The following is a 72,089-nucleotide window of genomic DNA, read 5'->3' as shown; positions in this document are numbered from 1 at the left end:
CACATAGAGCCCTCTGGGATTTAAACTAGTCTCAGCCTTGTCATCCTCTATGCAGCTTTCCACCCTGCCCAGAAAATGTCGATAGGAAAATGTTTGAGGGGCCTCTGGTGGAATTTTTTTTCCATTCTATCTGCATCGACAGGATGCCAAATCAATACTGTACAGTACTGTATTTAGTTTCCACTAACAAGCTGCTCGAGGTCTCAGTAGAAAATATTGCAGCGAGTGCTGGAAGACACACTAATAAACAGCTGTCTGGCTGTGAGGAAACATGAATTGACTGGAAGCAGGTCCATAGTAAAAGGTCACTGAAACCCATGAACTCTTTCTCGCTATAGAAGATTTACCTGTGTAAATGCACCCGACAGCGAACATTCTTAAACATTGGCGTATGGTTTAGATTCAGGCACTCCTCACATGCACGCCGTGCTCATGCGCCGTGTTTGCGGCTCGTGAGGTGTGGATGTTGGCTGCCTGTTCCCCCTGCTCCTCTGCGGTTCCATCGTGTAATGACCCGGCGGGGTCATGCGACACCAGTAAACTAACATAAACATGACATTAAAGTTTGATAAAATGATTAAAAATTGAATAATAATTAACACAAATGAAGTGATAACATATACCCTGTATAATACAACAAAAAATACTGTGTGTAAAATAGAATCAAACATTGTAATAAAGTGACATGTTAACAAACCTCTGACCCCCTCTGCTCATGGTTATCTCTGCCATTGTTATCCTACAACACACTGTCCTGTCTGAGAGCTAGTAAAATACTGTACATACTGTACTCAGGTACTGTACTTAAGCCCTCCAGATCAGTTGTTAAAAGCCTCAGGTTTTCAACATTAGGAAAAGGCATACTGAAGACCCCTGGCAGGTTGAAATGGCGGAAACTTCAACCAAACGTAAGAGGTTTACTGTTCAAGGAAAAATTGCTGCGCTTGACAGAATAAAATCTGGAGTCACGCAAACCAAAGTGGCTAGAGACCTAGGACTGAATGAGTCTACAGTTCGCGGATGGAAAAAGGAGGAGGAGAAACTTCATGATGCAGTTAAATCCATAGAAACAGACGATGGACTGAAGCGTAATCGTTTGCGTGAACCTAAAGACAGACAGTTTGGATAAAGCTGTTTTTCAGTGGTTTGTCCAAGAAAGATCCGAAGGCATACCTCTGTCTGGACCCCAAACACAAGCCAAAAAGTTTCACAGCCAACTTCACGGCAATGCTTCAACCTCCTTCGTGGCAAGTAGTGGATGGCTAGATCGCTTTAAAAGGCGACATGGAATAAGGAAAACCGCTATATCAGGAGAGATACGGTCAGCTGACGATGAAGCTGCATGCTCGTACCCTGCCCAGCTTCAGAAGATAATTGAAGATGGTGGCTATACCACAGAACAGGTTTATAACTGCGATGAGACCGGACTGTGTTTCAAAATGCTACCGAATACCACTCTGGCCTGTAAGAATGACGAACAGCGTCCACAAGGATTTAAACAAATGAAAGACAGAGTGACTGTACTTTTTTGTGTGAACCAAACTGGAAATCACAAACTGAAGCCACTTTGTATTGGCAAGTTTAAGTCGCTGCGGTGCTTCCACCATGTGAACATGGGTACTATGCCTTTTGCGTATGACTTTAGCAGAAATGCCTGGATGACTGCCAGTATTTTCGAAAGGTGGTTTCATCAACAGTTTGTATCAGAGGTCCGTAAAAACTTACGGCAACAAAGGCTGGATACAAAAGCTTTGTTGTTACTTGATAACTGCCCTGCACATCCCCCGGCCGATAGCCTAATAAGCCGAGATGGAAAAATAAGGGTCAGCTACTTGCCCAAGAACACGACATCCAAAATACAGCCGCTGGATCAAGGCATTATTGCAACCTTTAAGATGAACTTTTGGAAAACGCTGATACATCGAATAATCACAAGTGATGGTTCAGTTATGTCATTTTAAAAAAAATGAATCTAAAAAAAGTTTTTTATAATGGTGGCGAAGCATGGGAAGCGGTCACACAAATGTGCATTGCGAAATGTTGGCGAAACATAACAGTTGCACGTCCTGTGCCGGCTGACATCGAACTCGCCAGTGACAGTGATGACGATGCTGATTTTGAGGGGTTTACGGAGGAAGAAGTCACCGCCGCAAATCTGTTATTTGCAAACTACAGTATGTGAATGAAGGCCTCACAGAACAGGAAATTGCCAATGCCGAACGAGTACTGGAACCGTTCCTTGATACGGAAAGTGGGGCTACAATTGACTCTTGGGTCGATGGGGACAGCAGCTGTCCTACTCATGAACATATGACGGGCTCAGAAATCATTCAAAGCCTTACCAGTGAAAATACTGATCTGGATACTACAGAAGACGATGAGAACGAGGAACCAGAGCCGCCACCAAAGATCACAAAGGCGCTGGTGGGATTAGAAACAGGACTTAAATTTCTAGAGTCAGAAAACGTCGATTCAATTACAATCTTGCAATTAAAAAGAATCATTGAAATCGTCAAAAAGAAGAAAAGAGATGCACTGAAACAGACAACACTTGATAGTTTTTTTAAAGTGTAATCTCAAGCTGTTTTTATTATGTTCAGTACTGTATGTTTTTTGTTGTACAGTTGTTACATGAACACAGAGTGCATTACACGGTTTTCACTTTAATTAGGAATTACAGCAGAGTTGTTAATGTTAAAACAGCAATGTACAGTTACTGGAATGTTACATGTACTGTTTAAAAGCAGTTGCGAGTTCAGTATGTGCTGTATCTACAGTGGATACTGTATGTGTTTTTGTGTGTTGAGCAAAAAGTTATTTAACGTTCAGTACTTTATTTACAGTATTTATGAGAAATGAACAATACGATAATTGGTGTTTTAAATACAGTACTTTATTGTACAATGCATCAATAAAAGTGTTAATACTGTACAATTGTGCATTTTCTGTATTTTTTATTCTACTGCTGATGTTTTAAACACACACCGACACACTGTCACACACACACACACACACACACACACACACACACACACACACACACACACACACACACACACACACACACACACACCCTCACACTAACACACTTACACACATTTACACACACTTACACGCACCTACACACACCCTTACACTTACACACACTTACACACACTTACACACACTTACACACACCTACACACACTTACACACACTTACATGCACCTACACACACCTACACACACTTACACACACCCTTACACTTACAGACACTTACACACACTTACACACACCTACACACACTTAGCTCCATGCAAATGTTACAAGCGGCTTTTTTTCTATCAGCTAGCGTACATAAAGTTTAAGAACGCTAGCAGGGAATAAAGCAACCCATACGCCGTGGCACTTTTGAGCCCGTACGTTAGAAAATGGGATCAAGGCCTTAGTGAATCGCGTCTCAGGCTTCACTTTTTAACGAACGTACTTTTTGTTTTCATCCGGACGCAAAAGCCTTGAGCTTAGTGCATAGCCCCCAATGTATCTCCGTCCCGGTTAGTAGCGTAACTTGAAAGGCAACCGTCAATTGGCGTGGGAACTCGGTAACCGCAAGTCAATTGACGTGAGAAGCCCATAGCCCAGCATTGCCAGCTCAAGGAGAAGTCCTAATTTGGGAACAGAAAGGGTGAGTATCCTGAAATTTGGGGTGTAGCCCCAGAGTAACACCCCAAGCACACACATATTAAAATTGTGAATGTGAGATAAGTGGAACAAATATTTTTAATAAAGTGTATTTTTTGCTGCAGTTTTAAAAGGACAGGCAGGATGCATAAAAGGACAGGCAGGATGCATTTTTTCTGTTTGTCTTTGATATGCAACTAGTGACCAAACTAGTGTTCTCACATACATGAGCTGGGGGCTGTTCTTTCTCAAATTTCATAGACCCCCCATTGAGGCGGTGCCTATTGGTCTAGGGAAGGTTTGCAGTTGAAAGCCCCCAGAGCCACAAAGTGTGAAATAGCCGGGATGGTTGCTGAATGAGAGATCCTTGGCTAGTTCACACCTTGCTGCAAAACCTAGCCTGGGCAACGCCAGGTAAAAAGGGGAGTGCACCTATGCTAAGCAGTCAAGGTGTCCATGTCACACAGGCGCTTTTTTAATTGTTAGTACATCAGGTCTATGTGATGCGTTAGTGGACAAACATCTGTCGAGGTCCTCACGTAGTGCCCTGTTCAGGTCTCCTGCAACTATAATATTACCTCTGGCCACTTTGCTAAGTTTCCCGAAGAATGTGTTAAAGAAGTCTGTGGCCGTATGTTATGGGGCGTATATTGTTGCCAGTGTGATAGGGAATCCTTGTATTGCTCCCCACACGATGAGGAATCAACCCTCCCTGTCCGTGAATGTCTTGTCGTTACAAACGGTATACGTTTATGGATTAATATGGCCACCCCTCGTTTTTTGACTTTCGCGGAGGACAGAAGGTGTGTCGTATAGTCTTTATCAAGGAACTTGCGACAATTGCCCTGTGAGAAGTGTGTTTCTTGCAGAAATAAAATTTCTGCCCCTTTACATTTCTAGTCTCGAAAGGCGACTCTACGTTTTGCCGGACTGTTAAACCCTTTAACGTTGTGGGATACTAGCCTGAGTTCCTTACTCATTGAAGCATGTGGTTCGATGTGTCTGCCGTGATCTGTTCCTATTTGGTGTGGCTGGGCCAACTCCGGAGCCTCCTCTCCTCCTTGTACCGCTGCACATCTCTCTCTCACCTACGGAGATACAAAATGGGGGACACACAAAAGGGGACACCGGGGGGGACAAAAACAACACAAAACATGTTTTATAACATATTAACTCTCGACGACTTGGCGAGGTAGCCTTCTCGATGAGGTCATCGCCTTTGAGTATCCGAAATCTTCTCCAGCAATCCGGGAGTAACTTGAGGTGGGTGTCGCCCCTCCCCAGAGTGTTGACCCAAAGGACTTCACTATGGCCCAGGAGAACAACCCTCCTCCCCCCTAGTGCGTGGCCATGCGGATTTTGAAGCAGGTCGCCTCCCCTCACTCCTGCCTCGCTCATCCCTTTTTTATAGTAAAGAAACCTAATTTGTCAACTATATACTAGTGGCTGCCCCCCTAGCCCAGATTTCATAGCACCCAACACGCTCCACTCCCTTTTCGTCCTGATATTTTTCCCAATGTCGTAACCACTGCAGGACTCACTGCCACCCTTCTATTTCCACTTCCTGTCCACCCTCCCCTATCTCCTACTGCCCTTAACGGATCCCTCAATTCTATGTCTGCTTAACATCCCCCATCTCCCAGTCTCACTTCCTCTCCGCACCTGACCAACAACTCGCCTTCTCTCCCCTACCTTATAACTTCCATTCTCTATCTCTGCCCTCCCACTTCCTATTATGCCTACCCTCACTTCCCCCTTCTCACTGCTACTAGCCACCACTCTCACCTATATCCATTCATCTCCCCTTACCTTCTGCCCTGCTTTTGTATCTACTCCTTTCCCCTCTCACCTCACTTTATCCTTCTTACTCTAACACTTGCATATATCCTTCAACTTCCTTACTACTTGATTTCCCTCTTCTTCACATACTTTCTGTTCTGCTGTCTTTCTATTACTTTACCTACTCCTTCAATACTCCTCTCCTTTCCTATTGATCCCTAATTCACCTACTCTGCCCTCTTGCTCTGCCTTCTTTTCCCTTAAGTTCGAGATCCCAGAGCGGCCCATTAATTCAATCTGCTTCTGCCGCTGCGGCGCTCGTTTTTCCCATTGTAACCTTCAAAAATTAAAAAACCCTGCTTCCGCCAGGTAAGGTGTCTTCTTTTCGCCGGGGAAGACGGCCCGGCGCCATATAGCCACCTCGCGGGGCCTCCATCCAGTGCCGTCCATGTCAGTGATGTCATCCGTCTGCGACGACGGGGGCAGGCTCCGCGCCACCTCCAAGATGGCGCCGCTCCTTCCGGTTCCAACCTGTGACGCGCATCCGGGCGGCCGTCATTTTGGATCGCGCTTCTCACCAGTGTGGAGGTGCGGGCGCCAGCTCCTGCTTCCCGCTCTTCACTCCCTTCCGGCTCCTGCGGCTCACCCTGGATTCCTGCCAACGCAGGTATCTTCACCATCTTGTGTGTGGGGGTGCTGTCATAGAGAAGGTAGGCCGAAAGTTTATTAATGGCATTTTCATCTTTAGCGTCTGGTGATCTTCCGTGGACCATCTACTTCTGAGGTGTGGGGCTCGATTCGCTCCTTACAGGGGGTGGGAGCCTGCCTGTGGCACCGTTCCATCGGGGCCTGGGGGTACTTTTTCTAGCAACTTAACTTAAGTCTATCAACAATTGTCACAACTTTGATTTGAGGGGGTTTAAGATTATTCTGTGTCCCTCTTCTCTCTGGGGGACCTCGTACGCTGCTCCCACATGGGCTCCGGGAGTGGGCTAGCTGGGTCCACGGCCATAGGGGCTTCTCCCAGGCCCAACTTGTGAAGGAAGGCTGGCCCCTCATCCGGCTCCCATAATGTGAACGCTTTGCCGCCTCTCACTACCTGCAGGCCGAAGGGGAAGGTCCACCTGTACCTTACCCCCTTCTCTCTTAGGGTTTTCGTAATTGGTAGCAGGGATCTGCGGCAGGCCAATGTCGCAGGGGACAAGTCCTGAAAGATGGACATCCTCATACCCTCGTGTTCCACCACAGGTAGGGGTCTAGTTTTGTGTAGGACAGCCTCCTTTGTGCGGTAGTGGTGCAGCCGGAGCACAATATACCTAGGATGTTCGTTCAGGAGCGGTTTGGCTCTTAGGGCTCTGTGGCACCTATCCATCACAGGTGATCTTTTGGGGTATCCGGGAGCAGAGCCTCCAGCCATTTTGTGATGAACTCGTCGCAGCCAGGACAGATTCAGTGACTCCTCTGATCCGGAGGTGGTTGCGCCTGTCCCTGTTCTCCGAGTCCTCTTGGCGCTCCCGCAATTCATTTAATTGTTCTTGTAGGCCCGTGTATTTCAGATCCTGCCTCTTGATTGCCCTGATCGATTGGTCCATTTTATTCTCTAGGGTATTTGTCCTTTCCCCCAATCCAGACACCTCTTTCTTCAGGTCTTTAATCTCTGCCTGGAATAGTGTTTGAAGGTTGGCATAGAGTTTATCTACAGTATATCGCACTGTCTAACTGGTCTCAGTGCCAGGTTGTCCCGCTCATCTCCTTTGCCGTCGGGCTCTGTCTCCGATCCGGCATTTGAATGCGGCGCCATTTCCCCTCCCACTCCACTCGCCCCTGCACTGCCGAAGTACTACGACAATCCTTTCTTTCTGGACACCTTGGGGCTTTTCTGGACATCCTGGTACCGTGGGAGCTTTATTTAAGGAAACTGGCGGTTGAATGGGTGCTTTTATTAGGTTTCAGCTATTGTTTTCAGCAATGCGAGGCATGGAGCTCCTAACCTATGCGACCATGCTCCTTGCCGTCGCGCATGCGCCTCCCAGAACGGATTATTTTAATATAAATATGATTGTGAAAATGTACTATGTTTTGGGTCTAGGGTAAAAGCCCGGGAAAGCTAGAGCCCATATGGTATGTTAATGCACAGAAGGCAACAAGAGGTCTACAATAAGCCTCCTGATCAAAGGCTTCCCCACCCTGCTTGTGTGTGCTAGAACAAAGGAAAGCAGGACATGGGTACTTATGATAAGTGTGGGGTTTCACACCTTGAGACAAAGGTTTTCCTGTCCCAAGCAGACTATGCTACGCCAGTCTTGTGGGAGGGGGACTAGGGAAATGAGCCCCTGATTAGAATAATGCCCATCCTGTGGGAAGGTACTACCTTGCTTCTCATGTGAGGTGGCAAGGGGTCATTGGGTGGAGGTAATTGATAACCAATACCTGGCACCAAATGTTAATGTATAGGGCTGGAATCCCATATAAACCAGTGTAAACCCTATACACATGGTCTTCATTGTGACTTCGTTTTGTATCCTGTATCCTGAATGAATGGCCAATCCTGTATCTGATTGCTTCATTGTCCAACCCATAAGTGTCCATATTCTGTGTGTTATTTGTATAGTTTGTGTGTTCACCTTCTTTAAGGAATAAACTATATTTATCATATCATAGTTGCATTTAATTCAACCCAGGTATTTTGGTGTATATTATAACCTTGGACTAGCTACCGTGACAGTGCCCCTCTTCCAGAATTCATTTGAACTAAGGATTCTCTAATGAATCCTGTAAGGACTTAACGAAAAGTTTTCCAACGGCGGAGGTATAGGGGTTGCAGCTCGCTTTCCTAACCAAGGATTGTCGCACGGCTCTATTCGCGCACCACCCCGCACCCGTGCAGTGGTGCACAGAGACTTTGATTTCAAGTCATTAGTTCTGTGGACATTATATTTCGTTTCCCCATCCCAGTAAGTGTATATTGAGTGTAATTGTGAAGAATTGTGTGTTTGTCTTAAAAGGAAATAAATTACAATTTATTTTACCCTCCTTTTTGTGCTCAATCCAGAATCCCGGTATTAATGTGTTAATGAGACCTGGTCTCCCGTGACACCATCCCCTTTACCTGGCGCCATTGAGTCTGGGCTGGGCAGCCATTTGCCAAACTGCCAGACATATACAAGATGTAGAGTACTCGGGATCCCCCTCCCAACTTAACACATTTCTAGGTCTGAGCCTTTTAACTCCGGAATTTTACACACATTGTGGCATGAAGCCAGCGCGATGCCTTAGAAGTCCAGAGCTAGATATGCTTCAGCTCATTCACAGGACTTTCCTGCCATAAATTTCTAAGTGACTGCCATCATAAAACAAGTGTTTCCTCGTTTCCGGGACTGGATGAAGATCTAGGTGTGCCTATATGGTTGGAACAATTTAAATAGGGGGAGTTTCATGAATGGTGTATCCCTGGAGAGGACGTGCCGGCAGTGCACTGCTTTGAGGTGCATATAGAAAAAAGATGCGACGGTGACTGGATCAGGTGTAATAAAAATTAGCTTCTTTATTGAGGAACAAGACAAACAGGATTCACATGACTGTGTAGAGGTACTCTAACATGTTTCAGGCTCCCAACCCTTTGACAGGAGCTATCAAAGTTATCAAAAAAGCCTCTCGCTTAATTGCTGTGTGCTGACTTTTAAAAACATTTTCTTTTACCCTCTCACAGGAAACATTTCTATTTTATCCACTTTAAACTTAGACACATATAGGTGTGCCGACGAGTATTCTATAACTTGCTTTGGAAAATCTGGGGCAATCACCAACAATACGCCAGTAATGCTGCAACATTTTGTGTGACATTTGTGCAGAAAAATTAATGGCCCATCGGATTAACACAGCAAGGGTCCCAGGCAGTCCCATTCAGTTTGAATGGGACTGCCAGGGACCCCCGCTGTGTTAATCCGACGGGCCATTAGTCTGTATGCAGAAATTTCACTGAAATGTTGGCAGAAGAACCTGGATATTGCCCCAGAATTTCGAAGGCAAGTGTTAGAATACTCGTTGGCGCACCTGTATAACTCTCACCACCTTATACCTGGTGGAAGATGTACTGAACCCCACATAGAGTTTGGGGATTTCGGGCATATACCAGGGTACCGTGAATGTGATTAATTCCCGTGCCTGGTCTTACTATTCTTGTCTGTGCTGAAGCAGGGATTTGTCCGCTGGTCGACACTCCTGGAATAGTAAGACACACACATGCAGTTTTATTCACAAAAACGGTGTTCCTGCCATGATTTGGTTGCAGAGCTGACAATTCACAATTCCCCAATATGGCTCAGGGGCACCCAGCTAGGCATAATATCTTTATTATTGTTCAATGTGTACAGAAAGTGGGTGCTCCAAAGACGGTGACATTTTCACGCGATAACTTCCATCATTCAAATGTAGGGCTCCTACAACAGACTATAGTACAGAGTTGGTATATAGTGATGTGTGATCTGTGAGTGACCAGTCAAAATGCACAATAACTTCTCCTGAAGGAAACAATCAATAATGCTGGATATCACCTTGATGTAACCTCATTGGAGGAAATCTATGTGGCGATGGGAGGGTTAATCAGGCCTAAATAAAGGTATTATACCTGGCTGATTAACCCCAACTCGCATTGGGAAGGAAGGGGTTAAAAGTATTTGCACTGCACTGCTGTATTTGCCCTGTCCAAGCATTCTTAACCCCAGTTTGCAGGCTATTCCCTGCCTGCTCTAATAGAAATACATGTAAACTGTGCTATCTGATTTTCAGGCACAAGATGGTGTGGTGAGCGCCAAAGCCAGCGCTGAGTATGGGAGGTCTGCTGTTTAGTATGGGTATCCATTTCATGCTCTCGACTCCATATCCGCAAGTCAAGTTGAATAAGTGGCTTGCCGTTAGACTTGAAGTGCTTTACTGATACAATGTATCCATACCTTGTTAGCTCGCAGAACTTGAAAGGCAGTAAGTCAATGGCCGTGAGAAATAGGTCATTTGATGTGGGAACTGGGTGAACTTGAGTTCCCGCAAGTAAACTTTTCAATGAAGCGGGCTAACTTGTGAACGGAGGCACCCAGACACACCTGATTTTTGGTGTGCAAGTGTAAATAAATAAACACTCACATACATACTGTATACAAATTACAGTTGTGGTACACCCAGAACACAATGTTCTAATAAAGTGTGTAATACTGTAAATTTAAAATGTACAGGCAGGAACTGTTTTCTGTAAGCCCAGGAAGAAATCCTTTGGCATGTAAATATGCTAAGGGTGCATGAGCTGAGGGTAATTTCCTTCCTGCATTTCAAAGAGGTCCCGCTAAGTGGGAGCCTATAAATCTAGGGAAAATGCAGGGATGAAAAGCCTCAGAGATCCAAGGTGTGAAAATGGCTGGGATGTTGCGGAATGCTAGATCCCGGCACCCAGCATGAGCCATTCGCGTCCTGTAGCCAAACCCCAGACCCAGGGTCGCCAGGAAAGGGGTGTATTCCAGGTATGCTAAATCGCACGGGTGTCAAGTGAGCACATGCATTTTTAGCCCGGAAAGCCTTTTTTGACAGTTTTAAAAACTACGGGCAAATCAGGGATTGGTGGGTTAAATGTTCCCAAGAAGGGATTGGGTATACATTTTAAGTATAGGCGAATGACCCCTATAACTTTGCCCACCGGACTATCCCCAGTGTGATCCAGATGTGATTCATGATGTGACTACGCTTTACACGGTATTTCGTTCAAGTACAGCGGTAGCGGTTTCAGGACGCAAGGGGTTAATAACATCGCAACCAAAGATTTACCCCAAACTCCGGAATTGGTTAGCCCTGGTAACTCCTGAACGAATTCCTATGAACTTCTATGAAATTCCTTTATTTGACGGAGTTATTAGAATGGCAACTTGCGATCTAGCCAACTGGACTTTAAACAGAGACTGCATTTCTCGCGCTTTCTTGCAAAGGACAATTTATTTCGTTTCCCCATCCCAGTAAGTGTTGTGTAAGTGTATTCTGAAGCTGTCGTGTGTTTATCTAGCAATGGAAGCAAAAAGAAGAAAGCAGTGCACTGCCAGGGAGTCAGGTGTTATAAAAATAAAATTCTACTAATTCAGCACAAATACAAAACATCACTCCTAGTTCTAGTTTGAATGGGACTGCCAGGGACCCCCACTGTGTTAATCCGATGGGCCATTAGTCTGTTTGCAGAAATGTCACTGAAATGTTGCAGCATGTACCCAGCATGTACCCAGCATGTACCCAGCATGTACCCAGCATGTACCCAGCATGTACCCAGTATGTACCCAGCATGTACGTGGGTCTTGTTGGTGATTGCCCCAGATTTTCGAAGGCAAATTTTAGAATACTCGTCGGCGCACCTGTACACTGGTAGGGCGCAGGGAAATAGGTAGCGGCCGGGGGCTAGGCTGCATACTTCAGTGCCGACGAGTATTTTAAAGCAAACCTGGGGCAATCCCCAACAAGACCCAAGTACATGCTGTGTACATGCTGGGTACATGCTGGGTACAAGTTGGGTACGTGCTGCAACATTTCAGTTACATTTCTGCAGACAGACGCTTGGCCTATCAGATTAACAGCGGGGTCCCTGGCAGTCCCATTCAACTGAATGGGACTGCCAGGGACCCCTGCTGTGTTAATCCTATGGGCCATTACTCTCTACAGAAATGTCACTGAAATGTTTGCAGCATGTACCCAGTTTGTACCCAGCATGTACCCAGCATGTATCTGGTGATAGCCCCAGATTTTTCAAGGCAAGTTTTAGAATACTCGTCGGCGCACCTGTATAGAATAAATCCTTTAATATGAAGTGACAACATATTTAAACATATTTCTTCCACAGATCAGCTATGGCTCAATGGATTCAAGTTTTAATGACCGTCTGCAGTTTCCAAACCTCTATCGTACAGTCCCCAATGAGCATTATCAGCAGCAAGCTATTGTCCAATTACTGCAACACTTTGGTTGGACTTGGGTTGGGATCTTGGCATCAGATGACGACAGCAGTCAAAGTGGAAGCCAAGAACTAAAGAACCTGATAATCAGCAGCGGAATCTGTGTGGAATTTTTACAGTTATATCATACAGAGCTAGATAGTTTTAAAGAAGAAAGTGTGCAGGCTGTGGGAATGTCTTCTGCAAAAGTGGTGATAATCTACAGTTCCAATAATATTTTTGATGACTTTATATTAGAATATTCCTTTCAGCAACAGCAAAATAAAATTTGGATTGTCACAGCGACCGTGACATATTTAAATAATTTTAAATTAGATGAATTTCTCTCTATGCTAAATGGTACTTTATCCCTTTCAGTTCGTAAAGGCGACATTTCTGGACTTAAAGATTTTCTCCACAGTGCAAATATGTATAAATATCCAGAGGACCCTGCTATTAAAGCATTATGGATGTATTATTTTGGATGTTTGCCGTACATACCTGGCTCTAAAGGAATATTTATACTACGTCACTGCACTGAGAATAAAACATTACAGTCCCTTCCTCCCTTTATATATGATGTGCACAACTTCAGATATACCTACAGTATTTACACAGCTGTCTACATGCTGGCTCATGCTCTGCATGACATGTTTCAGCACAGATTGTCCCTTCCTCTGGATTTATACAAGGACAACAGCAAGCTGGACATAAAGCCATGGAAGGTACAACAAATGATTGTCGACTTATTTCACTATTGTCAAAAATGTTGACTCCCCCCCCCCCCTCTTTTGGGTTGAATCCCCCCCCTCTCTTGGGTTGAAACCCCCCCCCCCTCTCTTGGGTTGAATCCCCCCCCCCTCTTCGGTTGAATGTTCCTTGTTGGAACTATGTACCAAAATGGGACAGTAGGCCGCGGTTGTGTCGACATGACCAAGTCTCTGAAGGACGGACCCAGCACATCAGCCGCTGGACATCCAGCCGCCGTGCGCTTCTAAGCTAGAGTAAAGGATTTAACAGTTAGGGTAGAGGGTTAACTTTAGGGGTTTCGGAGATTTCTAACCCTGCAGGGAGGCCACTCTGCTAGAGGCACAAGCACTTACCTAACGTTTTCTAATCGCTTTCAGCCCTTTTATATATCGTGCTCTTTCTGGGCCTGGATGGGGGTAACGCCACATTTAGGGAATACAGGCTTAACGCTATGTTATTTAAAGCTAATGCAAGGTCTCACTCAGCATACTGTAGCTTTAAGCCTATGCTAATGAGATTTACAATGGCAGGTGTTTTTGCATATAATTAGGTTTGTGGATACACATTACTCTATTACTGATTTTGGTAATGTGCTATTTTAAATTTTGAGTTAAGAGAGCTTTGTGGATTTTTTTTTATTCCTGATTAGTTTAGGTTATCTGCCCCTTTTGTAGTGGCAATTATATACATAGGCAAGATAGACCTAACACCAGCCTGCGGTAAGTGATAAGAGATCGAGATATCTTATAGTGGCCGATTAATATTGGCCGGTATTGCAGTTTAGTGAATACAGAAGCAGTGAATAAGTAACTTAGTGATAATTACTGTTCTGCATGTTCTTTTGTATACATTGCATTATGCATATTTCTGACACATTGTCTCAATAAAACGTACGTTCTCACTGCCTAAGCGTTGGCGATATAGTATTAGTGATTAGACCGATAAATAAAATCTGATAGTAGCATGTTTTACATTTTTCAACCTTGAGTGAATTTGCCTCTATGTTTTCCTTAAGCTTACAGTATGGTCTTAGCTGATATGAAACTACTATGAACAATCTTTATTATCATTACATTTTGTTAAGTGATTTGCAAGGTTTGTATCTGTATATACTCTGTGTGTGTGTTGTGTGTGTGTGTGTGTGTGTGTGTGTGTGTGTGTGTGTGTGTATGTGTGTGTGTGTGTGTGTGTGTGTGTGTGTGTGTGTGTGTGTGTGTGTGTGTGTGTGTGTGTGTGTGTGTGTGTGTGTGTGTGTGTGTGTGTGTGTGTGTGTGTGTGTGTGTGTGTCTGTGTCTGTGTGTACTGTACATTAAAGAGAAAGTATTACTGTCTACTTTACAGTAAATGTAATATAGTTATCTGATTTGAGTTTACAGATACTGAAATATAATGCAAAATATAAATGAAGGATAAAACTGAAGTTATATGCAGTAACTCTAATTTGTCTTTTCATTAGCTGAACAGTAACCTGCAACATGTTAATTTTACACCTGCTTCTGGAGAGGGGATTTTCTTTACTAAGGACGGGGATGTTCCTGGACTTTATGACATTATAAACTGGGTCACTACCACTGACCCTGCTGTGACTGGTATCAAAGTTGGAGGCTTCAACTCCTCAGGACCTGTCGGTCAGCAACTCACTATCACCGATAATGACATTCAATGGAACCCAAATGTTACACTGGTAAGAAGGGAGGTAAAGGTGACATTCTCAGAGGAAAGAAGATACTCAGCATGTTAAGTAATCAGATTGTGTATGCCACTTACACTAAAAAAGGAAGAGTCTTGAAAGAGAGAATGAAAACCTTAATATGTAGGAATTTTAGTAGAAGGTGTTACATATAGAGAGACATTCTTAGTCTTTGTTTTTATGAGACAAGTAGAATGAGGAACATTAAGTTATATTTGGTTCCTGTAACCTATTATGTTCCTTATATTGGAGCCGGATGTCCAGTCTCTGAAATGCCCATTGTAAACACTGTACACTGAAGGTTACATGTTAAATCAAATAAAAGGATTGAGCTAAAAACACACATTTAGTGTAAGAATTCCAAGCAACACCTATTGTTTTTCTTGTTTTAACCATCAATATGTTGTTACTGAAGGTCACATACACATCAATCTATAACATTGTAGTGGGAGCTTAAGAAATACTCACAATTAGAAATATTTACAGTATACAAAACAAATTTGGGGATACCATCATCCTAAATATGTTTTTATTTCTCTAGTTGACATGTAGGCAGGAAAATACCAGCCATCCAACTATCACCCTGTCTCTGTCCTGCCTTTTGCCTCTAAAATTCATAAATGTCTTCCTACTGTATATACTGTATGTTCTTTCCTTAGCTTCTATACTTTCCTAAAACGTCTACAATCAGATTTGCACACTGCTCACTAAACTGAAACAGCACTCACCAAAGTAGCAAATGGTATTCCCATTGTTGAATCCTAGGGACATTACTCATTCTTCTTGACCTGGCTCATGACATTGATACTGTTAACAACCACCCATCCTCCCCAGGGCCGCAGACAGCTTTCCCAGGGCCAAGGACAAAAATTTCCACCAGGGCCCCTACCCACATGTCGGTGCTCTTTCAAAAAAATACCTCCCCCTCTGTTTTCTTTAACACTCCCCCCCTTCCCAAACTTACCTCCTCACTTTCTCCACCCATAACCCTTTCCTCCCCCCCATATTATAATATATATTATATAATATATATTATAAAAAAAATGTTTACATATATCTATAGTCGAGTCCCCTACCCTGCTATGGTGCAGGGAACTTGCCAGTTGCTCTTTGGGACCCCACGCAATCAGAGGGAACACAGTGGTCATTCCAGAGCTCGGCACTCTTGCAGTGGCAATCAGCCCAGCAGCCATCTTAAATTGCCTTGAAGGGATTTGCAGGACTACAGAAGGATGTGATGGTGAAGGTGTTAACCAGGCTCACTAATAAATGTTAAGCACACTTGGTTACCCCTGAACCACGTTAAGGTCGTAGAGTGTCAGCTCTTGGACCCAGATGTCTTAAATGCATTGCAGAGACTGTGTGCAAATTATGCAACATTAGAGATGTTTGTGTGGTTTGCCTTTCTCGGTGTGAGGAATCGCCATCCTGGCGGCCATGGACCATCTCCTCACCTCACTGGTTCTTCGGTAACAGACACTCAAGATGCACATTCGTCTGGTCCTGTGACGTGCATGGGCGTGGACCTTGATCAAGAGAACCAGCTTGGCAGTGATGCGAGCTCCAAGCTCTGCCCCCGCTCTGACATCACGTGGAACCGGATTGGGAGTATCGCGCGTTCTTAGACCTGCTCTCTGACCTCTGACCTCTGTGACGCACGCGGGTCGCAATCAATCTCACCCTGGTCAGGCTGCATCCTACGGCACACCTGTGTGCACCAGCAGTTTATGGGATTTCACTTCCTTGTACCGCCATGGCTTGCCATTGGAGGGTCCTCCTATATATACCCTTCACTTGCATCTTACCTTTGCTGAGCACAGTCTAGTGTGATGCTGTGCCTTGCTGCATCCTGTTCCTGTGACCCTGCCTTGCCTAGTCTGCCTGTTTAACCTCTTGTTGCCTGAACCCTGCTAGTACTTGGACTCCGCTTCTCTCCACTCCTGATCCGGCTTGCATGACGAGTCTCCAGTTCTGACCTTGGCTAAGTACTCCGACGATTCGACTATCTCCATTCTATCTCCATTCTTGAACCTGGCTACGCACCCCGACGATCCGCAACTCTCCTCTCCTGAACTTGGCAAGTACCCCGCAACTCTCACATCTCCAATATTGACCTGGCTTGAACCACTAAACTACATCCTAGGTGCGCCCGAGTGGCGGTGGGTTTGCGTTTCTCAATTCCCTACATCAGCACCGCGGTCGCGCTTCGTTTGTGGTGAGCTACGCGTTACAGTATGCTCAGCCACACAAACCGACCCCGCTGAGGTAGGAAGAGTCCTGTATACACACACGCAAGCTACCTATCCAGTATTGAGGAAAAAATTGTGGCTAGTGATCATAACATGCGCTACCTGCAGGAGAACTTTAGAGCTTTCACACAATCTCTCCAAGAACCTCACTCTCCCCTTGCTCCTGCAATTCCTGAGTCTGCCACCATGTCCTCTCCTCACTTTTCTCAAGAACCCCGGTTACCCACCCCCAATCGTTATGGTGGAGACCCTCACGAATGCCGGGGATTTCTTAATCAATGCTTTATACAATTTGAAATGAATCTTTCATGCTTCACTTATCCCCGCGCCAAGGTGGCATATATTATGTCTCTTTTTATAGATGATGCCCTCGCCTGGGCCTCTCCGATCTGGGAGCGAAGACCTGATCTTAACCAGGATATTGCTGCCTTCACCAAGGAGTTCCGGAAGGTGTTCGATACACCCGGCCCTTAAGGTATCTGCTGTCTCTGCACTATTTCATGTCTCTCAACGTAATCGTCCTGTTGCTAGATACACACTTGACTTTAGGACTATAGCTGCCAAGACTGACTGGAACAATGTAGCTCTGTCTGTGGCCTTCTGGCAAAGATTATCTGAGACTTTAAGGATGAGTTGGCAACCTACGACTGTCCCACAGACTTGGAGGAACTTATCGCCGTCTGCATTAAGGTGGATCACCGCATCCAGGAGAGGAAATCTGAGAGGGTTCATCATCGTGTTACTCCATCTCAGATCAATCCAGAACAGATACTTCTGAACCTATGCAGTTAGGGGGTACTAGTCTATCCAAATCTGAAAAGCTACATTGCAAGAATGCAGGATTATGCCTATACTGGGGTACTTCTGGACATTTTGCGTATTTCTGTCCCCAAAAGTCGGGAAACGCAAAGTTCCCATGAGACCTGAGGGGGTCTCATTGGCAGCGCTTTTTCCCCCATTTCTACTGACAACCCTACTCGCATCCTCCTTCCCATCACTATCTTCGGGGATAGCTTCCAAGTAGCTATACTTGCTTTTCATGATTCTGGTTCAGCAGGAAACTTTGTAGATCAAGAATTCTCAGAACGCCATTGGGTGCCCATGAAGCGTATGAAGAAGCCCATTGCCCTCAAAGCAATAGATGGGAGACCTTTTCAGCCGGCTTTTATCTCCTTGGAGACAGGGGTACTTCAGCTCAGAGTGGAAGACAAACATTTGGAACAAATCCAATTCAACATTATTCATACCCCATCTACTGGCGTGATCCTCGGTTTACCCTGGCTACAGATCCATAATCCTTGTGTGGATTGGCTTGGCTTAGTAAGGAACCTATTCAATGGAGTTCCTTCTGCAACAAGAACTGCATTCTAGAAGCAAGTAGCATCGGGGGTTCCACCGTGGTCGAGGAGAAGGAGAAGGTGCAATTGCCAGAGAAGTATGCTGAGTTCCGGGACGTCTTCGATAAAAATCGAAGTTTTACCTAGAAATGTAAAGTTTTACCACCCCATCGTCCGTTCGACTTCCCTTTGATTTGCTTCCTGGTACTTCTCCGCCCAGAGGGACGTCCTATCCATTGTCTTTGGCAGAGACCAGGACAATGAGAGAATATATTGCAGAAAATTTACAGAAGGGATTCATACGTAAGTCTACCTCTCCTGCAGGTGCTGGATTTTTCTTTGTGAAGAAAAAGGATGGAGCCTTACGCCCCTGCATAGACTACCAAGCCTTCAATAAAATCACTGTAAAGAATCGTTATCCTCTGCCCCTCATTTCTGAATTATTCGATCGATTACAAGGAGCTACAGTGGCGACCAACTTTATTCTAACTTGGCTAGCTCCGCGAATTTCAGAAAATCCTGGTGATGTGCGGTTTTGTGTCGTTTTCTCCCGGGGTGTATTGCGTTTTTTTCGTGGCTGTGATTTTAGAATTTTATTCCCGCTGGCTGCAATACTGCAATGCCATGTAAAAACGCATGGGGCGTTTGCGAGCTGTTGTCTCTGAAGTCTAATACCTTCGCGGTTCAACCTACAGTACACAGTCTGTGCGTGCGCGCGCAGTAATAGTAAAATTGCATATTTAATTTATTTTAAAGTACAGTACTGTACTGTACATGCTCGGACCCTGTTGGGGTGAAGTGAGGGGGTTCCTAACATCTGGGGGAAAATGAATTTTAATTCTATGGTGTGTACTGTCTTGTTGCCGTATTATTTTGTTTTTCCTCAGAAAAGAAAACGGCTAATGGGGGGATTTCGATGGATAATATTGTACTGTATGCTGATGTTTTCCGGCCGTACAGTATACTGAATAATAAACCCGAATAAATAAAACTATGCATTTATTCTACATGTTCAGTATCGTTTCATTATGTGTCTTCTACAGTATACTGTACAGTGGTATACTGTGCCTAACATCTATGGGCAAAAATAATTTTATTTCTAGGTGCCCTAGAACAGAAGTTCCCACGCCAATTGCCCGTGAACTTGACCGCGGCCCTAAGTAGTTCCCACGCCAATTGCGCGAATATAATGTAAAATAACCCGTTTGTGGGTCTGAGCGGTGGGGGAGGGGGATGGTGTGATTAGACGCAGGCGTACTGAGTGTTTGTAGCTCGGCTATGGGCGGATTAAGAACACAATGGCAATATGCAGAAGGTTAACGACCCAGTGGAGAGAGGGGGTTGGTAGGATAGGGTGACTCAGCCGATTGACGCTTGGCTAGGGAGGGATTAAAAACTCTGGAGGTGTGTGGCTGAAATAGTTAACAGCACTGTAATTTCAAAAGGCAGTTCATCATAATAATTTGATGAATAAACCCCCAAAGACAACCCCCAAATACAGTACATAAAAAGCAAGTCACTTTAACTCCCTGTGCCCCATGCACAAAAAATGGATTGAGGCAGAAGAATTTAATAAAGGCTGCGGTATGTATTATTGTATGTTGATGGTTAGAATTGCTGTGCACTTTAAATGTTACAACATTGTACAGTATTTGTAAATAAATGTTTTTGTACTGACCCCACCAATAAAAGAACATGTTGAATTGCCTCACATTGTTTCCATTTGCTCCTTTGACAGTGTAACAAATGTAGAGGCTTGCTGCACTGTTTTTTTACTGCTTGGTCGCACAATTGGCGTAGGAACTACGGCAATTGGTGTGGGAACTAGGTAAATTTGCGTGGGAACTTCTGTTCTAGGGCACCTAGAAATAAAATTAATTTTGCCCCTAGATGTTAGGAACCCCCTCACTTGACCCCAACAGGGTCCGAGCAGTAATGGCGGCGAGAAAGGGTCACGCCGGCGAGGAGGGTCCTACCATTGAGCGTAATGGCGGAGAAAGCTTTGAACCGGCTAAGTCAGAATGAGCAGAAACCTGGAACCCACAACTCCGGTTCTGTTCGACCTAGAGGGCTCAGATTCGGTCACCATGTAGTCCTAGTTGCGGCAGGATTGCATGGCAAATTGCGACCCTCTCGTGGCAACAGAACGGAGTCAGGGTGATGTTAAAGTTCAGGTTTCTGCCATTGACTTGCATGGCAGAAAAAAAGCCACTTTGGTAATGTGCTTTTAAACTGTCTTTTGGTACCTCCGGTTCCGGGGGTCGTGCAAGGCTGATATTTTGCCACTATGGCAAGGGTCCTCCCGCATGAGGACCAGGCAAATTTCAACCCGCTCAGACCCACAGAACGGGTTATTTTACATTATATTCGCGCAATTGGCGTGGGAACTACTTAGGGCCGCGGTCAAGTTCACGGGCAATTGGCGTGGGAACTTCTGTTTTAGGGCACCTAGAAATAAAATTATTTTTGCCCATAGATGTTAGGCACTGTATACCACTGTACAGTAAACTGTAGAAGACACATACAGTAATGACACGATACTGAACATGTAGAATAAATGCATAGTTTTATTTATTCGGGTTTATTACACAGTATACTGTACGGCCGGAAAACATCAGCATACAGTACAATATTAACCATCGAAATCCCCCCATTAGCCGTTTTCTTTTCTGAGGAAAAACAAAAAGAAAAGTTTTAATTTACAGCAATGGTAAGCCCCCTAAAGAAGTACCCAGCCAGCCCCACCAAAATAATACGGCAACTCACCATAGAATTTCCCATTCAGCTGGCGCCGGCGCCGGCGCCGGTCCACTGCCAGTCCAGCTTTCTTCATCATCCATGTTGACAGTTTGCAGCGGGACTAGTCCACCTGTAGTCAGCTGGTGAGGCTGGAAATCGCTTAGGTACATGCAAGCTTCATCAAAACTGCACGCGAAATATGGCTCAGGCGCAGGCTCAGGGTTGTCACTGACAGTGGGACCGTCATTGGAAGCCGGTGCTGGTGCTGTTGCTGGTCCTGGTGCATTGCTTGGCAGCAACTGTCATTTCTTAGTTGGTTTTAACACGACCCTTTGCCTTTTGCCGCCTCCATGATCATAGATACGGGAAAAATCCGGTGACACACACCAATACCCTCCAACAAATTGGGCCTCAATACGGTGAAAATAGGGGTCGCTACATAACCTTTTCCTTACTGCACGCTTCCACGTATGAGGAGTTGGCGAAAATTTGTAAATGTCAAAGTTTTCGATAAAATACTGATAAATTTGAGCAACTGTTGCCATCTTATCATCTGTTGCATTAATCGTGGCCCATATTAAATAAGCGTATTTTCTGTCGGGTTTTTGGAAAGCGGGCTGGACTTGAACAATCATGGTGGGTCTCTGCAGAATAGTGTAACACAAACTGAAACTGGTTTTTGTCTTTCTTTAATTTGAAAAGCCTAAATTGATACATTTTTGCAACTCTTCCTTCAGTCTCAAGGCCGAGGCCAAGTTACAATAGCACACTGTGGTACAGTATATTTTTTAAACGAAACACCTGCAAGCCGACACATTATTGATTTGGCGCATTACAATTCATGAATTTCTGCCATCTGGTGGACACGCGAAGCATTGCAGCCTATTAAAATCCGAAACATTATCAATAAACGCATCAGCCGGGCATGACCCGCGGCTGGGAATGCAAGTGAACGCGGCATGCGCCAGGTGAACAGCGTCGCATTCCAGGAACCAGCCAGGGACAAACCGGTGATTTGTTAGAATAAAAGCTGCCGCAACAGTAACATATTCTTTAAATTAGATTTACGTGGTAACTACAATCTTGTCAAGATCCGCCAGGGTGATGAATGAAAGACTGCTTTCAACACTAGGGATGGACATTATGAGTTCTTGGTCATGCCTTTTGGTCTATGCAATGCCCCAGCCGTGTTTCAGGACTTCGTAAATAAAGTTTTTAGAGACCTTATCAACTCCTTTGTAATCATCTATCTCGACAAAATCTTAATTTTTTCTAAATCCATTCAAGAACATGTTTCTCATGTAAAACAGTTACTTATCCGCTTACGCAAAAGTGGACTTTTTGCCAAACTTGAAAAATGTCATTTCCATCAGACATCGACAATTTTTTGGGGCTACGTAATATCGAACACCGGTCTCACCATGGATCCCGCCAAGGTCAGAGCAGTCCTGATTGGCCTCAATTTACCACTCTTAAAGCAGTCCAGCACTTTCTTGGATTTTCAAATTATTATCGTCGATTCATCCAAAAAAATTCTTCTCTAGTGGCCCCTTTGACCGAATTAACCAAGAATGGAGAAGACCCAGCCTCCTGGTCTTCTGCGGCTCTTCAATCTTTTGCTCTTCTCAAATAAGCTTTTGTTTCCGAACCCGGTTCTCATTCATCTGAATCCCAAACTTCTGGTCACTCTTGAAGTTGATGCTTCCGATGTTGGGGTTGGCGCTGTGATGTCCCAAAAAAAGAATCATTTGCCCAGGTTGCATCCTTGTGCTTTCTTTCAAAAAAAGTTTCTCCGGCAGAATGCAGCTACGATATTGGGAATCAGGAACTTCTGGCCATTAAATTAGCACTCGAAGAATGGAGACAACTTCTGGAGGGTACTGATAACCCCATAACGATCCTCACGGTTCATAAGAACTTTCTTTACATTGAAGGAGTATGTCGTCTCGGAGCCCGCCGAGCCAGATGGTCACTATTCTTTTCTAGATTGAATTTCATAATTTCCTATTTTCCTGGATAAAAAAATGTTAGGCTGATGCATTATCCCGTCAATTCTCTATGGACGATAACTCTGAGGATCAGCAGAAACCCATTCTTTCTCTTAAATGTATTCTCTAGGCCTCTTCGTTTGGAGCTCTCAAGGACATTGTTCGTCAACAAAGCCATATTCCACCTGGTATCTCCCATCCTCAGGACCGTCTCTTCACTTCTGTCCTTCATCGAAAAAAGGTCCTCGAGTGGAGTCATTCTTCCAAATCCGCAGGTCACCCATGGTACCAAGAGGACACTGGACCATATTTCTCGTACTTTCTGGTGGCCAGAGATGGAGAAGGATGTTAAAAATTTCGTAGCTGTGTGCCCCACTTGTGCCAGGACTAAAACTCCCAGAACCTCTCCCTCTGGCCTTCTACAGCCTCTCCCTGTACTTGACCGGCCATGGACACACTTATCCATGGATTTCATTGTCGAGATACCTATCTCCAAGTGTATGGACACAATTCTTGTGGGAGTGGACCGATTCACAAAACTGGCTTACTTCATACCCCTCAAGGGTCTTCCCAATTCCCCCAGATTAGCTGATGTCTTCATTAAGGAGATTTTTGGCTTACACGGAGTACCCATGGTAATTGTCTCAGACAGAGGCTCTCGGTTTATTTCTCGGTTATGGCGATCTTTCTGCCTTCAGCTTGGTATACCCCTCCATTTTCTATCTGATTACCACCCACAGACCAATGGTCAGACGGAGAGGACCAATCAGTCGCTTAATAATATTTACGTTGTTTTGTGTAAGACTCAAGATGACTGGGCTGAACTCCTACCCTGGGCACAATTCGCTCATAACAAAGCACGCAGTGGTTCCACTTTAGAATCTCCATTTTCCGTAAATTATGGATTTAATCCATCTACTCTTCCTATGGTGCTACCTTCCTCAGGGGTCTCAGCGGCAGATGAGGGGATCAAGGAGTTACAGGACCTTTGGAAAAAGATCCAGGTCAACATAAGGCAAGTGGTCAACAGACAGAAGACGCAGGCAGACCGCCATCGCAAACCTGCTCTGGACTTCAAACCTGGCGACAAGGTCTGGCTCTCCTCCAAAAATATCAGACTCAAGGTTTCATCTATGAAATTCGCACTCAGATTTCTTGGACCCTACTCTATTTCCGAGAGGATCAATCCAGTTGCGTATTGTCTCGCTCTCCCATCTGCCATGAGGATTCCCTCTGTATTTCACGTTTCTCTTCTGAAACCCGTGGTTTCGAATACTTTCTCAGTTCCTCTTCCTCCTACTTCTCCCCTTATAGTCCAAGGTCAACCTGAGTATGAGATCCAATCCATTCTGGATTCCAAGATCTCCAGAGGATCACTGCACTATCTGGTGCATTGGAGAGGTTTCGGTCAAGAGGAAAGGTTCTGAATTCCGAGCCACTGGGTTCACGGAGCCCGTCTGGTGCGTCTCTTCCTTTTGAAATGTCCGCACAAGCCATCATGGAGTCGCCCGAAGGTCGCTCCTAGAGGGGGGGGGGGTACTGTGAGGAATCATCCTCCTGGCTGTCATGGACCATCTCCTCACCTCCCTGGTCCTTCGGCAACAGACACTCATGATGCACATTCGTCTGGTCCTGTGAATCGCGTGCGCGGACCTTGCGCGTTCTGATCTGGTACCCATGGACCCTGGCACCACCCCTCACTCTAATGCACGAAGCGGGCGCTCATCCAGCCTTCCTGCTGATGTGCGATTTAAGCCCCACCCTCGCTCTATATATCAACAGAACCAGCGTGGCAGTGACGCGCGCTCCAAACTCCGCCCATGCTCTGACGTCACGTGGAACTGGCATGGGAGTATTGCACATTCTAAGCCATGCCCTCTGACCTCTGTGACGCACGCGGGTCACATTCAATCTCACCCTGATCAGGCTGCATCCTAGGGCACACCTCTGTGCACCAGCAGTCTATGGGATTTCACTTCCTGGTTCCACCCTGCCTTGCCATTGGAGGGTCCTCCTATATATACCCTTCACTTGCATCTACCTTTGCTGAGCATAGTGTAGTGTGATGCCATGCCTTGCTGCATCCTGTTCCTGAGACCCTGCCTTGCCTTGTCTGCCTGTTAAACGTCTTGTTGTCTGAAACCTGCTAGTACTTGGACTCCGCTTCTCTACATTCCTTATCCGGCTTGCAAGACCATTCTCCAGTCTCCAGTCCTGACCTTTGCTAAGTACTCCGACGATCCGACTATCTCCATTCCTGAACCTGGCTACGCACCCCGACGATCTGCAACTCTCCTCTCCTGAACTTGTCAAGTACCCCACTACTCTCACATCTCCAATACTGACCTGGCTTGAACCACTACACTACATCCTAGGCCAGCCCGCGTGGCGGTGGGTTGGCGTTTCTCAATTGCCTACCTCAGCACCGCGGCCATGCTTCGTTTGTGATGAGCTACGCGTTACACTTTGGCTGATGGGACCAGGAGATTTCTAGGCTGTAAGCTTCAGGGTGGGTTTTGCAGGGAAAGTCTTTACAGAATGTATCTTTGTATCGGGGTTCCCAAGTTACAAGATACCCGAAAAGATGTATCTGGGTGAGAATCTCTGATACGACAAAGCACATTGCTCCGGGCAAATTCCGACCCTGAAAACGTTTTTGCGACTCACCGCCAGGATTCCTGCTGCAGCATAATCCAGACAAAGTAAATGGGGCAGGAAGGGTTTAATGCATACCTGCAATATACAGTACAGGGGGGTCCGTAGTGTAAGGGGTGATGCCCAGATACATGCCCAGGTACACTGAACCTATTATAGGGATTGAGGGGATGCTCCAGCTATATGATAAAGCTGTGAGTGTTTTTTGTGTGTAAAAAATGTAAAAGTCATTTCTAGAATGTGTCAAGGATGAGACTAATGAGTGTAGGCAGTATTGTCATGGGAGACAAGGTCTTATTAACACCTCAATACCCGGATTCTGGATTGCACAACAAGGAGGGTAAAATAAATTGTAATTTATTTCCTTTTAAGACAAACACACAATCCTTCACAATTACACTCAATTTACACTTACTGGGATGGGGAACCAAAATATAATGTCCACAGAATAAATAACAGGCAAACAAAGTCTCTAGACACCACTGCCCAGGAGCGGGGTGGTGCGTGAATGGAGCTGTGCGACAGTCCTTGGCTAGGGGCGTGGAATGCAGCCCCTATGTCTCCGCCGAAGGAAAACTTTTCGTTGTGTCCTTATAGGATTCGTTCGGGAATCATTAGTTCAAACGAAATCTGGAAGAGGAGTGCAATCCTTGGTTACGATGTTTTAACCCCTCACACTCCGGAAATTCGCTGAAGCTGGAACGGACCTTGGTTGAATCTTAAGATGTTTCTTAGCTGAATGATAGTTGAATATCTCTCATAAATGGTCTGCAGGCATTCTTATAGGCTTATGACTCATATCTTTAATCTGTACAGCCAATCCCCACGTTGGAATAAATTTTACCACCTTTCTCAGACTTTCCAGTAGCTCATAAACCTTGCAGAGGTGGTTTCCCGTCTGCTAAGGGCATGTGCTAACTTAGCACCTATGCCGCTTAGCATACGGGACCCAACCCCTTACCTAGCGACAGTAAGTTTGGGCTTCGGCTACCATTTGTTGCTAGCCAGGATTTTACACCGGTACAGGGTACTTTACTGTAGCCCGCCCTCCCTAACACTTTAGGGTATCCGAGGCTTTTGACTCCGGACTCCTCTAGACATTGGGGCGGCAGCCCAGCAGGGTTCCCTTTGAAATACGGAGTTGGAAATCTCTCACCTCATTTATCCCAAACAAAATACCTAAATCAAGGCTTAATCTCATATGTGGCTTCTATCTGAGTTGCTGGTATTATAACAACATGTATGTGTATGCTTATCTCTTAGCCCTCTGCATTTCAAAAATTAGAGTGCTAGCTCACTCCTAAAGTAAGTTAGCCACTTAATTGAATGTGCTCATTATGTGGTCTGTGATTTGTTGTGTAATTGGTTTGCGGTGAGAAGCCGGCATACAATGTTGCATTGCTTGTCTAGATCAATAACCGCAGAAGCACTTTACCAATGGACCTTAATTGGCTAACGAGACCGCAGGATACATTGTTGCAATCCACCACGTCAACTGGACAAGCCACTTATCCACTTGAGTTTGTGGTTAAGGATTTCCCTGAGCGTTTTGCGGTTTAGGAAGTGATTCAGGGCTACAATGCAGCCGCTCACCGCAGGCACGCTTATTCAAATAACTCTTTCCAAAGCGCTAAAAGCCCCCTCTGCTTAACGGGCACATTCTACAGAATACAGTACATATTAACAGGACTGCAGCTAGATTCTGAGCTGCAGAACTGACACTCCATTTCTACGATATGACTCAGGGGACATCACAGGTGATATACAGGGAATACATGGCATTACAGTGACCATACAGTTAACCCCTTCATCCCCAACAAGGCATAGGGGCAACCAGCCAGGCATAATATCTTTATTATTGGTCTGGTTACCCCTTCACCGTCACAAGTATATCCCCTTACTTCATCCGTGACACCAGAACAGGGACTTAAACATTTTTATCACACAAGATACAGGACACAGTATATTTTATTAAAGAGTTATGTTTAATAGGTATGCACTGATGTCCTATCAATGAACTGAGGGACTTCCAGGTCCTGGATTCTGAGGTACCAGATCGCTGCCAAGCTATGCGCCTTTGGGTTTGTGCGGAGTCCGGACTTGAAAGCCTCAGGGATACCAAGGTGTTAGACAAGGAGGTGTACTGCAGTCATGCTTGAGTACTCGCATCCTGGGATAACACAGGGCTATCTGCTCACCATTTGCCAGAACCCAGACTCTGTGGAGCCTGGCGCCACTGGGAGCTCAATATACTAAGAGGCAGCAGTGTCAGGTTTGCGCATGCCCATTAGCAGAATGAGAAAAGGTGACCACCTGGATTTACAATTCCAGCAAATAGGTGATTGGCTGGCAGGAAAATTCCCACGATCTGATAGGCTGTAGAGGTTTGTGAATGGGACACTGAAACCCATAAGAAACCTTGCAGCCAATGAGGAGCACAGATTCCAAGCGCCAAACCTTCAGCGGCAAATTCACAGATGCTCTGTGCTGAATAGACGCGAGCTGGTTTCAGAGATTTTGAGTCCTGCTTTTTGAGAACGTAGCAGTCGCGCCTGGCATTAAATGCCGAAATTAGTTCCAGGACTTTCGTGAGTACCTTCCGGTGTTTGGAAAGGGCTCCTACAGAGGTAATTTTTGTGAATTTCATTTTTAGGATAAGTTTAATTGTAGCCCCGTTCCCAGTATGTGTGTTAACCCTGTAAAATGTGTTACATTGTGTGTATGTCTTTTTCTGAAATAAATTACAATATATTTTACCTCCTTGCTTTGCTCAATCAAATGATCCTGGTATTAAAAGGTGTTAATAAACCTGTTCTCCCGTGACAAAGGACATGCGAGATGTGAGCGGCCATTTTAGATCAAGGATATCCTCCGTGGGACCCTGAGGGATATCCAGTCTAACAGGAGCCGGCAGAGAGGACGGAAATGTCCAGGGTGTCAGTAAGCCCCTGGACTAGGCCATAACTCTGCCCCTAGGCCTCAGTTACTGTAACTCCTGTACTCCGCCTGCCCTAACACCTTGCCATCCCTGAGGCTTTCAAGTCCGGGACCACAGGAGACTCTGTGGCACCAAGCCTGGTGGCCATCTGTTCTCTCGGAACCCAGGGACTTGGAAATCCTGTATCTTGTGTTAAAATTTCTAAGACCCCCTTTCTGGTGTCAGGGATAGAATAAGAATATATACTCTGAACTCTTACTAGCATTATCAGTGCCACACTGTCGAAACCTGACTTTACCTTTGACACACAAAATAAAAACCTCACAGCTTTAATACATAGCTGGGGCACCCCCTGAACCCCTATACCCAGGTCAGGGTGACTTGGGCATGAACAAGGACACCCCCCTTATAATAGGGACCCCTGTACCGTTCTGGGGTTACCTTGCTCCCCTATACCCTTTTTACCTTTCTGGTGTGTGCTAAAGCAGGGAATCTTGGTTGTGAGTCGCAAGAACGTTTCCAGGGTAGTATTTTGACCAGATCACTGTGCTTCAATGTATCCGAGAATCTTACCTGATTCTTGGGTACATGTTTGGGGTTTCCCGTAACTCGGTTACCCAGCTACAAACCCACCATGAGACTCCCAGCCTCGCAATATCTGATTGCTAGCACTCCTGGAAAGGCAAAAACACAAAAACATTGTATTGTCGCATAATTTACACACAGTCACAGTAATGCATCTATGACAGCCAGGTCCAAGAGCTGACAATCTAGGACCTCAAAACACAGATCTGGGGGTAACCAAGTGGGCTTAACATTTATTATTGAGCTTTGTTACCCCCTCACCATCACAGAGACCCTCTGGCTGGAGCTCACACTACGAGGAGGATCAGGACCCTTTAGGAGAGAGGGGATTTGTTTTGGATCTCCCCCTACGTGAGACAAGCTCCAACCCACCATGCCAAGCAGCACCTGGGTACCAGGCAGGTATCCAACGTGGAGAAGAGTTCTCCCACACAGGAAGAGATGGCTGTGAACTGCATGTAAAGGAGTGTCAAAAAAAGCTGATAACTTCTGGGTCACTAAAACGAATACTGGCTGCTTAACATATGTGTTCTCCCCTTTTTACCTGGCGTCTCCCAGGCTAGGGGTTGCTCGCAAGGTTTGAACTAGCCCAGGATCTCGCATTCAGCAACCATCCCAGCTATTTCACACTTTGCGACTCTTGAGGCTTTCAGTTGCAAACTTTCGCTAGATCCAGAGGAGCCGCCTCAACGGGGGATCTATGAAGTTTGAGAAGGAAGTGCCCCCAGCCAATGTATGTGAAAGCATTTGGTCTCTAGTTACATATCAAAGACAAACAGAAAAAAAGTATCCTGCTGCACACCAAATTTGAGGGTGCTAACCCTTTCCATTCCCAAGTTAGGGCTTCTTCTTGAACTGGCAGTGCTGGGCTATGGGCTTCTCACGTCAATTGACTTGCGGTTAATCGAGTTCCCACGCCAATTGCCGGTTGCCTTTCAAGTTACGCTACTAACCGGGATGGAGATACATTGTATCCGAGAACCACTTGAGATTGAAAACCGCAACCCTTTGTTTCAATTGACTCTGCAGTTACGATTTCCAGCCTCAGTAATGGATACCTATACCTCTCAATGGAACAAAGAGAACGCTCCACGCTTATCCAATTGACTTGCGGTTTGGCGCTCGCAGCGGCATCTTGTGTCCAAACCCAGTAATGCCGGTATACGATGTAATACATTACTGTAGGCATATACAATCCTGCAAAATGGGGACAACAAGGGACTGAGGGAAAAATATTATATGTATGGTGTATATAAAATTAACCCCTTCATCCCCAATGCAAAATAGAGATAACCAGCCGAGCATACTGCCTTTATTAATGCGCTGATTACCCTCAATTTCATTACAGTCATTGACTAGTACTTATCAACAATTTTTATTTTTGGGATTCTCTATTGAACACAACAAGGCGGGCAAAATAAATTGTGATTTATTTCCTTGATAGACAAACACACGTCAACCTCAGAATACACTTAATAATCACTTAGTGGGATGGAGGAAACAAAATAAATTGTCCTTTGAACGTAAGATGAAGAAACAAAGGGACTCATGCAGTAAGCCCCGATAAAATCTCTTCGGCAAGGGTTGCCGATAGGCCTTTTTTTGGCGATTTGCCCTCGCAGTATGAAGTAAGGGCCGCATCCATGCCGATCCCTGCCGAATCACTGCAAAAGCAAAACTGCCGATGAGCCTGTGCCGATACAGCCTGGCTCCCGATAAGCCTTCCCATACACCTTTTCTGCCGATAGATGTGTTTGCAGCAGAGAGAGACAAGCCGCTCTCTCAGCGCAAACATCGGCAAAAAAATAAAGTATTTATAAAAAACTTTTATTCATAGTGTACATGTGCAGGGGGTCTCCGGAGCTGAACCGCATTGGTTTCAGGTCCGGGGACCCCCTGCTTCCCGAGATACAGACCCCTTTATGAGGTGCCGGTATCCCTCTGCATTTAAAGGTACCGATCACGTGACCGCGGAATGTATACAAAGCAGAGGGATACCGGCACCCTATAAAGGGTCCTGTATCTCGGGAAGCAGGGTGTACCCGGACCTAAAACCAAAGCGGTTCAGCTCCGGAGACCCTCTGCACATCTACACTATGAGTAAAACACCCATATCAATAAAGACTCGTTCCTTACCTTTGCGGCTATGTGCTATGATAACGAAGCAGCACGAATGTATTTTTAATAATAGTATACAGTGAGCAGGGGGTCCCCTGAGCTGAACCGCATTGCTTTGTGGACCAGGGACCCCCTGCTTCCCGAGTTACAGGCCCCGGAATGTGTCATCGGGTGGCAGTGTCGCCGCCATCTTTATAGCACCCCATTCGTGCCGTGTCTGCTATAAATATGGCGGCGACACTGGCACCGGTGCCCCAAACCGGGGCCTGTAACTCGGGAAGCAGGGGGTCTATGAGCCACAAATCAATGCGGTTCAGCTCAGGGGACCCCCTGCTTCCGCACAATATTATTAAAAATACATAAATGCGGCTTCATTACCATAGCGGATAGCCGCTAAGGCAATGAAGGGGTTAAGGCAGAATACCATGTTTATTGGGGACATTTGCCCCCAATAAACATAACAATAAACAACATACACCCCCTGTGTATTTAAAATACATAAACAACAATAAATACATTAAATACATATAGTACTCACCACCCATTTCCGGCTGCCACGATGAAGGCCATCCTCCTCTTCATCCTGCCCATGCCCCCTCCGCTGCTGCAAAACAGACACAAAAATGAAAACATCCAATGTAATGTCCCCTAACCCCTTAATAACCATAGCGGTTATTAACCGCTACAGTCATTAAGGGGTTAACCCACCCTCACCCACCAATCGGGATGCCTACATACCCTCCCACACTAACCCCCCACCCCGTGAGGCCTAACCACCCTCACCCACTACCCACAAGGGAGGCCTACCCACATACCGTTGGGGAAGCCCCGCCCCACCCCCAGTACCCACAATAAAAACAATACAGTGACACACAATAAACATCATTATATTTATTAAATACATTACCCACCCCCTGTGCCCCCCCATAAATACAAGATTTATCCTTTTACAAACAGGGTTCATAACACAGCCCCACGCGAGTCCCCGGTGGGCTGGCGGCGCACCTGACAGACCTACAGGGTACCAGCAGCCCTTTTCAAACAGGTTCTGGAGGCCTGTTGGTGGGTCCCACCAAGCGCCATGGCCCCCAGGTGGTCTCCTTGGGCACCGTGGGCCACAATTGGCTCCCCACGGTAGGCCCAAGGAGCTGTTTGTATGGGATATAATCCCAGTGTTCAGGGCTCAGCTATCCTAGGTACATATATGTAAATGTACACTTAATCACAGCAGTAATTAATCCATCCAGACACTTGAGCATAAATGAAGGCTGTATGAGACTCACTATGGTACTATAAACAGGAAGGTGTACTTGCTGGAGGAATAACACAGATCTCCATATATACCATAAAGGTACTGTATAAATCCCCAGTAAAACCAAAGTACATACCATAATGTGCAGTCCGTGTTGGAGCCTCAATAGAACAGCTGCTCGGTCTTTGATTAATGCATGTGTCACGCCAGTAGCATATGAAGATAGTGTGAGGTCCCGTTGGGTCCGGTGGCGGAGCACTGCAACGCAAACAATGGGGGCTGCAAACCAGTTCAGGAATAAAAATCGATTTATTGCGTGGTCATAAGGAGTACAAAAACACTCTGACGCGTTTCAGGGCCTAAGTCCCTTTATCAAAGAGTAGATGCACGTCTGCTATGTTCCCCGTTATAAACTCTGGCTCCCGCCCCCAACGATGACGTCACGGGGACTCCAAGTCTCGCGCGAGTTGCTGAACAGACTAACCCATTGGTGAATATGACAACCAATGGCGCAACTAGCTGAAGAATAGCCTCCCCTGTGGGTGTGGTCTGGGAGCCGTGTGTATAATGGGGGAATAGCAATGTATACAAAACACAGCGTGAATAATACCAAAAATGCCTACTAAAGCTATACTAATTAAAAGCGTGATCATTAAAAACACAAGAGGTGGAGAAACTGTCTACTGTCTAGCATATATACTATTATGCTAGATCTCAGGAAGTGATATATATCAGATAAGCAAACAGAGTTGTATATACAAATTGGTCCATAATCATAATGAACTAACATCATTGCAGTAAGTACATGGAAGTGTGTATAACCTCATCCAAGATAAATAACTGTCTAGAGGCCACCTTCTCATACCCCAAATAGATAAATGGGTTGAACTGCTCTGTAATAAAATTAGGTAAACATACATGACATTGCCATATGGAAACCACATGTGAAGATATTAATGAGGACAGGATAATATCCAAAGTAGCTCAGCCACTAGTATATAAGACGTCTAATCAATACATATGAACAGGATAATACAACAAAATGTACAGGATGTCTGGGAGCCCCGGGTCAGACCCACAGGTGTCTGCGGGGCCTCGGGTGGTTCCCACGGGGGTCTGGGGAACTCACAAGTGCTCACTATGGGTCCGCGGTGCTCCCACGGATGTGGGACCACCGCTTCATCCCCGCACCTATGGGTCGGCGGTGCCCCCACGGATGTGGGACCACCGCTTCATCCCCGCAGACTACGGGTCTGCGGTGCCCCCACAGATGTGAGGCCACCGCTTCATCCCTGCATGTGTAACCCGTGGAACCACCAGCCTGATACCCGTGAGATACCCGAGGAGACCGTAAGTGGTCTCAAGAGGTCTCACGCAGAACCACGGAACAAACCCTGAATGTAAAAAAAATAAACCTGGACTATACATTCAATACATACACCCCCCCCCCCCCCCCCAACACCTACAGTACAATAATGTGCAAAATAACTATTATCCAGATAGGGATAATAGATTATTTTCCCATTATTAAAAACATTAACTAGCATATTCAAATAAATAAAGTACTACTGACCTCATCAATAAGAAGTCTCCGTCGCCAGCAACATCCTTGTCTTGCCCACAAAATACATAGCCAAAACAAAGCCAATACATTGCAATTACATTCAGATATCAATTAACCCCTTAAACACCTTATCGGATAATAATCGCAATGGTAATTATGGGGTTAAGCCACACTGGTTTGATACCCACCCTTCACCCATGAATTTGTACAGTGGCTTCATCATGCAAATATATATATATATATATAAATATATATATATATATATATATATACAGCTAAACCCCGTTATAACGCGGTCCTTGGGGTCCACAACCCAAAGACCGCGTTACAACCGGGGTCGCGTTAAAATTTCACCGGCATCAGCTCTGGAGCTTCCTCATTACAGATTTAAATCTCCTCCATTTTGCCGCCTTACCAGTGCGCTCCTCTTCCTGCTGTCCACGTGCTCATATCTCTCTGCTCTCTTGCTGTCGTATACCATTGTTTTTTTCAAACATTCAATTCAATGCTTTATTGACTACCAGACACAGACACAAACACAATTAAACATTAATACATTTTGTACAAAACACATGCAGGGATTGAACTCAGGACCTTCTGATACCAATGCCTTGCTTCATACCTCTACACCATAGGTTTGGTGTGACAAGACAGAACCTATAAATATATTTATCCTCTACAACACAAGGTACATGTCAATGTGAAATCTTAAGTCTATTTCTAGCTGTCTATGACATCACACAGTTCTGTGGTCTAGTGGAAGAACTTCTTACCAACATATGAAATAGGATAAGGGAATGAACCCAATGGACCTGATGCTGCTAAAGTCTGATATAAATAGAAATGGGAGTAAACCAACAGTCCACTAGAAAGTATATGTAGCAGATCACCGTAAGCATCAATTATAACATCAATTATAAAATAAGAAGCAGTATAAGAACTCACCCTGGGCGGGGGGCCCATTGTGCAGACTCTGGCCGGGTGCGAAGGATGAAGCATCCAGGGACACTCCACTCGAAGACCTCTTTGCGCCACAGCTGCTGCCCTTGCCCGCCTGGTGTCACTGGTATCTCCGTGTGGTTAACAGTGAGTATGCCACGTTGCGATCTGGGTGACCCGCTGGGGTGACGTCGGTGACGTCGTATCTGTCCTTGCGCGTGCAGTCCGGGTATCCTCCCTCCGTAGTAACGGTTTCACAGGATGTGTGTGGGATCCCGCTGAGTAGTCGCGCTCACGCTGTATCCTGCTGATGGAGGAGTGCTGGTGCTGCTGCATCTCTGCGAACACTGCGAACACTGCAAACACTGCGCTCCGGCGTGTCCACGTGGGTGGGAAGGGAGTGATGACGTCAGACCTCCAGGCGGGCGAATCTCGCGGTGATATGCCTGCGTGCTCCAGCCATGTAGTAGACGAAGTGAAAGTGGTGAGGAGGCGGTCACAGCAAGAAGTCAGGTTCAGGAACAGTTGAGGTTAAAAACAGCTTTATTAGTACATGCTGTACATCTCAGAAGGGGGCACTCTGACGCGTTTCGTCCCTCTCCGGGACTTTTTCAAAGAGTATGAAATATTATCATTAACAATCAGAGCGTGGGAAGTCTATCCCTACTCTGATTGGCTCTAGTATACCATGTGACAGAGGCTTGGGGGAGAACGGATGTGACGTAATTGAAAGCCTGTCACATGGTACTAGAGCCAATCAGAGTAGGATAGACGTCCCACGCTCTGATTGGCTACCGTACCATGTGAGGACGGCCATGTTTCTTTTAATGACGTCATCTTAAAGGCAATTGAAGCAAAGCCATTCTGATTGGCTGTGCTTTCATTGCCTTTAAGTGACGTCATCATTTTTTGTTTTATCGGCCAAAACACATGGTTTTCACGGCCCAATCAGGGCCATGTGAACCATGACGAAAATGTGACGTCATAGGCCTTTAAAAGCCTATGTCGTCTCATTTTGAGGCCAGCCGCCGAGGAGGAAGGACCTCCTACAGAAGAAGAATGCCAGGGCGTGGCCGAAGACGGGAAGAAGACCCCGGAAGATGATAGAAGAAAGAAGAATCCAGATGAAGATGGATTACAATTAGAAGACCCGTGGATTGATTTGGATTTTTAGTTTAATGTTTATTTTTTTATGGTTTTTTATTTTATGGGTTCCTGTGCCTGGTGGATTGGTTCGTGAGTAAGCTGTTCAACGGGAGTCGGTGGGGTCAAGTAATGGTAAGTGAACTAAAGAAATGTATTTTATTTAACTTGTTAATTTTTTTAAATCTTTTTTAACATGTGTATTTATTTATTTTTGGTATATCATTTCTTGCCACTGTATGTATGTATGTATGTCTAGAGAGATATATACATACAGGGCAAGAAATGATGTTGTTTTAAAAGCTTGATTTGATGTGTTTTAAATTAATTTGTCTATGCTGCTATGCATAAATGTGTATAATGTATTTTAAAATTAGATAGATGTAATTGTTGATATTGTATGGTATACTTGAGGTCAGGGTTAGCCTTGTTATTCAATTTTGTATTCTTGTTGGTACTTATATTTTTTCACTGTCTCAATTGTTATGTTAAAGGCTTGAATTTGTTAATTGTTTAATTGTTAGGGATGGAATGTAAATTGTTTAGGGATGTCATTAATGAATGGTAATTGATTTATGTTTACTGGATTGGTTAAAATTGTATACTTGTTGGGAGGTATTTGTATTTTGCTTGCAATGTTATTGTTAACATTCATTTGCAGAATGTATATGGTGCATAGATTGTATGCATCATATATACAATGTAAATGCTATGTATTGATAGGCATTTGAGGTATTTGTTTGGCAGTTGATGATTGTGATTGTAAGTTCAGTTAGGATTAATAAAGGAAATTAATTTTATTGTAGTGTGTCTGTATGGAGAAGTGTTATTTGGAGTACAGCATGTTTTTGATAATCCTTCTACATTTATTTGTATATTGGTTCATCATGTGTGTATCTCTCTCTCTCTCTCTCTCTCTCTCTCTTTCACTCTATCTCTCTCTCTCTCTGTATATATATATATATATATATATATATATATATATATATATATATATATATATATATATGTATAAAATATATATATATATATATATTTGCATGATGAAGCCACTGTACAAATTCATGGGTGAAGGGTGGGTATCAAACCAGTGTGGCTTAACCCCATAATTACCATTGCGATTATTATCCGATAAGGTGTTTAAGGGGTTAATTGATATCTGAATGTAATTGCAATGTATTGGCTTTGTTTTGGCTATGTATTTTGTGGGCAAGACAAGGATGTTGTGGACGACGGAGACTTCTTATTGATGAGGTCAGTAGTACTTTAATTATTTGAATATGCTAGTTAATGTTTTTAATAATGGGCAAATAATCTATTATCCCTATCTGGATAATAGTTATTTTGCACATTATTGTACTGTAGATGTTGGGGGGTGGGGGGGGTATATGTATTGAATGTATAGGCCAGGTTTATTTTTTTTACATTCAGGGTTTGTTCCATGATTCTGCATGAGACCTCTGGAGACCACCTACGGTGTCCTCGGGTATCTCACGGGTATCAGGCTGGTGGTTCCACGGGTGACACATGCGGGGATGAAGCAGTTGCCTCACATCTGTGGGGGCACCGCAGACCCGTAGTCTGCGGGGATGAAGCGGTGGTCCCTCATCCGTGGGGGCACTGCCGACCCATAGGTGCGGGGATGAATCAGTGGTCCCACATCTGTGGGGGCACCGCGGACCCGTAGTGAGCACTCGTGAGTTCCCCAGACCCCCGTGGGAACCACCCGAGACCCGCAGACACCTGTGGGTCTGATCCGGGGCTACCAGACATCCTTGGGCCTACCGTGGGGACCCAATTGTGGCCCACGGTGCCCAAGGAGACCACCTGGGGGCTATGGCGCTTGGCGGGACCCACCAACAGGCCTCCAGAACCTGTTTGAAAAGGGCTTCTGGTACGCTGTAGGTCTGTCAGGTGCCCCGCCAGCCCACCGGGGACTCGCGTGGGGCTGTGTTATAAACCCTGTTTGTAAAATGATAAATCTTATATTTATGGGGGGGCACAGGGGGTGTGTATTGTATTTAATAAATATAATGATGTTTATTGTGTGTCACTGTATTGTTTTTATTGTGGGTACTGGGGGTGGGGGGGGGTTTCCCAACGGTATGTGGGTAGGCATCCCTTGTGGGTAGTGGGTGAGGGTGGTTAGGCCTCACGGGGTGGGGGGTTAGTGTGGGAGGGTATGTAGGCATCCCGAGTGGTGGGTGAGGGTGGGTTAACCCCTTAATGACTGTAGCGGTATTAACCGCTATGATGATTAAGGGGTTAGGGGACATTACATTGGATGTTTTCATTCTTGTGTCTGTTTTGCAGCAGCAGAGGGGGCATGGGCAGGATGAAGAGGAGGATGGCCTTTATCGTGGCAGCCGGAGATGGGTGAGTGCTATATGTATTTAATGTATTTATTGTTGTTTATGTATTTAAAATGGGCACATTCACTAATATCCCTTTGTGGATAAAATTAATTGTGGCCATTACTATACTGTATGTGTTAAGGGGGGGGGGGTTGGGGTTATTTCTTTATAAGTATGTATGTGTTTAGACATTAATTTGGGGGGGCACATAATTGGTACTGCAGACCTGTGGGTAAACCCCGAGGGCCCCCGCCGGCCTATAGTATCATTGATGTGCATAAATGTGTATGTTAGGGGTTGTTGGCGTTATATATATATATATATATATATATATATATATATATATATATTTATTTATTTATATAGAGATATTTATTTATTTATTTATTTAGATTTATATATTTATTAAGTGTGGGGCTGCTGTGTGTGATTTTTTTTATTGTGGGTAATGAGGGTGGGTGAAGGGGGTATTAGCCCCAATGGTGGTTTGTTTAGGGCTTGCGGGTGGGTAGCGGCAGGCCTTAACCCCTTCATGACTGTAGCGGTATTAACTGCTACGGTCGTGAAGGGGTTAAGTGCACCCGCAACCCCCCGCAAGCCAAAAACAAACAACAAGGGCCAAATACCCCCTTCACCCACACCCGCTACCCACAATAAACCTGGCACGGTGGGTTAACCCCTTCATTGCCTTAGCGGTTAGCCGCTAAGGTAATAAAGTGGCCTTTAAATGCATTTTTCCTGCCTCGGATGCATGCCGGGGACCTCCGGTGCGGGTATCAGCTCCGGAGACCCTGGTATCAATCACAGACCGGAAAAAGGGCTGATTTTTTCTACGTGTCGCCCTTGCCGATGCTTCTCCTCCACCAAGTTGCCAACTTTAGTTGGCGGGCTGGATTGCCGAAAAACTCTCCATTCTGGAGTGCCGATCAGCAGCGAAAAGCTGATCGGGGCTACCTGAATTCCACCGAGTTCAAAAAGTGCCGATAAGTGGCTAATCGGCAGCCGGCTGCCGATAATTTTTTATCAGGAAGAAAAGTTGCCGATAATTTCCACTTATCGGCGCTTACTTAATCAGGAGGGCAAAAAATGCCGAAAAAAGCCTTATCGGCGCTTTCTGCATAAGGCCCAAAGACTCTGGGTTAAAATCCTTTTGGCAGGGCGCAACTTTCCTGCCCGAGAATTCGGCCAATTGTAAAAAGTTTGTTCTGGTTCATTGGGGTTCTTTCTGAGATCCCCAGCACTAATGAATTCCTGAAGTAGTGGTAAATTCTTGGTTACGATGATTTAACCCCTTGTGTTCCGGAACCGCTGCCGCTGTACTTGTATGGGATCTTGAACAACGCTTGAAGAAATCATGAATCACACATGGGATAGCTCGGCAGGCAGGTTTATAGGGTTTACAGTCCTATCCCTAACATGAGTGCCCAATCCCCTTCATGGGAAAATTTAACCCACCAATCCCTGATTTGCCCGGAGTTTGCAAAACGGGCAAAAAGGGCTTTCCGGTTTGCAAAGCGTATGTGTCTGCCTGACACCTTGGCGGTTTACCATACTGGGGGTTCACCCTGTACCTGGCAACTCTTAGTCTGGGGTTTGGTCCCAAAGTGTGAATGGCCCATGCTGAGTACCGGGATCTTGCACTCAGCAACATCCCGGCCACTTTCACAATTTGAATCTATGAGGCTTTTCAACTCCGGACTTCACTAGACTCCAAGTCTCCCAGTACGGAGAGGAAAATACCCTCAGCTCATTCACCCTTAGCATATTTGCATGCTAAAGGATTTTTTCCGGGCTTGCAGAAAAAGCCTTTCCTACCTGTACATTTAAAACCAACAGAAAAATACATTTTATTAATAAAGTATGTTCTGCTTGTGCCACTGGAATAAACTTTATATGTGGGTGTATGGTTTCTTTATCCTGAGCTGCACTCCTAAAACTAGAGTGCTAGCTTACTCCGTTCTCAAGTTAGCCTACTTAATTGAAAGGGCTATGATGTAAGTTCCATAGTTAACCTAGTACTCACGGCAATATACTTCCCCCTTTCAAGTTATGATGCTAACAAGGCAAGGGATATATTTTGACAGAAAGCCACTTCAGTCTAACCGCAAACCACTTATTCAATTGACCTTGCGGTTACGAGTTCTAGTGCTTAGAAATGGATACCTATACTTCAAAGCAGCCCTCCCATACACAGCCACGCATCTTCAATCAGCGCTTAGCTCAGCGCAAACAATGCCATCTTGTGTCTGAAAAGCTAATGGCACAGTTTGTATTCATTCCTATTACAACAGTCAGAGAACAGGTTGCAAAATGGGGACAAGAAAGCTGGGGAACGGGCAAATACATCAGGGTTATGCACATACATTTAACCCCTTAACTCCCAAAGCGATTTTGGGTTAATCAGCCGTGTATAATGCTTTTATTAATGACATGATTAACCCCTCCATCACCACAGTCATCCAAAGGGAGTCACATGGTCTTCAACAACCAATCAGATTGGGGATTTAGTTCCCACTAACTGATTACCTCAAGTACCATGTGACGGCAAACTTTTTTGAATTTTGTGACATGATGTTAAAGGGAAAGGAAGCACAGCCATTCTGATTGGCTGGCTTTAGTCCCTTTACATGACATCACAGAAAAAGATTGACACATGGATTTAACAGACAATCAGGTGGCTGTTGAACCATTTACACTATGTAACTATGTAAGATAAAATAAAGAAAATTTTGGGTACCTGATCCAGATCTTCATGACGGATGGCATCTTATGGAGTTTGAGGCCTTTGCAGAATGTGAGCTTCCTGACTCCCCGGGAGTCAGAGGGCCAATACTTCTAAAGGTAAGTTAAATATTGAATGTATTTTTTACAGATTTTTCGATTGTATTTTTTTTTTTAATGTTTTTGATTGCCCGTTGCCTGCCAATGTATTAATTTGTTCTGGGTTTGGGTACAGTGTAATACAGTGATAGCCAATGCTTTTTTGGTAAGTTGCTTATTTTCTATAGAGTTTTATTTTTTCAATTTGGCATGATTGTTTGGCTTATATTCTGTGTTATGTGGCTGACTTTTGTTATGGTTTGCATTGATTAGCATTTTTAAATATTTATTTGTTTGCTTGGCTCTTGGTTTGACTTGATTTGTTGGACAATGGTTTTATTAAATAATTGCTTTGTTGGCTACTGGTTATAATTAATTAATTGTTTTGTTGGTTAGTGTTTTTATGTAATTGGTTTGCTAGTGCTTGTATTTATTTCATTTGTTGGCTAGGGTTTTGATTTATTGAATGGGATTGATTAGCTGCTTGTGTATATGTTTGATTATTGTTTATTTTTGGCCTTTATGTATTTTTATTAGGTGACCATTGAGTGCTATAGTGGCTAATCCTGCAGATATTATATGGGTAATGATGTACCACTATGCCATTCAATGAGGACAGGGTGAGTATAGTGGGTCCAGGGTGGGTGGTTAGGCCTCCTGTGTGGGTAGAGGGGCAGGGTGGATTAACCCCTTAATTACTATAGCGGTTATTACCCGCTAAGGTGATTAAGGGTTTAGGGGCCATTAGATTGTATTTTTGGATTTTGCTATCTATTCTTTCTGGCAACATCCACTGCTCCTATATATGCTCAGCTAGCACTCTCATTCTTTGGCCTAGTACTTGGTTGCTTTGTGTTCCGACGTCCCTGTCTTGCCTTGTTCCTGTGTACTACTAACCGTGTTGCTTGCTTTCCTGTGTACCAACCCAACGTCACTTTAGGACCTCTCTCTGGATTTTGACCCTGGCTTGCCTAAAACCATCCGCACTTCTCCATCCCTGACCACGCTATCAGACTACTACTTTCCTAATGACAACAACCCCTGCCCATGGCACTCTGGACTCTGACTACTCTCCTGGCACCTACCTACGACCTCATCAAGAATCAAGGCTAACCCACTCTCTTCAATCCAGACCTGGCGTTCTTGACTATCCAACCTCCAGGCGTGCCTCATCTGCTGTGGGTGTGCAGTTCTATAATTTCCCACCTCAGTACCGGGGTCCTGCCTTTTTCGTGGCCCAAATTGGGGCTGTGGGGAACCCATGGAGGCCCATGGAGCCTAACGAGGACCACCAGAGGGCCCCTGTAAAATAATAAATATTGGTTTAATGTGTGGGCACAGGTGGTGGGTGTGTTTTGTCTTGGTTTATTACTAGCTATTGTAATGTTTATTGGGGGCCTACGAGGTTGGTAGTGGGCCTGTTGTGAGTATTTTGTTTTATTGTGGGTAGCGGTGGTGGGTGAAGGGGGTATTAGTTCTCAGGATGGGTGTTTAGGCCTATCGGGTGGGTAGTGGGAGGGATTAACCCCTTCATTACCTTAGCGGTATTAACAGCAAAGGTAATGAAGGGTTTAAGTCCACTCGCTACCCACCGTAAGGCCTAAATACCCACCAAGGGCATAATACCACCTTCAACTATCCCCGCTACCCACAATAAGCATCGCACTGATGGTTAACGCCTTAATTTCCTTAGAGGTTTGCCGTTAAAGTAATGAAGTTGTCTGTAAATGCATTTTTCATGCATCTGATTCATGCCGGGGTCTCCGATAGTGATATTAATGTATAACAGCTTCAGATACCCCGGCATCAATCCAATGCTAGAAAAATTAATTTTTTTATCTAAGTGATTTCTTGCCGTTTCTCCGCAGCCTCTCCCCACCTTCTTGCCAACTTTGCTGGCGAGGTGGTTTGAAGAGGAATTCTCAATTCTAGAACAGCTAACAGCCTCGAAATGCTGATCGGGGCTATTAAAATTGAGCGAGGTTGAAAAAGTGCCAAAAAGTGGCATATCGCCGGGCATTTGCCGTAAAAAAGTGTTTTGCCTACTAATTTGCCGAAAAAGTCTGTTATCTGCGATTTTTCGCTGCTTACTGAATTGCAGGGGGCAGGGAGATTTTTGCTGCTTAGTGCATAGCCCCATAGTGTCACTTGCTTGGTTGTTTTCACTTATTGACAAATTCATATTTATTGCACATTAATCCTGTACTAGGACTCAAATTTTTATCACTTATCACATTCACGTTTGAGCGCCACCTTTGATCTCTTATACAGGCCTCTATTGGGCAAGCCCAAGTCCATGTGTGTGCAATGAATAGACACCGCACTAACTACTTCCTCTATCCCCAACCACCCACCGTATCCCCAACACATACAGTACAGTTATAGGCAAAATCCCTATTATCCACATCTGGATCATAGCTAATTTTTCGGTTGAAAATAAAACATTACTGTCAGGGTAGACCAGGTCTTACCAACACATTAATACCGGGATTCTGGATTGAGCACAACAAGGAGGGCAAAACAAATTGTAATGTATTTCCTTTTAAGACAAACACACAAATCTTCACAATTACACTGGATAAACACTTACTGGTTGGGGGAACTAAATCAAATGTCCACGGAACGAATGACTTGAAAACAAAATCTCTTGGCACCCCTGCACGCATGCAAGTGGGTGCGCGATTTGAGCCGTGTGACAGTCGTCAGCTAGGGGCACAAGTTGCCACCCCTGTATCTCCACCGGAGGAAAGATGTTCATTCTGTCCTTACAGGATTTGTTTGGGACTCCCTGGCTCAAACGAGTTCTGGAAAAGGGGTGCAAATCTTCGTTATACAACATTCGATTTGGCAGCAATAACATCGAAGCTACTAGAATAGGCCCCAACATGTCATAGGCTGAGTTGCTCATAAATCCACATACTGTAAATAAAATCTGTTTGTGTCCTTTTTATCGGTCAGTAAAACTGCAATGTTTGGCTTCTCATGCTGGGGATCCAGGGACAGTAAATCTGTCAACACATGTAAATACATGTGTGACGGGAGACCAATGCTTTTAACACAAAAATACTCGGATCCTTTGATTGAGCAAAGCATGAAGGTAAAATAAATTGTCATTTATTCAAACAATGAACATACACAGCTTGATTTAAAAAAATACTACGAAAATACACTTACTGGAATAGGGTCAAATGAAATAAAAGGTTCCCAAAACGAAATGTTGCAAAACAAAGTCTGTAGGAGCAATTTCCCAGTTGCAGGAGTTACTTGCAAAAAGAGCCTGACTGGAGCTGCTTCGTTCGTGATGACACTTTTAAAATCTGGAAGCTTAGATATTTCTTGCAGGAATCCTTTGGTGAATCTGTTACATGATGGAACTCAGATGGAAGTGTTACATGAGGGGCTGCACAGATTTTTAAACCCTCCAAATCCCAATCTGTACAGTCTGCAGCCAACTACTGCATGGGAACGAAATAACCCACTATCGTCAGGTTTTGCCAGTCTCTTACAGAACCTGGCAGACAGCTTCAGTATAGCAACTGAGCATGTGCAAACATCCCCCACTTGTCATGTGAGACTCCCTGCCAGCTCAGCTCCGGAGAGTCTGGGTCGAGTAGCCATTTGCCAGAAAGGCTTATTGAACTTCTCTACCTTTTCTCCTCCCTGCTACCAAATGTTTAACACCTTTATCCTGGATGGCCTTTGAAGCTGATTCTTTGAAGCACAGAGGCGGAGTAGCTTCCCCTGCTTCCTATGCAAATGGATTTCTATCGATACTAAATACCTTCCTCTGAACAGTACTGGACTAAAAATACAAACTTTGGGGATTGTTAACAACCATTTTCTTTTCCCCTTATACAGGAAAACATTGTTACAATAACCCATACCATTGAAACATGTTATGATTCTCGCCCCCTTAGCCCTGGTGGGAGACACACAGACGGTCCCCTACAATTACAGTATTACAGCCATCATTGAGTCGCAGAGCTGACACTCTACACTTTAACTTTAACCCCTATAACTCTCCACCTTATGACTAAGAAGAACCAGGGGAGCGATGGTACCTTAAAAAGAAAGAAACTACATACTGTAGTTCAATAATGTAACAATATGACACAAATGAGGCTCCCAAGTGTACACTTATAAGGCTGAAAGGTACCAGACTAGGTATAAGTGAAAAAGAAAAAATGTGAACAAGCGCTAAAGACTAAAACACCAGTGTGACAAGTACAAAATATATATATAAAGGCTGCCTAGTAATACTGTCAGTACTAACAGAAAAAGTGAAAACAAAGAAAAACCTGGCACCAAAAGTTCATTGGATAATCCAGGAGTACAGGATTATCCAATGAACTTTTGGCGCCAGACAAGGTATAAGGCCACAGGTTAGAGCTAATGGAAGGAGGTGCAATCTCAAAAGAGAGAGACACACAGAGCCAGTAGTAAAAATAACACGGTTTATACAAAATAATAAAAATGAAGGCTTACAAGATCCCAATGGGATAACAGCATAGAAGGTTGGTGATCATAGCATCACATCACACCGTCGTTGCTGCTTGAAGCCGCCATGGTGCGTCTCTGCCTTGAGCCGATACTTCACTTCCGGTATTGCAGCCGATTGAAGATGACGTCACGGAGTTCCCGGGCAGTCTCTCTCCCTCTCGATCGTAGGGTCACGCACTACGCGTTTCGCCGTTCTGAATGACGGCTTCGTCAGGAGTTGCAATGACCTGTTAGAAGGGTCTTATATACCCACTATTCTAATCATTAACCTCTCCTCCTATACAGTAGGATAATTGATAACAGACTTCCCTAACTAATGGGCACTAAATTAATAATGGGAACTAAATGCACTAATAAGCCAGAGGTGACAAAATATTCAAGATTTTATACATTCATAATAAAAGTTTTATACATTTATAATAAAGATTTCAAACATTAATAAAACGGATAAATCACAAGATAAAAGGATTCACCTTTACATTCATAAGGAAAGAATCATAAACTAAAATAGCAAATTAGAAAATACAAGAACATTTTTATTCCATAAATCGCTTATTTATCCCTAATCTCATTGGCTCTTTGCATAACATAAGGGACGACGATTGATGAATCTCAGAAATATGAGATAAAGAGAATTAGTCAAGAAACAACATAAAAACCAAATTACACAATACCCATATTTAGAGGCATATGCTGATATCATATATTTACCAACAAACTGCCATCAACATGCATCAGGAAAATACATAAACATTGATGTTCTGTAAAGCACATACCAGATGACATAGATGGATTTAAGTCTATGCAAAATGTAATATACTCAAAAAATATATAAATAATATACGCAAAAAAATATATGCACAAGATATCTGCAAAAAATATCTGCAAAAAAATATCTACCTAAAAAATCCAATAATCAAAGAAAAGCACCAAATTCCAAATCTACATTTAGGCCTTGAGGAACTAGGGTCTTTAAAGAAAAAATCCAAAAACTCTCTCTTTTTTTAAGTGCAATATTCCTGTCTCCACCCCTCCAATGGGGCAACACATGTTCCAGCATTGTGAACCTCAGGCCCGAAGTGTCACCCTGATGTTTTTGAATAAAGTGATTCGATAACAAATGTGTGGTGACACCTCTTCTAACATTACCAATGTGTTCAAGAATACGTGTCCTTACAGGCCAGGTGGTTTGGCCTATATTGTAGCCCACAATGGCATTGTATAAGGTAAATCACGTAATCTGTTTTACACGTAATGAGTTGTTTTTTTTCAACCAAAGAAGTTTTTATTAAGTGCATGGTACAATCATGACAATATCTACCAACCCAATGTCGTATATAAGGGTACTCACGTCAACTCATTTAGTATAGGTACTCATAACGGACATACTGGGGAGACTGACATACAAACCAGACTTCTGACAAGGATACAACAGGGGAGAAGGATGGAAGGGGGGGAGGAAGGGGAGGAAGGGGGGTAAGGGAAGGTGGGGAGGGGGGGAGGCTGTCGCAGTTAATTTCGAGACCTCTGGGGTCTCATGGGAGATCCCGGCTCTGCTAGGTCCCGGGGTCAGTTCCAGCTTACTGTTCTCGATTGTCTTCGGACGGGTACTACAGACACTAACTAGTCACCCTGCGACCCATTCTGATTGTCCCTCCCTCCCGTCTCGTTCATGTATCCCCTAAACATCCACACACATCCAAGGAGAACCCGTCCAGAACTATTAAAGCAATATATGGAGGCATTGATCTCTGGGATATCGGTCAGGGCTAACCAAGGCGCCCAGACTTTTAGGAAATTTGTGCTGGTGTCGTTAACCAGACTCGTTAACTGCTCCATCCGGCAAACATACCAAATTCTATTCCTAATTTGTGGGATATTGGGTATCTCAGGCTGCTTCCATAGTGCTGCGATTTCGCACCTCAGGGCAGTTGCAAAATGTGCAATTAATTTATGCTCCGATCTGTTTAGCCCCGGGGTGCGTCTGGCCAGCAGAAACAACCAGGGGTCAAAAGGGATCGTGCAATCGAGAATTCTCTGGAGCCAATTCCTGATGTCTTCCCAGATTGGAAGTATCTTGGAACAACCCCACAGCATGTGCAGCAAGTCTGCCTGTTCCCCACATTGTTTGGGGCACAATGGGGGGTAACCCGTGACAAACTTTGATAATCGTAGCGGGGTCAATTACCACCTCATCAGGACCTTATACGCGTTCTCCTTTAATGTTGTGCAGATTGAGCTCTTAGCTGCTGCTAAGATAATATTGTCCCAGTCCTCGTCATCTAATGTTTCCCCTCGATCTCTCTCCCATCTGATCCTATACTGCTGCGGCCGAGTTTATTCGAGCATTTGCCCGTTCTCGGCCGCAGCAGTAACCTGGCGCGCGCTGGAGGGTGCCGGGTGCGCGCCAAAGCCTCGGAGGAGAGGCCCGCCGATCGGGGCTTCCCCCTCTCCTTACCGGGTCCGCCGGGTCCCCCGGAACGTCCCGCCGCCGTAAGTAGATCCACGCGACACCAGGGCTCCCTCGGGGAGCCCTGGGCACGTGTACGGGCGGCACAGGCACCCGATGATGCATGACCGCGCATCGGTGATGCGCGGCACGCTGAGGGAGTGCGCCTCGCAAGCCGGGACATATCCCGACTTGCGGAATGAGCCGTACTCAAATAAAGTGTGCCGCCTGTGTAACTAAGTGCCACGTCGTCGTCAGGGGTCGGGCAGACTACCTCCTTATACATCTCAGAGATGAGTCTCTTGGTACCTGTTCCTCTCGAACAGAGCTGTTCGAAATTAGTCCGCTGAGCGCGGATGGGGAATTTATCATAGAAAGCCCTTAGTTGGAGATATCTAAAAAATTCTGAATTTGGTACTGTTTGTTCTGATTTAATTTGCTCAAGAGGTTTGATTGATAGTCTACCCTCTAGGTGTAGAAGGCGTGTGTAGCCTATCTGTGTCCAGATAGCGAAATCTTTCTTCTGCAGGCCCGGAGCGAAATCAGGGTTCCCCAGAATTGGGGTCATCAAGGTGTGTTGCCTCGTTAGGGCGAACTGATATTTGCTCTTGTCCCATACTGTTAATGAGCTGTCTATAGCGGGGAGCGGGTGACTGATGGTTTTACGCACCTTGTTTGGAAGCCAGATCAGGTCCTGGAGTGCCACCGGGGCACAGCAAGCCGCCTCCAATTCCACCCAACGCCTCAAACTAGGGTGGGAGTGCCACTGGATAATTTGGGTTAATTGGGCCGCTCTGAAATACGATAACAGGCAAGGTACCGCCAACCCTGCTCTTGTTGTGAGCCTAACCATTGTGCTAGTTTTAATGCGGGGGTTTTATTACCCCAGACGAACTTCACCATCGCAGACTGTAGCCGAAGGATATCTTCCCTGTTTATAGGGACCGGTAGGGTCTGAAATAGGTACAGAATTCTAGGGAGGAGATTCATTTTTAGAGACTGGATCCTGCCAATCCAGGATATACTGTACCCTGCCCATTTACGGAGATCTTCCTTCAGTGTCCGTATCAGTCTGGGGTAATTTGCATTATATAGGGTGCCAGATTGCTTTGTGATATTTATCCGTAGGTAGTTAATAGAGGAGGTTTGCCATTTAAAATCAAAGTTCACCGTGATCAGTTTCTCGGTGACTTTAGGTAGGTTGATATTCAGGGCTTCTGATTTTGCCTGGTTAATTTTGAACCCTGATATCGCGTTAAATTCCCCCAGTAATTGAAAGACATTCAGCAGAGAGGTGAGGGGCTATGATAATGTTAGTATCACGTCATCAGCGTACAGGGCCACTTTGTGTGGCTGTTCACTAATTTTGATTCCTGCTATGTTCGGGCTGAGACGAACATGCGCCGCTAGGGGCTCAATGAATAGCGCAAAAAGGAGGTGTGATAGAGGACAGCCTTGTCTGGTGCCGCTCTTAATCAGGAATTCGCCCGAGGGGAAGCCCTGGTGTCTGACTTTCGCCGTCGGTCCTTGATACAGAGCGAGAATTGCCTCCACCATTCTCCCACCCAGGCCAAACTCTCCCAGCGTCTCTCTCAAGTAGGGCCAGTCAATTCTGTGGAATGCTTTTTCTGCATCTAGACTGAGCACCATAGATGGGATGTGTTTTTTTTGTGCCAAATCAATCAGATCTATAATCCATGGTGTTGTCTGCCGCTTGTCGACCACATATGAACCCTACTTGATCGGGATGGACCAACTTGGGCAACACCTGGTTAAGGCGGTTAGCCAGTAGTTTGGAAAAGATTTTTGTGTCTTAGTTTATCAATGAGATGGGTCTATAGCTTTTACAGTCTGCTGGGTCCTTTCCCTGTTTGTGGATCACAGAGATAGACGTCTGGAGCATCGAGCCCCGGATGGAGGCACCATCCATAAAGGAATTGCACAGTTTTAGGAGGTGAGGAGCTAATAAATTGCGGAATTTCTTATAAAAGAGGTTGGAAAATCCATCAGGGCCCGGGGCCTTAGCTGCTTTCAGTGACTTCATTACCTCTAGGATTTCCTCTATAGTAAAGTCTGCCTGTAGTGTGTCCCTCTCCTCTCTGGTCACTTTTGGTAACTGAGCCTCTGCTAAGAACGTCTTTAGTCGGGCTTTTGTGGTTGGCGTATGTGCCACCTTTGCCCCATCATATAGGGTTTCATAATAAGTTTTAAATTCATTTACGATTTTTTGGGGGTCAGAAGTAAGATCCCCCTGCGCTGTTCGAATTGTCTGAATTTGGGAGACTTGGTTTCTGTCTCGTAATTTGTTGGCAAGTAGGGTATCTGGCTTGTTCGCTTTTTCAAAAAATTTCCGCTTGGACCATGTCAGCTCCTTCTCAGCATGGGAGGCGAGCAATATATTAAGTTTAGTTTTGGTGTCTAGCAACTCCTTAAGGGTCCTTGCATTTTTGTTATCTTTATGTAGGGCTGAGAGGACTGCCAATTCTGCTTGTAACTGATTAATTTTTTTGTCCTTCTCTCTCTTCCGCCTGCTTTCGATCCCTATGAGCTCTCCTTTCAGAGTTGCCTTATGGGCTTCCCATAGGGTAGCTTGTGAAGCTACGCTTCCCATATTCTCCTGACAGTATTCCCTGATTCTATCCCCCACTTTTTGTGAAATTTCGGGGATTTTTAGTAAAACTTCATTGAGTTTCCAGTTCGCTCCTGGTCTGTCAAGTATAAAATCCGAGCACCGCAGCTCTATCGGAGCGTGATCTGACCACGAAATATCGTGGATGCCCGAATGGGAGATCTGAGAAACCATTCTGCTAGACACAAATGTGGCTATTCTGAACACATGGCACATAAAGCTTGGCCCCCTGCAGATGCACTTACCAGAACTCCCTCCTACTGTCTCTGTACGTTCTCCCTACCTACCAATTAGACTGTAAGCTCCTCGGAGCAGGGACTCCTCTTCCTTAATGTCTAAAGCACTTATTCCCATGATCTGTTATTTATATTATCTGTTATTTATTGGATTACCACATGTATTACTGCTGTGAAGCGCTATGTACATTAATGGCGCTATATAAATAAAGACATACAATACAATACAATACACAAAGAGGTAGTCTATCCTACTGTATCTGTCATGTGGGTGGGAGTAGAATGTAAATCCTTTGTTGTGGCGATGTTGTTCATGCCATATATCTAGGAGATTATTGGTTCTCAGCCCCCTGTTCCAGGTTTGTCTGACTTTCGATTTAGTATGACCGCTCGGGGTGCATCTATCCATTATCGGATCCAGTGTCTGGTTAAAGTCGCCCCCAAGTACTACGCAGCCCTGCGCTATCCTCTGGAGGACGGAGAAGAACTTCTCTAGGAAAGCCTCTGCATCGTCGCTCGGGGCGTATACGTTTGCCAATGTGATTGGTTGACCTCGTATTTCGCCGATGATAATCAGATATCGGCTGTTGGTGTCTTTTTTGATGATCTTAACCGCAAAAAGCAAACGGTTGTGAAGTACTGTAGTATGGCTACCACTCTTTTTTTTTTACTGGCTGAGGCTGAGAACCAAGTCTTAAATCTATAGTCTATGTATTTCAGGGAGCTGGATTTAGAGAAGTGTGTCTCTTGTAGTAAAATTATGTCGGGGTCTGTCATTTTGTAGTCCGCCATTTCTAGTTTGCGTTTCCCTGGGCTATTAAAGCCTTTCACATTATGTGAGATAATAGTAATCCCCTTACTCATTTGTGTATTTCCAAACCTTTGCCTGTCTGTAAGCTTTCACCTGTGCCTGGGGTCGCGTCGTCGGGAACCGTCTGGATCTTTCTGTGGTTTCTGACTGCAGCCGGGAAAAACAAAGGGATGCACACTGGGGGAACAAATAAACACATATAACAAGACATGTAAATACAATGTCAACACATCCGGCGTTTGGGCGAGACCAATCCCCACCAATCGCCTTCTCTGCCCCTCCTGAACGTACAGCACAAGCGTAGTCCGGGATGGACCTCCACCCCCCTCTACCGCTCCCCTTTGCTGGCCCAGTGGGGACTTGCATGGGCCTCCGGAAGGGGTTACCTCCCATGCCCATGTGGAAGCTCATGCCCAAGGTGAAACTGGAGGGCACCCTCCCCACCCCCCCGATTGTGGAATGTAATCTTTATCGCATCTTAACAGAACATAACCTCTGGCAGTTCAACTTTGCTACTGCAACTTCTTCCCCCAAATTTCTAACGTCTCTTCCCCCCTTTGTTGCCCCCCCCCCCCTTCGGAAAGTTATTGACTTGACATTACTATCTCACCTCTTCCCATTCCCCCCCCTCCCCCTACTCTCAGGATTCTGTTGTGGGGTGTTATAAATATGTCTTTATGTCTATCCCTTCTTCCCTAGTCTAGAGGTACTGTATTTATTTATTTATTTTATTTTAGGGGACCGGGCATGAGGGAAATGATTGTTTGTGTAGAAGTGATTTTGTAAAAACAATGTTTATGGTTCAGCTGCTGTCTGTAGCTATGTCGGTGGTGGGATGACTCTCTCTCGATGCTCCCTGTTTTCTTCATGAGCGGCGGCGCGTGGTCTCTTTCTGCGACGTGCTGCAGGGTGCTGCTAACTCATCCTTCCCTCCTGTCTGGTGTCGGACGGGGGGTCTCTGCTTCCCGGCGAGCCCTACGCTCCTCCTCTCCTATTGCCGGGTAGCTTTGTCCCTGCCTCTCTTCTCGCGGGACCGGACGGTGGTTGGCGCCCAGTGATGACGTCGCTTTTGAGTTCTTCACTGCCTCCTCCAAGATGGCGTCCCTGCCACTTCCGGTGATGTTGTTCCGGTGGACGCCATTTTCTCACCTGAAGCCCACGGAAGAGGTAGTCACTCCCCCAGCTCTCCCGCCTGAGTATGCTGCACTTCCGTGATGCCGCCTCGTGGGCCAGATCTTGTACCTCCGCCATGATGGTCAGCATGCGTTCCACCAGGAGCCGCCATGATGCATACAGGTAGGAGTTTCTGTTTTTTGTTTTGCTTGCCTTTTAGGTGCAACCGTGAGGGTTGCGGGGCCACTCCACAGGATAGCTCTGAGTCTGGAGCCATCGATTTAATCAGCAGGGTCTCCATTCATCCTTCGAGGGGTTAACATCAGGGGAAGACAAATTAGGGGTGAACTCCAACTTTATTAACTGGCCTTCAAATGTGAGGCATCTCCATCAGAGAAAAGTGAATATAGGCAGGCCTTCAGGCTATAGCGTCCCGACTTTCTCGTACTGCCCCTACCACCTGCCAGTCCGCGTCCCCGGGCTTCTCTTTGCGAGGGCTCGTGGTGGAGTTCTCCCTGACTCCCAGCTTCTGTAGAAACTCTTCCCCCTCTTCTATCTCCTTCATGAAGATTGCCCTCCCGTTTTGGATGACCAGAAGGCCAAACGGTAAGGTCCATCTATATCTAATGGCCCGGTCCCTCAATGTTTTGGTGATGGGCTGTAGTTTCCTTCTCCTGGCTAAGGTGAGCGGGGAGAGGTCTTGGAAAAGCTGCAGGGTGATATCTTCAAATCGGCAGGCTCCTGCCGCTCTGGCCTTCTGGAGAATGGCATCTCTGGTGCGAAAGTGGTGCAGCCGGGCAATTACATCTCTAGGCTGCTCTGTTGCCGCCGGTCTGCTTCGTAGGGCTCGGTGACAGCGGTCCATGATTCGCTCGTTGGCCGGACAGTCAGGGAGCAGCTCCGCTAGCCAGCGGGAGATGAATTCCTCCACATCAGTGATGGCCTCAGGGATACCGCGCACTCTGATATTATTTCGGCGGTCCCTGTTCTCTGCGTCCTGTTGTCTGTCTTCCAGTTCATTAATTTGTGTCTGGAGATGTGTGGTGCGTTTGTCCGATTTTTTGATAAGTTTTGAGTTGGCTACCACCTTCTCCTCCAGTGCTCCGGTTCGCTCACCAAGTCCTTGCACCTCTTTTTTTAGGTCATGCATTTCTAGATGTATGAGTGCTTTCATGTCCCTGTATAACCGCTCAAAATCGCAGCGGCGGACCGGTAATTGCTCCGGTCCCTCAGATGTGTCTTCATCCCGCTCCGATTCCGAGCCCGCGTTCGAATCTGGCGCCATTGTTGCTGCCACGCTCCGTGAGCTCGATCGGCCCAGATATTTGCGGAGGTCTCCCTCTTTTTTTTTCTTTGCCTGCATCGGTGCCATCCCTGCAGTTTTAGTGCTTGTGTCAGGGTGGTTAGGAGTGCCAAAGTTCCGTTCTGTACGATTTATTCGTGTTTTATTGGGGGTGAGGGATGGAGCTCAAGGCTTATGCTGCCATCCACTTCACTTTCGCGCATGCGCCTCCGTAATGAGTTGTTTTATTTGAAATGTCTCTTTTGAAATGTTTGACATAAATCCAAATTTGTCATCGGATCTGTATCGGCTTGAAGCGGCAACGACGGTGTGATGTGATGCTATGATCACCAACCTTCTATGCTGTTATCCCATTGGGATCTTGTAAGCCTTCATTTTTATTATTTTGGATAAACCGTGTTATTTTTACTACTGGCTCCGTGTGTCTCTCTCTTTGAGATTGCTCCTCCTTCCATTAGCTCTAACCTGTGGCCTTATACCTAGTCTGGTACCTCTCAGCCTTATAAGTGTACACTTGGGAGCTTCATTTGTGTCATATTGTTACAGTATTGCACTATGTAGTTTATTTCTTTTTAAGGTACCATCGCTCCCATAGTTCTTCTTTATCATATGTTCGTGTGGACCCCGAAACAGTCCTTCTAAGGGTTTGAATGTCTTTTTTGTACCAATTATATTGCACGTGATTATATTGTTTTTCACTTTGTATTTTATCTTCACTTTTTCTTGTTGTTTACATATTTTCAGTGTTCACTTGCACAATTTTGAGATTAAAGAGTATTTTGAGCGCCATCTAGTGTTATTTGCTATAACTCTCCACCTTATACCTGGTGAGAGATGTACGGAACCCCCATTGGGTTCTGGGGTTTGGGTATATTCCGAGAACCTTTAATGTAATTCAGTTCCCTGCCTGGTTTTACTGTCCTGGTTTGTGCTGAAGCAGGGGGATTTGTCGGTGAGCGGAAAAATGCTTTCTAGGGAGGATTTTATCCGGTGGTCTGTGTTGCTCATGTCCTCAGGATTCTGGGGGGATTCCGGAGTACATGTTTCGGGGTAACCCGCAACCCTGGCCCCCTTCTATCCAAACACACCCTGACAACACTTTACTATAAAATCACCCCTGAAACTCACGCCCTGCACATCTCCGCTGGTTAGCACTCCTGGAACAGTAAAATATACCATATCTTCATTATACATGCAGTTACATGCCATGATTGGGTCAAAGAGCTGGCACTCACAATTCCCCAATATGGTTTAGGGGCACCCAGCCGGGCCAAATACCTTTATGAATGGCCTAGGTACCCCTTCCCCATCACAACATGCATACAGTACGTTAATTTTATTAAATCCTCCAATATAAAAAGTAAATACAAGTAGATATCACCGCATTAAATATATGTAAGATTTCCTGTATATAAAACTGTTATCTTGTTCCTCTCTTAGGATAGTTTCGGGCAGACTCCTCGGTCAGCGTGCAGTGAGAGCTGTTCTCCTGGATACAGGAAAGCTTCTCAGCAGGGACAGCCCGCCTGCTGCTATGTCTGTGTGCGATGTTCAGAAGGAGAGATCTCTAACACAACAGGTCAGTGCAAGTGACAGCCTCATACACTGAGAAACATATTACATTCAGTATGAGAAGGATTCTTTTCATGCTGCGTCTTTCATTCAATGTTCTAGTATTTGTAATTTTCCTGGAGAAACACAGATTTTATTTAGGCTGTGATTCCTTTCTTTTATTACACTACAATTACAGCTCTGTACACTATGATTTCCTCTATTAAAAACTATAATGCTGGTCCACTTAAAGGCATCACAACCTACATCAAATATACTGTATACTATTACATTTTGGGATCATGGAAAACTGCAACAATAATACATTATTCAGAAACGATATACTGTGTACATTTATAGCTAGTGATTTTACTACAACAGCAACTGTACAGTAATTGTAATAAAATAATGTGGTGCACTTTACAGTATCTTACTAGAAGATGACACTTTTTTAATTGACATTATAATATATTTTGAATATAAGCTTTTGAGAGCAATGCAGAACTAATCTACATAGTATTAGTAGCAAATGTAAGAAAAATAAACCATACAAAAAATGTTCAAGGGCTTTGCTGATAAAGACCCAAACAATGGGTCATTGCAGCCTGTGGGGGTCTGTTCTTTAGACTGACTTCTCCCATGGAGAGATGTCCCACTGCCAGGGGATGCCGCGGTAAGTTCCGCGTCAGTTCTGTGTCAGCGGGAAGATTAGGTTGGGCTACATCTGTAGGTGAGACAGGTGAGAGGTACTAAAAAAACATGGATCCGGATTCAAAAACCTCAATTAACTCAGTGATAATAAGGGGATGTTATAATAATAATTAATGGATTTTATATTCTCTGATGTTAATGCATAACCACATGCAGCACTTATCATCTGAGATCAGACTCAAAAAAAACTGTTCATGGTCCCAAGGCTCAATAAAGTATCCGGCCGCTCCTCCTTCTCTTACCGTGCACCCCAAAACTGGAACACATGCTGGCTTAAAGGACTCCTGAGTCTCCCGCTTGATGATATTATGGGGTAGGTCAGGACAGGCTTCTGGGGTTATACCCTGTACGTACTCACTCTTTCAGCGCCTCCATCTATTGCAGGCTCCAGGATATGAGGTGGAATACCTGGAATAGAACGCCCCACTCAGGGATGAGAGATTCCAGTCTCAAAACCGCTTCTTTATAATCAGGAACACTTTATTGCACCAACAACATACACTGGAGAAGCCATACACAGGAACACAGGAACACAGGAACACAGGAGTTCTTCTGCAGGATGGACCTGGCCATACACTCCCAGCCAGGGCCCTGGAAGCTGGCTTAGCTCTTCCACTACCCCCTATCAGAGTAGAGGGAACAGTCTACCCACCTCTCCCCTAAGGGAGGGCCCACAGATTGGCAGAGACCTGCACAACTGGGTTTGGTGACTGAGCTCCTCTCAGGGTAGGAGCAACTCACTAACAAAAGGAAATGCAGTTCACTAAGACAGATCTAGCAAGACCCCACCTCTGTCCCTTATTGGACACAGGCCTGACTGCACTGCCTTCTCTGCACTACTGATCTGCAGTGAGTGGGGAAACCCCATATCTACTCCTGGCAACTTACCCTTACTAAGTATTACTGCCAGGAGGAGGGCAGACCTTTAACCCCAAAATTAACCAGGGCTACATTAACTATGTCCAGAACATACTTGAGAACGAGAGGTATCTCTCAATGTATTCCTTCCTGGTAAAACATTTTATAAATAAATAAATAACCAAAAAGCTAATTGTATGCAAAAATAACAGCCATTTAACTCATTATCATAGGCTTAATGTCCTGTGAATTTAGCACGGCCTCACGTCATCTTTAAGGAAACATGTCTCTTTTTAAGTACCGTTTATCTCTTACCTAAAGGTCACACTACTCCCATGCAATATAGTGTAGGTTTGCTGGAGAGGAGACAGATAGTCATTTAAATATATAGCAAAGAAGAGTCTTGCTCTCTCCATCTCTCTCCTCTAAATAACGTCAGGTTATATCCCTGTGTCGGTCTATAACGAAGCTCCTTGGATAGAGTACAATATGTGTAGTTAAAGGGAACACCTCTTTGAATATTTTTCATTATATCAGTGACTGAATGAAAACAAATAGTTTTCTTTATTTATTTATTGAGAGGATTTATGATTAGGAAAAGCTTTGTAATACCAGGAGGAAGTCAATGGCAAAAGCTGCAGTGCAGCTAGTTACTCAAGAGACAATGGAAGCCATAGGGGAACATGAACCAACTTTGCTGTCTGTAGTAGCCTTCTTTAAAACAATATTTTGGGGGAGTTGTGGGTGAAATTACAGGTAAAGGTGACCTTAGTGTATTGTGTATATTATTTTAGTACAAAGCATTGTGTACACAGTTTACTGTATAAAAATATTAATGTTGAATTTCTGCAGATGCTGAAAATTGTGTGAATTGCCCTGAAGATCAGTGGTCCAATGAGAAGAGAGACATGTGCACCCCAAGAACTATAGAGTTCCTTTCACATGAGGATCCCCTAGGAGGTTCTTTAACTTCTCTTTCCATTATATTCTGCATAATCACTTCTTCAGTGCTGGGAATCTTCATAAAAAATCATAAGACACCTCTAGTAAAAGCAAATAACCGAAACCTCAGCTACATCCTCCTCCTCTCCCTCATGTTGTCCTTCCTCTGCCCCTTGTTGTTCATCGGACGTCCTGTGAAGGTGACCTGCCTGCTCAGACAAGCTGCTTTTGGGATTATTTTTACAGTGTCAGTCTCTTCTGTTCTGGCAAAATCCGTCACTGTTGTCATCGCCTTCAATGCCACAAAGCCTGGAAGCAAGATAAAGAAATGGGTGGGGAGCAGAGTATCCAGCTGCCTGGTCCTTCTCTGCTCACTGGGGGAGGTTGTGATATGCATGGTGTGGCTGGTTCACTCTCCCCCATTCCCAGACTATGACACACAATCTGACACTGGGAAGATGATATTACAATGTAACGAAGGGTCTGACACTGCATTCTACATTGTGATTGGTTACATGGGATTCTTGTCCGTGTTAAGTTTCATCGTTGCTTTCCTAGTTAGGAAGTTACCTGCCAGTTTCAATGAGGCCCAGCTGATCACTTTCAGCATGCTGGTGTTCTGCAGTGTTTGGGTCTCCTTCCTCCCAGCGTACCTGAGCACCAAGGGCAGAAACACGGTGGCTGTGGAGATATTCGCTATCCTGGCTTCCAGTGCAGGACTTCTGGGCTGTATATTCATTCCCAAGTGTTACACTATCCTGCTCAGGCCTGAGCTGAACACCAGGGAACATGTCATTGGGAAACACTGACATGTTTCTCACTCTCACAATATGCTGTGAGGCTGTTTGTCTGTGTCAGTGCCGCCCTTTCTAAATGAATGGAGCACTAACACAGAGAAGCAGCTTCACAGCATATCAGATAAGGCAATTTGTGTCCATAATAATATTACATTATGTGCACCCTTTCCTTTCCAGTAGTGCAGCTGAGCAAATATGGGATATAATATACTATAATAAAGATTTATTATTAACCAATGTGCATGTGATTAAGTTACTATATGTCCATGGGGAGGGCAGTGATTCTGAATAACACTGGTGGCAACAAAGATGAAGGGTTGGGAAAGAAATATGTTGGTGAAAAGAGGTGTAGTGAGATGATCAGGATGGAGTGCAAGAAGAAGTGGCAGCATAAGTAGCACTCAGCAACAGCACATAGTCCTGAAATGCAAGTAACACTTGTATGCAACTGCATAAAGATTACAAGGACAACACTCCTAACTGTTTAAGTTATCAAACTCATCAAACTAATACCCACAATAGTCTAGAAGTTACTTTCTCATGTTCCTTTCTGCACTTCCTACTCTTAGATGAGTCTGATTGCGTGACATGTTTCAGTTAAGTTTCTATGGGCTTGTAGGAACATGCTATATGGAATAGCAATATGTTTCTTGCATCCAACATTGTTACAGATGCTGCGGATGTTATTTTAAGTAATATCTGGGTACATCCCGCGTTGCGTCGCGAGATGGTCAGTTGCAGACTAATGGCCCGCCGGAGTAACACAGCAGGGGATCTCGGGCATATCTCGGAATTCCATTTAGAAATTCCTTAAAATAACGACCGTTGCATCTGTATGTGGAAGAGATTCATGTAAATACAGATGGACCATAATTTATGTGTAATTAGCCCCGAATAGTGTGCACCTCATGTGCAGCCTCACCTTGCTCCTCACCGCAGTGAGCCGCATGGACCTTGTTTGTGGTCAGACAGAATTATCATTTGTGTTTCTGCAGTTCAGTACGTGTCCAGCAGGTGGCACACTGAATAGCTTTACCTATGATAATGTGAATGGTACAACTCAGTCTGTGCAGGTGTCTTAGGAGAAGATACATGTGCAGGTGTGTCTTTGTTTAATGACCTTGGACAGTGCTGTACATATCTACTGCTTCACTTTCACACTTTATTAAAAAAACACTATGCATTTATGGAATCTGTGTCATAACTTTTTTTGTTACTGTGCATGGCATGGGATATGGCTCTTCCTCCATGCCACACAAGGCCAGCTTGCAGGTCATATATTGTGCAATTCATGTCAGGGCAGATAAGAGAGCAAATCTAGATGGGATCTATGAGTAAATCGTAGTCAGGGCAGATAAGAGAGCAAATCTAGATGGGATCTATGAGTATATCGTAGTCAGGGCAGATAAGAGAGCAACTCTAGATGGGATCTATGAGTATATCGTAGTCAGGGCAGATAAGAGAGCAACTCTAGATGGGATCTATGAGTATATCGTTGATAAGTACAAATTCTACAGAGAATCACCAAACCAAGAATGGTTGAGGAATTCTATTAGACACCACTTAAGCATGAATGGTTGCTTTATTATAACAGCTCTGCATCCTGGCAACAGGGGCGGAAGCTGACACTGCACGCATTGTGGATGGGTATGTTTGATCATGACAGCTTTCGAAGGAGAAAGAGAATAGTCTGGACCAAGAGATTGAATGATAGACCTTCCCAAACCGGTTCCCCCAATCTTCCACCAGCCGAGTACCTGCTCCAACATTAGTGCCTTCCCAAATACCATTTCCAGTACAGACCAATCAACTCTGAAACCAAGATAAACATATATCCAACTACCTGCATCTACTGTAGAGACAAAAAAACAAGGCGCACAACGCACATAGTGAAGTACAATAAAAATAAAAGTTTACTTGTAAAAATATATAAATTCTGCGTACATCAATATAGTAAAATATAGGCAGTTGGTAATTGGGTATACCACACCAGTACACAGCTCCAGACGGCACTCCTCACTCAATTGTAGGGTGCAGGAGATCTCTCCTCATCTGATGTTAAGCTGGTAATTGTGGAAGCCGTCTCCCTCTCACTCAGGACAGGGCAGGTCTCAGTCTCTGCTGCCGGATAATCCTGGAACAACTGTCCTCATCAGCGTGTAGCAGCCTCCGCTCACATCCGCATCCAAGCACGTTAGTCACGTGTCGCTACTCCTCCATGGAGCGCGTGATCGTGACGTCACAGTCCGGTCGCACTATTCTACGAACCGCCTGCAAGGTCTCACTCAGTGCGGTGTAGCTAAGGATACACGCAGCTTCTTGGGAAGATGTAATAGGCACAAAGTCTTGCGTGAAACGGGGAAACACTTGTGGAGTGTTAACACCAACAAGAGGGTAATAAAAACGAGCACTGACACCCTCCAACGCGTTTCGTAACTCGTGGTTACTTCTTCAGGGTATGTATGCAGATGGGGGGGGGGGTTTACACATATATATATACCCACTAATTAATCAATTAGATTTTCTGGTGTCAAGTTGCTGCTCAAAGCATTAAAGGTGCAGTGACTAGCTCATTCAAAAAGCTGCAATACAATGATGTCAAATGAAAAAACAAAATGTCTAGTACAATCTCTATACATTCAACAATAAAATACAATTCATAAAAACAGATATATATCCTAAAATCGAACAGTGAGTGTCTGAAAGAGATAAAACAGGTTTAAAGACATGCATGATTCGTTGCAATTCAGCATATATAAAAAGGAGCAGAAAAACACAACTAATACAAAGACCAGATATCTATATCTTCATTTAACCCCTTAGGGGATAGGGAGTTAAGTTGATAAATCCAGAATGTTTCTTGGTATGAGAGACTCTTAGTTCTATCTCCTCCCCTTCTTGCCCTAGGGACCACTTTGATACCTTTAAACATTAATTTAGACGGGTCTTTATTATGATGTGATGCAAAGTGGCGAGAAACACTATGTTTCTCATAACCTGCTTTCATGTTTCTAACATGCTCCTGTATCCTGATTTTAAGGCATCTTTTGGTGCGACCCACATATTGTAGTCCGCATTCACAATTAATCATGTACACCACATGGGTCGTATTACAATTTATAAAAGAGTCAATAGCAAAAATTTCATTTGTGGTAAAGGATTTAAAAGTTTTTCTCTCTGGATGTAAATACCTACAAATAGAGCACTTCCCACATTGGTAATTTCCTAGGGGTTTATCCCCAAGCCAGATTTTTGTAATTGGCTTTGTGCGGGCAGAGCCCACATCACTAGGTGCTAGTGCATTTTTTAAATTTTTGGCCCTTCTGTAAGTGAATTTAGGAAAATCAGATATATGATTATTTAGTACTGGATCGGAACTTAGAATTGCCCAATGTTTTCTTATTATGCTTTCAATTTTCTTGTTCATTGAGTTAAATGTAGTAACAAAAGGTATTTCCAGCACATTACTTTGTTCCCTATGTGATTCCTTATTGCTTGGGATTAGCATCAGCTGTCTATCCATAGATCGGACTGCATCTAGATCTCTAGTTAAACTAGCACTAGAGTACCCTCTCTCCAAAAATTTGTCAAATAATGCTTTTGATTGTATCTCAAAATCTTGTTCCCCACTACAGTTTCGCTTAACGCGAATAAATTGGCCCTTGGGAATGTTCGTGATCCATGAATTTTTGTGGTTGCTATTAGCCATTAGAATGTTATTGGCATCGATTTCTTTGAAATAAACTTTTGTTGAAACATTCCCATTGTCCAATGCTGTTAATTGAAGATCTAAATAGTTAATACTCTGTGGGTTCGATACATGTGTAAAAATCAAATTTCTATCGTTAGTATTCAGATAGGAGAGAAAGGAACAGACAGACACCTCATCACCTTCCCATACACACAGGATATCGTCTATACTGTATAACGACGCCAAAGGATAATTTGTTGGCTGTATGGGTTATTAGTCCAGATATTCTGTAGTTCCCACTGACCCATGTACAGGTTTGCGAAACTGGGGGCAAATCTAGTACCCATCGCAGTTCCGCAAACCTGTAAAAAGAACTCTGTCAAAAATAAAAAATAATTATGGGTCAGTATGAATTCAATGGATTTCAAGATGAACTCTATATTGAGGTGATGTAGAGTGCTGTCTGTCTCTAGAAAAAATTTCACACGCCTGCAGTCCTTTATCGTGTGGTATATGTGTGTAAAGTGCTTGGACGTCACACGTGATCCATTTATATGTACTCTTCCACTCAAAGTCTTGAAATGTAAGTAGAACTGAGGATGTATCTTTTAGATAGGAAGGTAATTGAGTAACATATATTTGTAGAAAAAAATCTACATATTGCGAAAGATTCGCAGTCAGGGAGTCTATTCCCGGAATAATGGGACGGCCGGGTGGATTGGAAATACATTTATGAACTTTGGGCAAATGATAAAACACTGGTATTGTGGGAGAAACATTAAACAAAAAGTCAAATTCCGCTTGTGTAATCACAGTATCAAAGAGAGCCTTATCTAGAAGGTCCTTCAAAAGGTTAGTGAACTTACTTGTGGGATCTTTATCCAATACCTTATAGAAGGATGTATCATAGAGGAGGCGGTGGGCTTCCATTTCGTAATCCTTACGATTTTGGAGCACCACACCGCCCCCCTTATCCGCCTGTCTAATAATAAGGTCATTATTGTCCCTTAAACACTTTAGGGCCAGGTTCTCTTGTTGACTTAAATTGTGTCTAATGTCTCCTGTTTTACAGGTTTGCACCAATTTAGAGAAATCATCATTTACCATATTAAAGAAGGTGTCGATATGGTGCCCTTTAGATTGTGCAGGGTAAAATCTAGACCTTTTCTTAAATTCAGTATGTCTACAAACCAAGTCTTCTGTATTAAGTTCCAGAGTCTCTAGTAATGGTTCCTTTTGCTTCACTATTTGTGGACAATCATTTTCAATTTTTATAAAATGTCGTTTGAGAGTTAAATTTCTCACAAATTTGTGGAGATCACTATATAATTGAAAGCCATTTGGACTACTAGATCTCGAGAAATTCAGGCCCCTATTCAATACAGTTTTCTGATCATTGGTCAGTATCACCGTAGACAAATTAAAAATACCTTTGTCTACGGGGATCCTAGACTTGAGTCTCTTCTCTTGGACTCTGGTTCCTGCTCTCGTTCCTCTTCTGGTAGTGACCTTTTTATCTTTGATTTCACTGTAGGGCTGTTTACATAATCCTGTTTCCTCTCCTTCCCCTTCTTTGTTTCTTTAATCGGGGAGAATCTGCTCCTCAGCATTTCTAAAAAACGGGAGCCAGATGGAGACTCAATAGAGGATTTACTATGGGAGACTTCTTTTCGTCTATTTTCCTCTTTTCTTGGGTCTTGTCTATTCTCTAAGGGTTGAGGTTTTTGGTGTTGGTCTCTACTTTTATCAGAGTAATTCTGTCTGGCGTTTGAACTATGATCTGTGTGTCTATAGTTATCTCTTCTATCATTTGATTTATTTCTATAATGATCCTGCTTCCTATTATTGGACCACCCACGTTTTTTGGGGGGCCCTCTTTTTCCTGAGCCCCTATTTCCAGACGTATGTTGGTCTCTTCTCGCACCATAATTGGGAATGTAAATTTTATCTATTACCCTACCTCTCTCCCCCTTTTTGGCCCAGTCTCTCTCTTTACCCGAATCATAATCTGCTTTGTCTCTCATAAATTTATCATGTTTAATTTTAGTTATCTCTTCGCCTGTACTTTCAAGTTTAGCGAGTAATTCTACTTCAATCTTAGAACAATCTTTATCTATGACTAAGGGTTCCAAGATTTTAATCTCTTTCAGTAACTCCTTCTCAATAATTAAAATTGATTTATTGCGCTCAAAAATAATTAAACGCATTAAATCTCTGGAACATTCATCAAGAATGCTGTTCCATTCTTTCATAAAATGCTCGTTCTCTTTCCCAAATGTGGGGGGCTTCTGTACTCTCAGACCTCTTGGAATTCTATTACAGTCTAAATATTTCTGTAAAGTGGTTTTTTCAAGCCAAAATTTATTATCTTTCAACAAGAGATCTTCAAGTATCTTGAAGTGTTCTTCTATTGAGAGATCTATTTCATCCCCTTCTGAGTGGTCTCTGGGTTTCTCAGTGAACAAACGATCAAACTGTTCTTGTCGTTTGTCTCTAAGATTAAGTAGACCCCACACCATATTGATATATAATCACAGAATTGTTAAATAAAATAAAGTGTATAAACAGTAATATATAAGTGCAGCACCTAGAGACAAGTGAAAATGATGAACAAATAAGTGATTGGTGCGCAGCTAATAATTAGTGAAACACAATAAGCAATATGCAGTGCACAGTGATACATTCCCTGAAGAAGTAACCACGAGTTACGAAACGCGTTGGAGGGTGTCAGTGCTCGTTTTTATTACCCTCTTGTTGGTGTTAACACTCTAGAAGTGTTTCCCCGTTTCACGCAAGACTTTGTGCCTATTACATCTTCCCAAGAAGCTGCGTGTATCCTTAGCTACACCGCACTGAGTGAGACCTTGCAGGCGGTTCGTAGAATAGTGCGACCGGACTGTGACGTCACGATCACGCGCTCCATGGAGGAGTAGCGACACGTGACTAACGTGCTTGGATGCGGATGTGAGCGGAGGCTGCTACACGCTGATGAGGACAGTTGTTCCAGGATTATCCGGCAGCAGAGACTGAGACCTGCCCTGTCCTGAGTGAGAGGGAGATGGCTTCCACAATTACCAGCTTAACATCAGATGAGGAGAGATCTCCTGCACCATACAATTGAGTGAGGAGTGCCGTCTGGAGCTGTGTACTGGTGTGGTATACCCAATTACCAACTGCCTATATTTTACTATATTGATGTACGCAGAATTTATATATTTTTACAAGTAAACTTTTATTTTTATTGTACTTCACTATGTGCGTTGTGCGCCTTGTTTTTTTGTCTCTTCCATAGCTCTAGGGGTGCTGGGACACCCCCAAGAAGGGCTGCAGACGCATCATATGTGACTTATCCACATTCAAGGTTGAATTTTTCTGATTATAATATCACTGTGCACTGCATATTGTTTATTGTGTTTCACTAATTATTAGCTGCGCACCAATCACTTATTTGTTCATCACTTTCACTTGTCTCTAGGTGCTGCACTTATATATTACTGTTTATACACTTTATTTTATTTAACAATTCTGTGATTATATATCAATATGGTGTGGGGTCTACTTAATCTTAGAGACAAACGACAAGAACAGTTTGATCGTTTGTTCACTGAGAAACCCAGAGACCACTCAGAAGGGGATGAAATAGATCTCTCAATAGAAGAACACTTCAAGATACTTGAAGATCTCTTGTTGAAAGATAATAAATTTTGGCTTGAAAAAACCACTTTACAGAAATATTTAGACTGTAATAGAATTCCAAGAGGTCTGAGAGTACAGAAGCCCCCCACATTTGGGAAAGAGAACGAGCATTTTATGAAAGAATGGAACAGCATTCTTGATGAATGTTCCAGAGATTTAATGCGTTTAATTATTTTTGAGCGCAATAAATCAATTTTAATTATTGAGAAGGAGTTACTGAAAGAGATTAAAATCTTGGAACCCTTAGTCATAGATAAAGATTGTTCTAAGATTGAAGTAGAATTACTCGCTAAACTTGAAAGTACAGGTGAAGAGATAACTAAAATTAAACATGATAAATTTATGAGAGACAAAGCAGATTATGATTCGGGTAAAGAGAGAGACTGGGCCAAAAAGGGGGAGAGAGGTAGGGTAATAGATAAAATTTACATTCCCAATTATGGTGCGAGAAGAGACCAACATACGTCTGGAAATAGGGGCTCAGGAAAAAGAGGGCCCCCCAAAAAACGTGGGTGGTCCAATAATAGGAAGCAGGATCATTATAGAAATAAATCAAATGATAGAAGAGATAACTATAGACACACAGATCATAGTTCAAACGCCAGACAGAATTACTCTGATAAAAGTAGAGACCAACACCAAAAACCTCAACCCTTAGAGAATAGACAAGACCCAAGAAAAGAGGAAAATAGACGAAAAGAAGTCTCCCATAGTAAATCCTCTATTGAGTCTCCATCTGGCTCCCGTTTTTTAGAAATGCTGAGGAGCAGATTCTCCCCGATAAAAGAAACAAAGAAGGGGAAGGAGAGGAAACAGGATTATGTAAACAGCCCTACAGTGAAATCAAAGATAAAAAGGTCACTACCAGAAGAGGAACGAGAGCAGGAACCAGAGTCCAAGAGAAGAGACTCAAGTCTAGGATCCCCGTAGACAAAGGTATTTTTAATTTGTCTACGGTGATACTGACCAATGATCAGAAAACTGTATTGAATAGGGGCCTGAATTTCTCGAGATCTAGTAGTCCAAATGGCTTTCAATTATATAGTGATCTCCACAAATTTGTGAGAAATTTAACTCTCAAACGACATTTTATAAAAATTGAAAATGATTGTCCACAAATAGTGAAGGAAAAGGAACCATTACTAGAGACTCTGGAACTTAATACAGAAGACTTGGTTTGTAGACATACTGAATTTAAGAAAAGGTCTAGATTTTACCCTGCACAATCTAAAGGGCACCATATCGACACCTTCTTTAATATGGTAAATGATGATTTCTCTAAATTGGTGCAAACCTGTAAAACAGGAGACATTAGACACAATTTAAGTCAACAAGAGAACCTGGCCCTAAAGTGTTTAAGGGACAATAATGACCTTATTATTAGACAGGCGGATAAGGGGGGCGGTGTGGTGCTCCAAAATCGTAAGGATTACGAAATGGAAGCCCACCGCCTCCTCTATGATACATCCTTCTATAAGGTATTGGATAAAGATCCCACAAGTGAGTTCACTAACCTTTTGATGGACCTTCTAGATAAGGCTCTCTTTGATACTGTGATTACACAAGCGGAATTTGACTTTTTGTTTAATGTTTCTCCCACAATACCAGTGTTTTATCATTTGCCCAAAGTTCATAAATGTATTTCCAATCCACCCGGCCGTCCCATTATTTCGGGAATAGACACCCTGACTGCGAATCTTTCGCAATATGTAGATTTTTTTCTACAAATATATGTTACTCAATTACCTTCCTATCTAAAAGATACATCCTCAGTTCTACTTACATTTCAAGACTTTGAGTGGAAGAGTACATATAAATGGATCACGTGTGACGTCCAAGCACTTTACACACATATACCACACGATAAAGGACTGCAGGCAGTGAAATTTTTTCTAGAGACAGACAGCACTCTACATCACCTCAATATAGAGTTCATCTTGAAATCCATTGAATTCATACTGACCCATAATTATTTTTTATTTTTGACAGAGTTCTTTTTACAGGTTTGCGGAACTGCGATGGGTACTAGATTTGCCCCCAGTTTCGCAAACCTGTACATGGGTCAGTGGGAACTACAGAATATCTGGACTAATAACCCATACAGCCAACAAATTATCCTTTGGCGTCGTTATATAGACGATATCCTGTGTGTATGGGAAGGTGATGAGGTGTCTGTCTGTTCCTTTCTCTCCTATCTGAATACTAACGATAGAAATTTGATTTTTACACATGTATCGAACCCACAGAGTATTAACTATTTAGATCTTCAATTAACAGCATTGGACAATGGGAATTTTTCAACAAAAGTTTATTTCAAAGAAATCGATGCCAATAACATTCTAATGGCTAATAACAACCACAAAAAATCGTGGATCACGAACATTCCCAAGGGCCAATTTATTCGCGTTAAGCGAAACTGTAGTGGGGAACAAGATTTTGAGATACAATCAAAAGCATTATTTGACAAATTTTTGGAGAGAGGGTACTCTAGTGCTAGTTTAACTAGAGATCTAGATGCAGTCCGATCTATGGATAGACAGCTGATGCTAATCCCAAGCAATAAGGAATCACATAGGGAACAAAGTAATGTGCTGGAAATACCTTTTGTTACTACATTTAACTCAATGAACAAGAAAATTGAAAGCATAATAAGAAAACATTGGGCAATTCTAAGTTCCGATCCAGTACTAAATAATCATATACCTGATTTTCCTAAATTCACTTACAGAAGGGCCAAAAATTTAAAAAATGCACTAGAACCTAGTGATGTGGGCTCTGCCCGCACAAAGCCAATTACAAAAATCTGGCTTGGGGATAAACCCCTAGGAAATTACCAATGTGGGAAGTGCTCTATTTGTAGGTATTTACATCCAGAGAGAAAAACTTTTAAATCCTTTACCACAAATGAAATTTTTGCTATTGACTCTTTTATAAATTGTAATACGACCCATGTGGTGTACATGATTAATTGTGAATGCGGCCTACAATATGTGGGTCGCACCAAAAGATGCCTTAAAATCAGGATACAGGAGCATGTTAGAAACATGAAAGCAGGTTATGAGAAACATAGTGTTTCTCGCCACTTTGCATCACATCATAATAAATACCCGTCTAAATTAATGTTTAAAGGTATCAAAGTAGTCCCTAGGGCAAGAAGGGGAGGAGATAGAACTAAGAGTCTCTCATACCAAGAAACATTCTGGATTTATCAACTTAACTCCCTATCCCCTAAGGGGTTAAATGAAGATATAGATATCTGGTCTTTGTATTAGTTGTGTTTTTCTGCTCCTTTTTATATATGCTGAATTGCAACGAATCATGCATGTCTTTAAACCTGTTTTATCTCTTTCAGACACTCACTGTTCGATTTTAGGATATATATCTGTTTTTATGAATTGTATTTTATTGTTGAATGTATAAAGATTGTACTAGACATTTTGTTTTTTCATTTGACATCATTGTATTGCAGCTTTTTGAATGAGCTAGTCACTGCCCCTTTAATGCTTTGAGCAGCAACTTGACACCAGAAAATCTAATTGATTAATTAGTGGGTATATATATATGTGTAAACCCCCCCCATCTGCATACATTCCCTGAAGAAGTAACCACGAGTTACGAAACGCGTTGGAGGGTGTCAGTGCTCGTTTTTATTACCCTCTTGTTGGTGTTAACACTCCACAAGTGTTTCCCCGTTTCACGCAAGACTTTGTGCCTATTACATCTTCCCAAGAAGCTGCGTGTATCCTTAGCTACACCGCACTGAGTGAGACCTTGCAGGCGGTTCGTAGAATAGTGCGACCGGACTGTGACGTCACGATCACGCGCTCCATGGAGGAGTAGCGACACGTGACTAACGTGCTTGGATGCGGATGTGAGCGGAGGCTGCTACACGCTGATGAGGACAGTTGTTCCAGGATTATCCGGCAGCAGAGACTGAGACCTGCCCTGTCCTGAGTGAGAGGGAGACGGCTTCCACAATTACCAGCTTAACATCAGATGAGGAGAGATCTCCTGCACCCTACAATTGAGTGAGGAGTGCCGTCTGGAGCTGTGTACTGGTGTGGTATACCCAATTACCAACTGCCTATATTTTACTATATTGATGTACGCAGAATTTATATATTTTTACAAGTAAACTTTTATTTTTATTGTACTTCACTATGTGTGTTGTGCGCCTTGTTTTTTTGTCTCTTCCATAGCTCTAGGGGTGCTGGGACACCCCCAAGAAGGGCTGCAGACGCATCATATGTGACTTATCCACATTCAAGGTTGAATTTTTCTGATTATAATATCACTGTGCACTGCATATTGCTTATTGTGTTTCACTAATTATTAGCTGCGCACCAATCACTTATTTCTGCATCTACTGTACCTGCCCCAACCTTAGTACCTGTCTCTGCCTAGGTACCTGCCCCAATACCATTACCAGTATGGACCAATCAAAGTAAATAAGGCACCAGGACTTATGGTGTACATCCAAGAGTTCTTAAAGAGTTATGTTCCGTAATAGCCAAACCATTAAATGTAATATTCAAGGACTCCATTTCCACAGACTCAGTACCACAAGATTGGCGTAAAACAGACATGATGCCTGGATTTTAAAAAGTGTGAGTGGGATGAGGGAGCGGGATTACATATGTAAACAAAGAGAAAAAAGCTAATAGTACAGCACAGTAGTGAAAATGATGGAAAGTGAAGACAAAAAGTCTGTAGATGTTATACGCACATACGTGTGAGACAAACAAGCGTGTCACATTCAATGGTGTATAGAAACAGAGACTCCACATAGTGAACCCTCTGGGTGCAGGAGATGGATGTGGGTGTACTAGGACAGAAGGCGGAGAAACACCATAGCATAGACAGTATTCAGTATAAGGTACTTTAATAAAGAAGCACTTCACAAGTGCGCACTTACAAATTCACAAGTTAAAATCAGCATGTAAGAATTATCAGATGGAGCAAAGACGTCCTCACTGCTCCGTGATTGGTGGAACCCGGAAGCGCCTTGCAGGCGGTATATCCAAATGAGGCCGCAAGAAACACCACTCCAGACTCGGAGTCGGTCCACCTCAATGTCGCTCCGCTGTTGCCTCGATTCTACGCGTTTCGCTATCTTCAATAGCTTCCTCAGGAATTGATTTTTTCTCTTTGTTTACATATGTGATCCTGCTCCCTCATTCCATTCGCCCACTGATCACCAAGGAACAAGAAGACTTTTCCTTATTTGAAGGTTGAGTGGTATCCCTTTGTATTTTTTACTATCTAATTTATATTATTGGTCACGGT

At 44.0% G+C, this 72,089-nt stretch overlaps 1 protein-coding gene across 1 annotated transcript; it reads left to right on the top strand.

Annotated features, from left to right (window-relative positions):
* Positions 1–12,310: 12,310 nt before the first annotated feature.
* Positions 12,311–60,493, top strand: LOC142491259 (vomeronasal type-2 receptor 26-like). Its single transcript, XM_075593550.1, has 4 exons — positions 12,311–13,120; positions 14,602–14,829; positions 55,998–56,136; positions 58,530–60,493. Exons 1-4 carry the CDS (start codon positions 12,320–12,322, stop codon positions 59,426–59,428), a joined length of 2,067 nt encoding a protein of 688 aa, XP_075449665.1. The 5' UTR covers positions 12,311–12,319; the 3' UTR covers positions 59,429–60,493.
* Positions 60,494–72,089: the final 11,596 nt, after the last annotated feature.

This window comes from Ascaphus truei, chromosome 3 (assembly GCF_040206685.1).
Source record: "Ascaphus truei isolate aAscTru1 chromosome 3, aAscTru1.hap1, whole genome shotgun sequence".
NCBI classification, from domain to species: domain Eukaryota; kingdom Metazoa; phylum Chordata; class Amphibia; order Anura; family Ascaphidae; genus Ascaphus; species Ascaphus truei.
The sequence above is the reverse complement of the archived record's forward strand: the minus strand, read 5'-3'. Positions and strand labels throughout refer to the sequence as shown.

What these genes read in the sequence shown, in the direction of transcription:
- LOC142491259 (XM_075593550.1), top strand. Translation starts at nt 12,320, where the DNA reads ATGGATTCAAGTTTTAATGACCGTCTGCAGTTTCCAAACCTCTATCGT. An exon ending in GGAACCCAAATGTTACACTG is followed by an intron (nt 14,830 to 55,997) that starts GTAAGAAGGGAG and finishes TTCCTCTCTTAG; the next exon opens with GATAGTTTCGGGCAGACTCC. An exon ending in AGAGATCTCTAACACAACAG is followed by an intron (nt 56,137 to 58,529) that starts GTCAGTGCAAGT and finishes GAATTTCTGCAG; the next exon opens with ATGCTGAAAATTGTGTGAAT.